At 39.4% G+C, this 72,089-nt stretch overlaps 1 long non-coding RNA gene across 1 annotated transcript; it reads right to left on the bottom strand.

Moving 5' to 3' along the window:
* Positions 1-16,110: 16,110 nt before the first annotated feature.
* On the bottom strand, positions 16,111-31,524 carry LOC150049565 (uncharacterized). The gene is made up of 4 exons (XR_016538857.1): positions 31,348-31,524; positions 21,450-21,659; positions 17,359-17,478; positions 16,111-16,669 (listed from the first exon to the last, which is right to left on the bottom strand). It is a non-coding gene; the product is annotated as an uncharacterized LOC150049565 (long non-coding RNA).
* Positions 31,525-72,089: the final 40,565 nt, after the last annotated feature.

The raw sequence follows: 72,089 nt of genomic DNA, 5'->3' as shown, positions 1-72,089 counted from the left end.
TGAGTACACACAGCTGAGTTCACAGGGGCCGGCTGCCCCCATGAAGAATGCACTTGTTCTCTCGTTAATGATGCCCATTGTTACTGTTATTTATTACTGCTTGTCACATAGACCACTCTGGGGCCAACCTCCAGAATTCTGAAGCCCCAGACCATGATACTACATAAATGGTCATGGAAGCTTCCAATATAGAAAGGCCAAATACCACCTCAAAAGCAAAGGGATGCTCAGAGGCCCAATGAGGACTCCCAGACGGTAAAGCTTGAGTTAACAGAGATAGGAAATTGTCTCTAGAAAGTCTGACCGGGACTTCCTAGAGGGAAGTGCTGGAGATGTCAGGGTCCCTGAGTCAAGGAGCTGGGGGGCCTTGGTACTGAGAACAGCGACAAGCCGGTCCCTGCCTCTCCTTTCTGCCCAGAGGTGTAGACATGGGGAGTTCCCCCCCACACTCAAGATGAACTTCCGGAGGAGGAGGACACAGCCCAGCCCATATCTTGATGACACCTGGTGCCTTCTTAGGAGAGATTCCAGCCATAGATTTTTGACTGGTCTCTCAAGCCCCCGAGGCTGGGAAGTGATACATTAGCTGCTGTTCTGATCAGCGACGCGGTTGTAATTTATCATGTAGCATAAGAAAACTCGCAGGTAAATTGTACTGTTTCAGAAGGCAGAAAGACTGGCTTTGAGAATGTGTTATGACCCCCAAAGGGATTCAAGTCCATGGTCAGCACGGGGGATTTCCAAACAATTGTTTATTAATCTTGCCTCTCTTTTCAATTATTTTCATAATACTTCATAATACGTCTTTGCCATAGTCTATCCTGAGATCTGCCTTGATCTGTAAAACAGCTATGGGATGGATTCATCCATGTTTCTTTCCAGTGAACCTCTGTGGTGTTAGTAGATAAGCCATCGCTCACCTGGACTAGCGCTGGCTGTCTGGGGCTCAGGGTCAGGCGTCTGATGAGTTGGGCTCCCTGAAGCTGCCATCCTAACACCGCCCTGGTCCACTATGGGAAGGAGCTGTGAAGGGACCCACATGGGCGGGGTCGAGGTTTGGGAATATCAGGGGTCATTTCATGCACTACGTCTCACCTGCCTACCCGTCTCACTTTTCTCTTCTCAGGCACCGTTTATCCTTCGCAGTGGACATCGAGGTCTATCAAGTAAGTCTGGAGTGATGACAGACCGGCCGCAGCGTTTTATAAGGGGATGCAATTACAGGCCTCACTTAGTTGATGGACGCCCCTGTCTGCAGTGAGTGCTCAGGTGGCGACGGGCCTTTGAGTTAGAGGAAGAGTTAGAGAAAGAGTGAGAGGAAGAGCTAGAGAGGAAGAGTTAGAGAGGAAGAGTTAGAGAGGAAGAGTTAGAGGAAGAGTTAGAGGAAGAGTTAAAGGAAAAGTTAGAGGAAGAGCTAGAGAGGAAGAGTTAGAGGAAGAGTTAGTTAAAGGAAAAGTTAGAGGAAGAGTTAAATGAAAAGTTAGAGGAAGAGTTAGAAGAAGAGTTGTTAGAGGAAGAGTTAGAGGAAGAGTTAGAGGAAGAGCTAGAGGAAGAGTTAGAGGAAGAGTTAAAGGAAAAGTTAGAGGAAGAGTTAGAGGAAGAGTTAGAATAAGAGTTAGAGGAAGAGTTGTTAGAGGAAGAGTTAGAGGAAGAGTTAGAGGAAGAGTTAGAACAAGAGTTAGAGGAAGAGTTGTTAGAGGAAGAGTTAAAGGAAAAGTTAGAGGAAGAGCTAGAGAGGAAGAGTTAGAGGAAGAGTTAGAGGAAGAGTTAGAAGCCTGGCTCGGGGCTCTCTTCTCTCCAGCGGGCCAGATGGGCAGCTTCTGTGGACAGGTCCACAGACTCCTCCCACGCCATCCTTCCTTTCCTTCCTCCTGGGGAGTGTGTCCATGTCTCCTTCTCCCAGGCTTCAGGACTCACCCCGTGTGACCCCTTCTCAGGCAGGAGCACTGTGCTGAGGCGTCCAGGGAGGAGATGGAGGAGGTGGTGGAGGAGGAGGGTGAGCAGGGGGAGGAGGAGGGGGAGGAGGGGGAGGAGGCAGGGAAAGGAGGATGGCTGGCCTCCCCGCCTCTTCCTGGGGTGTAGCAGGATTCTCTTCTGAAGTAGCTCTCTTTCCTTCCTCTCCTGAGCCCTCCATGGAGCAAAGCGCAGCAGGGCCCCCGGCTCTCCAGGGCTGGGCCGCGTGCCGTGCCGGGACATATTGGTATTGGAATTAGAGTCTAATCAGCAGGAGCAGACGAAGTGACGCGTTGCAGCCTTGTCTTTTTCCTCGCCAATTACCCTAAACTCCGGTGTGCATGCCTGCCGAGGCCTCGCCTTAATTAGCCCTCTCACAGCCTGGCTGAGGAGGAAGGCCGTCCAGGAGGGGACCTTCTCCAGGCTGCCCCGTGGGGTCTCCAAACCCCAGCGTCTGCGCCTCCGCCCTGCGCCTCCAGGACGCGCCCTGGGCACCCTGCGCCCCTGCCCTGCGCTTTCGCCCTGCGCCTCCAGGACCCGCGCGCCCTGGGCACCCTGCGCCCTGGCCGGCCTGCTCCACCAGCCAGGCTCTCCACCCTCCATGCAGCCCTGGCTTCTGTGGAACGGAGAAGAAGAACAACAACACAAGCATTTGTGACCAGATGATTGTCCTCTTAGCCTTGAGTCAGGACAAACAAAAGAGAGAAAAGAGCAACAATTTCCTGTGAGGCTACAGTTAGATTCCTCTGGTGGTGAGAACTCTACTTCGTGCGCATTGATACCCCTTCCCACATTTTTCTTCTTCTTTCCTTCCCCCCTCCCCAGGTGTAAAGTTCATTTCCAACACTCTTGTCTTGTGAAAGCCATAGGTACCCAGGCTCACCCTTTGTTCTTTGTCCCTCATCTTAAAAAAACGCTCCGCATTCTATGCGTAAACTCTGTATTAGATTTTCTCTCTTGTGTATGGATGGGCGCCACGGAACTCTTGTTGCTTGCTGAGGTTTCCTTCTTTCCACGCTAACACCCCTTCAACTTTATGGAAATTGTAGGGCTAACCAATAATGGAGGCAAAGAAAGCTCATCTTAATGCAGGAAGGGATCAGGGGTAGCAGTTCTAACATAGACAAGAACAGGCCTTCCCTGAGCTGAGGGGAGCCTTTCGTGTTGAAGACTTCTGATGTTACTATCCATACTCCAATAATGGCATCAAGAAGATCGTTTTTACCTTCATTTCTCAGAGGATGGACAGTAGCGCTCTGAACAGGACCACTGGTGACATTTCATTCGGAGTGTAGTTTCCTACTTACTTCGTGATGGTCCTTCCATAAGATATTTCTCACATTAAAAACTGCATGACTCGTTTGTTTCACAGGTTATTTCACCCACTCCCTTGGCTTCCTTTGAAAGGGGTCCTCACCTTGCAGCTATCAAACTATGCAGATTTATTTGTAAATACAACCCTTAGGTACAAGCATTCTTCACCGCACAATTCTCCTATGCGAAGTTCAGATGGCTGAGTGTATGCTTTTAAAGACTGAGTTAACCTTGAATGCCGACATGAAAACAACTTGGCTGCTTGGGAAGACAGGACCGGGATGGACGACTCCTGTGAGAGGAGATCTGGAGGAGCGGGTGCCTGTGTTGGTAATACAACTTGCACATGAAATTAATGTAAAGAGGGTGCCGCTTCTTTTAGCAAAAAGTATACCGTTTTGTGATAATAAAATCTTTATATGCAGACTTAGAATAAATTCAAAGAAAAATGTTAATAGCACACATTAGTATTTAGTGTATTTCATAATAGATAGATTTGATAGAGATACACAGACAGGATAATAGTACAACACATTGCCATTTGAAATAAGTTTTCCACTTTAATAATATTATTGTGAGTATTCTATGAAAACCAATATAGACAGACTGCAGATGGTATCTGTGAAGTGTAATAACTATAGTGTTCCATATTGTGGATATAAATTAATAACCAAATGAGAATATGTAGAGATATTCCTAAAGATAAATGAATTGATTGTTGGTGCTCTGATATAACCGTCGTTTGTAATTTCTAAGGTCATAAAATTGCCAGTAGCATTTGAAGCTTTACATTTGTATCATGCCACATTATTTTGGGCTCAAAGAAAAATTTCAAGAAATGTACAAACAATACCAACTTCCCTTCAACCATATTCTCTAAATGTCAGTTTTCTATCTGTCTCTGTATCTCTGACTGTCTCTTCATTTTATATATATTTTATTGCATTTATTTTTTATTGTTGGGGGTAACAGTTACATTTGTCAGGGTGTGGGTACTTCCGTAACGATTGCTGACACATGAAATCAGGAGATGTGATGGAAACACACCATTAACTCCTCTGTACAAAGTCCATAAATTTCAGCCATTGTTTCACACTGTCCTTTGAGGAAAATCTCAGACCAATGCTCTCATTCACTTTTCAAGTCCTGTTTTTCTTCTTCAGTCCTACTAAGTCCCTTTATCATTCAAAGTAGCACAACTAACACCCAGACAGGTACAGAAAGGCTCTTACATGTGAACATTCTGGATGACACTAAGAACAATCATGTTCTGGAGTGGTCATTTCCACAGGTGTGACGTGGATTTGTTCCATTCCCTGTGCTGTTCACACGAGAAGGTGGTGCACATCAACTCTGTCCATTGGAAGGTGAATCGTTTTTTTCCTGATAAAAAATGGTCAATTCTGTGTCAATACTTTGTGCAAATGAAAATACCCTTTCTCCACTCAAAATTCAATCTGTTTCACTACTTATTGATGCTTCTTTACTTTAATTTTTACTTGAATAATAAGTTTATAATTATTCCTTTGCCCATTGATTTCTGCTTCTGTGATGGTCTTCCATTATCTTCACAGGAAGAGGCAGCCACTCACCCATTAATTAATTACACAGTGTATGGAGTTGTGGGTCTGCTTTTGTTCATCATTGAGTTATAATCCTCTTTTCTCACATTTTCAATGCCCAAGTCAGTGGGAAAGCCTGCAATCTGGCTTCTGTGTCTTAGGAGCATGTCTTCCTAACCTCTGTGAACTGTACAGCTTGGCACAAACGTGCTAGAACAATCTTGTGTTTTTCTAGTTTCTGTCTGAAATCAGTCATTTCCTGAGTTTTGTGGCAGTGGAAAATATCATTTAGAACTGAAGGGATCCATTCAACTCGGAACAATTGTGTCTAGGCCTTACAAATGTATTGCATTCTAAATAATGAAACTTCCTTCTCTGTTCTTTATACGGCAGCTATACATCTCTCTGGGACATACACAGAAACACAGGTTAACTATTTATTCCTACATTCATAGCAACATGTCAGCATACCTGCTATATCCATAATAGTCATGCTGACATGTGTGAGGTCTATGAGAACGCCAGTATCCAGAGTGTACCTTCTTTGTCTGACATTGAAGAATCTTGTTCTCCATATGAAATAAGTACATGGTAAGTTGTTTTCTTCTCACAAAGCACAGGGAATTATACTTTGAAATTCTAGTTTATACTTTCTACACACACACACACACACACACACACACACACACACCCTCATTTACGGTAAAATGACTACCACACAGAATGTAGGACACACAATGCAGCTCCTTGAGAGGAAGACTGTGTTTCAGGTCAGATGCTGGACGCCCCAGGTCTTTTAAAGGCTTGGTCTGCAGTGTGGAGTAGCTGGGATGTAGGGAGATTAAAAGGTGGATCTCACTGTGTTTGTGTCCCCAAAGAGCATCCTGGGGTCTCAATGGATCCCCTCTTTTTTCTTCTTACTTCTTGGCTCACATGAAACCAGTTTGCTCTGTCGTTTGCACCCACCGTGACTGCTGTCTCCAGAAGAGGTTTAGAAGTAAAGGGAACTCAATTACTGAGTGGCATCTAAAACACTATAGACCCAAACACATCTCTCCTCTCTTTAACTTAACTGCCTCAGGCATTTCATGTACTGTTGGTCATCTGAGATATGGAGTTGGCAAAGTGGCACAAATCTCTGATATAAAAAAAACACTGCTTCTGTGCCTTTATCAGATTTAGTCTAACCTGCCTTCTAGTTGGAGGGGCAGACAGATCATTAAGCTATGTCTGGATGTTTATTTTGAATGCCTGGAAACTCATCAGCATCATTTATCTGCATTTACATGTATAAGTGTTTATTGTTGCACTTTCACTTTTAAAATTATATTTCACTTAAAATACATGTGTAAGAATATATAGGCACTCATTGAAGAGCTTGGAAAAAATGTCCAGTAAATGAAGACTGCATTTTCACATACTAGAGCCTTATGCAATAGGGTCTACAGAGAATAGTGTGAAAAATGATATACAGTAGATTCCTTTGATGTGCTGAACAAATGGTCCCTTGACATCAAAAGTAAAGAAAAGGCTTTATACAAAATATTATAATTCAATATAAGTGATATTACATTCATGTATTTATACAGATAGATAAAAATGTACAAAAACACACACCTGTACCATATACCTATAAACATACAGATGGAATTTGGTCTTAAACCATTCTTATCCTGGCAAAATAAGATTCTCATTTTTTCTGGTCAAATCCAACCCACAGCAATGTTAAATGATTTGTGCCTTTTTCTGTTTTCTGAAAATTGGATTGTAATTCCAGGCTCTCTCCTGTTCCGATACAAGCCAGCACTTCATTCTATCATCCCATCATCACTGGCCCCTTTTCTTATGTTGGGTGCACTCAATTATATCACAAAGAAGCATACTGGACTTGGGGCACACAGAGATGCATTAGGACTGTAAGCAATCATGCCTGCAGAGATTTATTTCTAAGTAAGTTCCCATTGATAGATAGAGGAAGTTAGGGAAATCAGCCTTTTCGTAGGGGCGTGCAAGGCGGGCACCAGGATAAACCATTAAAAATGACCATTTTTAGCAAGCTCATACTTATTCCCACGTTGTTTTTAAAGTATATAATTAAAGAAATGAAAGTCTCTTCTCAATCCAGAAAGCTCTTGATGAAAGTAGAAAAGAAAGAAAACATGGTAAGCTTGAGTAAGCCTTGAGCCCCAGAGTCTGGGAAGGCAGGATCCATGGTGAGCAGATACAGCCCACGCCCCCCTGGCCTCCCCATCAGCCAGCAGGCTTCCTCAGGAAAGGCTCCGTGGGCACAGCGCCTTCACCTGGGTGGACTGACTGCCTTCTGCCCAAGGAACAACGAACTCTGCCTGTCTCCCCTACAGGAAGGATTTGGCTTTTTGAACTGAAGGAGAGTAGATGCTCCATGCCCTCCTTCTCACAGGAGGTGAGACTTTCGCAGAAGTGCTTCTCGTAGGACAGAAAAAAGTCTCTTGGCTTAAAGCTGGTTAAAAACCCTTATTTAATTAAAAAAAAAGTTCACATCCATTTCAAAGAGACAGATAAAGAGCTTCTAATTAACAAGTTCTGCAAAGTACATGTAAGGGAGGGAAGGGTGACAAGACTGTTCTCTGATTTTTCAACAGGCAAAACTAGGCCTTTTGTTTTCAATTTGCATTTGTCGTTCCGGTTTTCATGTTAGTGACTTTAAAACATAAGTAAATTAATTAAAACAGAAGAGGATGAAGTAGAAATAAATGGCATGAACACATTCCCCAGATAGTTGAAAGGACATAAGATATTTTTCAATAAATTGTTTTCCATTTTTCTATTATTTTCCTTTTACCAATTAAGAAAAAGATTGTGAGGATAATAACTTAGAATGGATCCCATTTCAGTTCTAGCTTTGTCATGAGTCATATTGGATTTAAAATAAGTACTTTCCAGAAACATTTTTTGTTTTTTGAAAAATTTCATTGGAAGTTTTCTCTATTTCAAACCAATGTTTTAATAAAAATTGGTTTAAAGATGTAATTAGGTTCTTAGTAATTATGTCATCTAAGTACATAGGGCTAGATGCACTGGACATGACAGATGGGTGCTGGGGAAGAAGGCAGAGGTGAGTTGATGAAGAAAAGGAGATATCAGAAGAGGAAAGGGAGTTAGGAGTGTGCTGCCTCCTCTCTTCCTTGTCAGATTAAGATGAGGCTCCCGAGGGATGGCTCCCCCTAGCTTATGTACACATGGCTACTTGCCTTCCCCCTCCTGGTTTCTCTGATGCCTGGTGAATGAAAAATAACTCAGATGTCGGCAGAAGTCTTCTCTGGTTGCTCACCAACTTTAGCACGAAGGACTCTACTCTGATTTGAGCTGTTGGCATCTAGTACTGATCAGTGGTCTCCCATAACTTCAACAGAATCAAAATATTAATGGCCCAAATTCCTTTTGTGGTTTGATTAAAGCCATGCTTCCTCTAGGTATGAATCTTGAATTTCAGAATTTCAAAATAGATGCCCCCCCCCTTCTTTTTTTGGCTAGTTCTGTGGCTTAACTCAGGGCCTGAGCACTGACTGTCCTTGGGCTTTCTCAAGGCAAGGGCTCTACCACTTGAGCCTCAACACCACTTCCAGCTTCTCTTTGTATATGATACCGAGAAAGCAAACCCAGGTCTTTGTGCACGTTAGGCAAGCACTCAACCACTAGGCCAAAATCCCGGTCCCAGATGAGATGCCTTTTTGATGTGGAGCTTCCTTTCTAAGAATGGGTAATAACTGCTCTAGATTACTCACTTTTAAAGTTTTTGAGTAAAATTTTTATTATTTTCCACTATAGGCTTGTGTAACTTTTGTTATATTTATTCTTGGGTATTTTATTTTATTTTATTATTATTATTTTTTTTTGCCAGTCCTGGGCTTGAGCTCAGGGCCTGAGCACTGTCCTTGGACTTTCTCAAGGCTAGAGCTCTATCACTTGAGCCTCAGCACCACTTCCGGCTTTTTTCTATATGTGGCACCGAGGAATCGAACCCGGGTCTTCATGCATACTAAGCAAACACTTTAACCACTAGGTCAAACTCCCGGCCCCTATTCTTGGGTATTTTATCGATTGTTCTTTTAGTGGTTGAAGCTTTAAATGCTGACCAAAAATCACATAAATGGTTTATTTGCTTCTGAGCAAAATGAAGTAGTTTGCAATGTGTAATTTCTAATGAAAAATGGGGAAATAGATTTTTAAAGCATACACTTATAGCCCCTAAAAAACTGATGACTCTGGAGCTCATTTGCTAATTCTGGCATAGGCCAGAGTCGCAGAAACTGGGTTCCAATAGAGTACAGAGCTTCTGCCTTAGCACAAAATAATCACTAATGCTTTGAACCAAGCTCGAGGCTCGAGTGTTCTCAGAGGCATGGCTTGTTATCTGGGTGACACGCATCACATTCAGCAGTCTACGGAGTAAAAGATGCAAAGGCTAAACTAAGCCTCTGTATGATCAGGTTAACATTTCCTGTGCACTCATGGCCGTGACAGTCCAGATGCAGCATGAACTCAAGACCAAAACGGTACTTACAAGAACAAAAATATATTTATTGCATACTTATAAAAAGTAAAACTATATTTAGCACTGAGTTCTATTTTGTTTTAGCCAGTTGCCAACAGTACCTTATTTCCACACTGAGAGGTATACCTTTATCCACTCCATCAGCACAAGTAATTATTTGTATTTGTATTTATTTAAACTTGTGACAACTAATAACTATAGATTCTCTTTTCTTTGAATTCCATTGGCTTTAAATCAACTCTGTAGTAAAATTCCCAGAAGTACTTGGGCTGTTTTGAAAAATCAAATTTTTAGAAAAATGTAACAAGTATCAGATTCCCCTAAAAGAAATAGAATAAAATTGAAATAATCTAAGAATCCACATACACTTCTAATTTGATGTCTTTGGGTGAGTGAAAAGGAAAAGCTTCTCAATCATAGGATTTGAAGATAAGCAATTTATGAATATTAATATAAAATCACTATAAACACTAAATAATAGGTAAAATTGTTACAGATATAAGAGGATTCAAATAAAGGAGATTATGATTTAAAAAGTAATATACTATTTCCAAAAGATAATTAAAAATAAGGGCTATGTCAAAGGAAATACAGTGACATTAAACAATTAAATACATTTTCAAAGAACTGAATGATTATTGCAATACCAATCAAAATGTTTTGCTTTTATTATCCAAAATAGATTTTACAAAACAGAGGTTCCAGAGGATGAATTATTCATCTCACATGGGTGGGAAATCACCAATAATAGTGTATTCCTGCTGTTTATAATTAGAGTAATTTATGTTCAAATATGCTATTTAAATCTTTGAAATTAGCAATCAGGGGACTTGAACATATCTATTTCAAATCATAAGGAGATAAATAAAACACAAATAAGACAGTGAAGCAAAAGATAAGACAACAATCTGAAAAAGAAAATGCAGAAACAAAAATAAAATAAAACCAGAGATTCGAGGATGGGCTTTGGTTTGAAGTTTAAGGTTGCCGGTTCATTTCTTCCATCTCATCTTCCAGGACTTCTGTTTCATAAGTGATTTTTTCTGATAATTAAAGCATTTTTTAGAATGTATGTTTTCCTATTTCTTCACAAAAATGCGATATAATATAGTTTTTAACCACTCACCTCTAGTATTCTTCCTAACTACTCAGGAGGCTGAGTTCTGAGGGGAGCAGTTCAAAGCTAACCTAGGCAGGAGTCCCTTAGACTCTTTTCTCCAAGTAACCAGAAAACCTCAAGTGGAACTGTTTCTCAACATGGTAGAGCTCTAGCCTTGAGAACAAAGGAGCTGAAGGGCAGTCTCAAGCCCTGAGGTCAAGCCCCCACAACTGAAAAAATAACAAAAACAACACTTTTATAAGTTGGATAGAGCATAATTGTAGAATACTTATATATTTTGAGAAATCAAAATTGTTTTCTCACTCGGCACTTAAGATATGTGCATTCTTAAATCTTCCTTGACCAGTCACCTGAGAGTGTGTCCTCACTAGAAGGGGCATCAGTGTATTTTAGAGAAGACATAGCCCAGTGGGAGAGAAAGCACCTCTCCAGCCAAAGCAACACCGCAGGAACTGGTGGAAAAATGGAATATGATATCCTGAATAGTAAATCATGAACAGCCACTTTTGTTAGTGGTAGTGCTCTGGTTTCATTATTTACTTTGTTTCCAATCCCTTCTGGTCACATCTGTGTGGCTATATGTATGCACATGCCAGATTGTCTTCAAACATCAGACAAGTGAATCCATGTGAAGGGATTAGCAGCACCATCTCCACAAGCTACTCAGATGACGTTGTTGGTTTCAGTATGCATCATTTCTTGTGGAATGATTTTCCTTCCACAAATTGATCTTTATTAAGATCAGCAAATATGGGCTGGGAGTTTGGCCTAGTGGTAGAGTGCTTGCCTAGCATGCATGAAGACCCGGGTTTGATTCCTCGGTACCACGTACATAGATAAAAGCTGGAAGTGGTGCTGTGGCTCAAGTGGTAGAGCTCCAGCCTTGAGAAAGTCCAAGGACAGTGCTCAAGCCCTGAGTTCAAGCCAGGACTGGAAAAAAAGAAAAGATCAGTAATTATAACTCACATTATCATATGGCATACTATAAAGCTTAAAGTGCTTGCTTTTGATATTTTAACTTTTTATGTTTTATAATGAATGTAGAAAAGGAGAGTCAACACAAATTTCCAGTCTTCTGAAGGAAACTGTACATTCTGTGCCTCTACAGAGCAGACTTTTTTGGAGAAAAAAATCAGCATAAATACTTAAAAATCAGAAGGTTGAAGGGAGCTTCATGGGATAATGCTACTTACTTAAAAAGATTTATATAATTTATATTATTTCTTATAATTGATTTTTTATTATCTTGAATAGTTGTATGAAGGAATTGCCATTAAAACAAAACAGTTTATGACTGCTATGGAAAGCAGTACAGCAGTTCCTCAAAAGACTAAACATAGAGCTCCCCCAGTAATTCCACTACTTGGCAATTGTCCAGAAACAAGGACATACTAAATCCACTAGCACAACGATGTTCATTGCAGCACTATTTACCATAGCAAAGATATGGAACCAACCCAGATGCCCCTCAGTTGATGAGTGGCTCAACAAGATGTGGTATTTGTACACAATGGAATTCTATGCTGCTGTCAGAAAGAACAACATTGCCCTATTTGTAAGGAAATGGAAAGACTTAGAAAAAATCTTATTAAGTGAAGTAAGCCAGACTCAAAGGAACTTAGGCTCAATGGTTTCCCTCATTTGTCATAATCAATAGAAACCTTGGGCTCTCCTAGTAGAGATTTGCAATAGAGCAAAACCTTGATACATAAGGCCATATAGTATGAAGCTATATGAAAGGACCTCTAGGATATAGAAACAAAAGTCATATAATGAGTGATTGTTGTCCTTAATGTACTATGTTATCCCTCATCTCTTTTTCCATCCCTTGGTTATCCCATATTGTTACAATATTTCACCTTGTTATCTGATATATTTTACATATGCTTAATTGGTTATTTGAAATAGGATAGGGAAGGGGGGAAATCTAGATGAGCAGGGGGGGGGGAATGGGGACCATGACATGGGAAAGGGTATCAATATGTGTGAAGTAATGCACCTTCTATCTGGTGAATATAATGTAACCCTTGTATTATTTACAATAAAAATATATGAACAAAACTACTCCATTCAGTAGTAATGGCAACTTTACCTTATTATACCATACATAAGCCCAAGGTAACAGGCAGTGCCTTATTTGTTTCATTTCTATCCGTGTATTAGTATTTCAATAAATTTTTTAAAATAAGTATTCTTTTTTCCATATATGAAATATCCGTTTGTTATTTACTGATATCTATTCACTGATTAAAAATACTTCAATAAAACTCTTACAAAAACAATCGCACAGAAAGAGTTTATGAGTACAATAATCTCGATCAATTGTCACCCCTCTCAACATTCTCAGTCATCCCTCCCTTCCCCAACGCTCACCTCACTTTTCTTAATTTTGTCTTAATTTTTTCCACTCGTCAAAGGTGAATTCTTGGTTTGCTAATTAGGTTAATGCCAGTCCTGCTGGAGGCATCTACCTGAAAGAGATGATCTGTCAGTATGTCCTGTTTAGCTCAGGACATACCTGAGGTGAGATCATGTCCTAATGGGTCCAGACAGCTGCAGTGCCAGCTCAAAATTGACATCCGAATAGTGCCCAGACACTCAGAAAACAACGAGAAGAGTAAAAATGACAAGTAAGCAGCCTCAAAATGGTATAGGGTATGTATTTACTTATATTTATGTATGCACAAAGTCATAGAATTAGAGTAATTGAATTGAAGTAGTGGAGAGAGTCAGAAGTAGTAAGGTGGAAAACAAGAGGGAATGTCTACCCAAGATGCACTGCACCGGGGTAATGTTTCAAATCCTTTACATTACTTATGCTTAGTTATCATGTCTTTTGGCCAATGATAAGGATGATTGTTCTTCTGACAAAGCCCACAGGTTGTCCTAGTTTTCAGAGAGAAAATAAGTGTTATCTTTGGAAATGGATCCCATTTTAGAACTGATGGGGAGATACATTGGCTGTTGCCTGTACAGAGTCAGTAGACCTGCTCATTTCTTTCTCCCACGTATACTGCTGAGCGAAAGAACAGACTAGCGTCATTTTAAAGAGTCATCAGGCTATTTGAAATAATCTCAAATTATGTCATGCAATATAAAGGTACTGAAGGAAAGGATTAGAAAAAAAATATCTGACACACAGACATGGAAGAGGAATGTGTGCTAGGTTGTAAACAGATAGAGTGAGACTGAGGAGAGAGAGAGAGAGAGAGAGAGAGAGAGAGAGAGAGAGAGAGAGAGAGAGAGAGAGAGAGAGAGAGAGAGAGAGGAGAACATACAGAGAAAATAAGTAGCAAAGCATGAATATTAAAGAAAAGAAATAGAGAATTTAGTCTGAGATTTTTTTTCTTCAATCGAGTAAAACGTTTGAAAGCGAGAATTACAGACACAAAGTATAAAATTCAAGGCTTGAAGCATTCAGAAGAATCATTAAAATTAATGAAAATATTTTTCACCTCACTTGGCACTGTTTTTCCCTTTTCATAAAACCCTGACATAATGTTTTCTTACTAAATATAACTATTTCACTGTCAAAGAAAAGAGAACAAATGTGCTCCAGCTAAAATAAACAGAAAACGGGAAATAAGAGCTTTCCTTTCCATTGGAATTGCTCTCTGCCAGATGGCTGGCGCTTTAACAAGAATATTAAAACGTGGCTCACTGATGGCTGCTGCCCAGTGTGGGAGAGGCAGCTCACTCCCCGGGCTTCACAGATGATTCCTCACCGGCCACACCACTCACCCCTCTCTGGGGAGGGGACGTTGGGGAGCACTCCCCCAAACCATGACATCCACGTACCCCTCACCACTCCCCTCAACTCTCAGCACTTGATCAAATGACATCATCATCTGCACTGCACAGCCCGTGCATGATAGGATGCGAGCCAGCCATCTGTCCAAAAACCAGACTCACTCTGCTTTGCAGCTTATTTAATTTGACTTCCTGAGGCATTTTAATTTCTTTTTTAAACCACCTTCTCTTGCCACTAATGGAGATATCCCTGCTTGAGTGGCTGGGGATAACGGCGAATGTGCAATGCTAGGATGATGCTTTCTCAAATAGGAGGTGCTCTATTGATTAATGAAAGCGTGGGGAAGATTATCGGGCTTGTCTGAAATGACTGTGGAAGTGATGGAGAATCCATGAAGACAGGATAGCTGCGCTGATGGCAAGACTCTGTGAAGGAAGTCTCTGGATTCATTTCAGTTAGGTGCCTTGTGCACTGACTGTGTTTCCCCATAAAGTACCTCTGACAGACTGCTACTACTCTGGGGAGAATGCTTCTCAAAGTGTCACCAGTGTCATAGGCCTATTTTTAATGATCTAAATGAGAAGCCAGGGTCAATAGGAAGTGACACAGTCATGCTCCGAGAACTTCCTGGCTGACCAGTGGTTCCCACACTCCCCGCTCAGCAGCTGGATTCTCCATCCAGGACATCATATTTCAGTTTTCACCCCCACGCAGGCAATGCCTTCAAGTCAGGAGGCAGACACAGTCCTCACAGCTGAGCATTTCATAGCACTCCACTGAGATTTCATAGAGATTGCTATCCTAGGAAAATTTCATCTGAGGATCACATATCACAACATCTGTTCTGAAATAGGAGGCCGTGTGTTTCGTACAGCAACTGCTTTACTGCTGTAAAAGTCTTTTTCCATTCCCAAGTATTTCCTTTGAAGAAGCCAACAGTCAAGACCGTTAATACTGGACTTCATAGAGGAGCTGCACTAATTCACATTTATACCACAACATATAGGGATTTGTTTCTCTAGAACCCGAGCCCCCGTAGGCTCCCTAACATATGCTGTTGTCTTCTACAAACTTAGATCTTGTGCCACTTGTCTACACGAGCTAAGGTTTTCTGTTGCTGCTTTCCTTGCCTAAAGCACATACCCTTTTAAAAACAAAGAAAACAAAACAAATGGAAACCCCCGTGATAAGTCATCACTGGCGACGAAGTCTTCTCCAACTTCATTCTCCTCCCTGGTCCTCTGGATGCAAAGCTCGGAAGTTAAGACCCAGCCCCTCTGACAACCATCCTCCAGAACTGCAAAGTTAAGTGTGGAAGCTGTTCTCCCACACGTTCTATCCGACTGAAGCACTTTGCAGCTCTCTTAGTACTTCCAATACCGGAGTCAATGTTTTAAGCCCACAGTTGGGATGTAAATGAGTGGTGGGAACGTAAATGAGTCCAGGCATCATGGAAGCCAAGATGGAAGTTCCTCGAAAATATTCAGAGAAGAATCATCCTGGAGGCTGTGTATTTTTACTGTTCTGGATATTTCCACAACACCTGTGTCATTGTACATTAGGATACCATAGTAACCACGACATACCACACACGGAAAAACTATACTATCTATCTGTCTGTCTGTCTATCTATCTATCTATCTATCTACACAGTATAGTGTACATTTTAGTATGTAATAAAAGACTATACACTGAAAAATAGAATAGGAAGGATTTCATCATAAAGAAATAATAACACTTGTGGAGAGAAATGTGTTTAATACCTTATAAGCTTATTTGAAAAAAATGTATTCCTTTACTAATTGAGTATCATAATGAAACACTGTAATATACTAATTCATTTATTAAGTAGCATATATATATATTATGTCTCATTACCCCATTAGAAGGCAAAATATTAATGTTTATTATGTACTAATAACAGATGGTTAATTTGAAAGAAATGGAAGGAACTTTCAATCACACATTTCCGGTCATGGCTCTACTGTTGGAGACAGGACTTTTCACTGGATTTCACTGGTGTGGCCAGTGGGTTTAGAGGACGCATGTAGGCCTTCTTTAGTTTGAACGTGTTCAGTGCTGTTATTGTCTAATCCAGGGAGAATGTTATATCAGGCAAAGCAACTTCATTGCTTTTTTTGCTGCACATTTCCAAAAACCCTGTGGGATGCCTGAGTGGGAAGGCAAGGGGGGGAGCAGAGGCCTCTCCACTGGCTTCTTCCCGACCCAGGAGAGTTGGCTGCCGCTCTTCCAACTAATACTGATGAATTTCATCGTGGCGGATGTATCTAGAAGATTCTCTGAGGAGCGTCAGGGTCAGGTTCATTCCCTGCTGGTGATGCAGTACAGGCCTTCTCTAGGATTTCCTGAGCAAAAAGGATCTCGTTTATTCTTCAGCTAGTTCCCATTTAGTTAATCTTCCACTCAGCTTCACACTGTGTCATGAAGGGAGACTTAAATAACTTATTTAGTATTCTACTTTGGAAGGGATTTCCCATAATTAACTAGTCCCTTGGCATGATGCTTCTCAAATTATGGCCGATTTAAACAGAAGAATTATCATGTGGAAGTCTGGTCTTGCAGTACCACCTCAAAGCTTATGTGTCACCCAGCTCCATTCGGCAAGCATCATTTTCCACCTGTGCTGTCTCTTGGGCAGGAACTGCTTGGATGCACTATACCAACATGCAGGCATTATTACACTCAGTCTTTTCCCAGCTACACAACAGACACCAGTACCAATCTCTAAGTGTGAGAAAATGGTTTTCTGCCAATTTTCCTCAAATGTCACTACCACTCCACAGTGGGTTCAAATCACATATATAGAAAAGCAATAAAGTACCTGTATATTTTGGTTAACAAAATTAAAAAGTTATGTTTAAAACTTCTCTAGGAGATGTAATAAACACTCTATTTTTAAATGAGCTCTATACATGACAGTTCTCCACAGCCTGGGAATAAAATAATGGTATCTGAGTTAAGTATTCATTTGCCAGGTGGTAGTTTAATCACATAATATTTAAAGGAAAGAAAAAAATATTTAAAGGAAAGAAAGGACAAGGCACTCTCATTCAGGCAACTAAGTCATTGTTTTAAAAAAAATCTCTGGTGTTCATTTTTTTACCTGGACTGAGATTTTGAGATAGGTGTCTTAGGTTCAAGGTTACCATGGCAACAAGTCATTATTTCCAAAAGTAATTTGACACATCTCAAGAGTTTGGCTCTTCAGTATTCCTATATGGTGCTACAAAGAAAAAGTGTTAGTTAACTTTAGAAATATTTTCAGTAGAGGCAGCAAGAGAGAACTGTAATATTTTGCTTCAAAGTCTCTAGCCCTAGAGGAAAGTTAATCGAGATTTTTAGGACAAGTGTCTATAGGGGAATAAACTGTGCTGACACCACATTTATTTTTATTAATCTTGCAAGCTTTGTTGAAGATGTATATCTGATTAGTTGCATTTTTCAGTTAAAATTAAAAGCAATAAAATATAACCCATAACCCACTTAAAGTTTCATTTCTTACATCTTACCTGAAGTGATAAATCACAGAACATTCCTTTTGCCTATGACAAGTCAGCTATTTAATTATCTACCTTTTACCTTTAAGGCTTAATGATAAATATCAAAATATACCCCATACAGAATTGTTTTGATGATACACTGATAATTTGACAATTATCTTCTAGTTTCCAACAATTCCCAATATTTCTAAAGTCCTAGGAAATAAAATTACCAGCTACTCTACAATCTAGTATCTAAAGGTATTTTGGCACCTTAAATATTGTGTGTAAGGTCTATTTTTGCCAGTCCAGGGGCTTGAACTCAGGACCTGGTCACTGTACTAGAGCTTTCTCAAGGCTGGTGCTCTACCCACTTGAGCCACAGCACCACTTCTGGCTTTTTCTGTGTATGTGATAACCAAGGAATCAAAGCCAGGGCTTGGTGCATGCTAGGCAAGCTCTCCACTGATAGACCAAACTCTTGACCCCTATGATACTTTTTGAAGGATATTAACTGTTGTTTCAGATCTACTAACGGTTTGTAATTTCTATTGGATGATTCACTATGCTTAGTCTCAGGAAAGTTGAATATATTTTCAATATATAGTAAATACAAAAGGTTGTGTGTGTCTGTGTATGTATGCCTATGCTCGTGTGGGTGATTTTTTCTAAGTCTTTCCATTTCCTTACAAATGGGGCAATGTTGTTCTTTCTGACAGCAACATAGAATTCCATTGTGTATAAATACCACATCTTGTTGATCCACTCATCAACTGAGGGGCATCTAGGTTGGTTCCATATCTTTGCTATGGTGAATAGTGTTGCAATGAACATTGTTGTGCTGGTGGATTTAGTATGCCCTTGTTTATGGAAAATTGGGTAAATGCCAAGTAGTGGAATTGCTGGGTCATAGAGCTCTATGTTTAGTTTCTTGAGGCACTGCCATACTGCTTTCCATAGTGGTTGAACGAGTTTGCACTCCCACCAAGAGTGTAATAGTGATCCCTCCTGGCCACATCCCCTCCAGCATCTGTTATTAGTTTTCTTGATCCTGGCCATTCTAACTGGAGTGAGGTGGAATCTTAGAGTTGTTTTGATTTGCATTTCTTTCATGGCCAGAGATGTGGAGCATTTCTTCATGTGTCTATAGGCCATTCTTATTTCCTTCCTTCCTTCCTTCCTTCCTTCCTTCCTTCCTTCCTTCTTTCCTTCCTTCTTCCTTCTTCCCTCCCTCCCTCCCTCCCTCCCTCCCTCCCTCCCTCCTTCTTTCCTTCCTTCCTTCCTTCCTTCCTTCCTTCCTTCCTTCCTTCCTTCCTTCCTTCCTTCCTCCTTCCTTCTTTTCTTCCTTCCTTCCATCCCTCTTTCCTTTTTTCTGTCATCTACCTATCAATCCTTCTATCAGTTATTTACCTGTCCATAGATAGGATCAAACTCTTTCTGATAACGCACTGGCTCATGACAGGCATATAACATAATGCACCCCATTGGTAGTAGGCCAAAATCTAATAACGTATTATTTTCAACTTCTGTATTCTTAGGAAAAGTATGCATTCTCACCTCTTACATGTAAAACCTTGTGTGATAAATGAACTGTATGGATTTATGTGCAAACTGTTTCATCAACAACATAAATTTTATATGCTCTTTCATTTCATATATATCTGGGGAATATCTATCTATATATCTGAGAGGTACCTATTCCAAATATCTATCAAGATAGAAAAGTATCAGAATATAAACTAAATTGAAAATAAGTAAAAAGTTAAAAGAAGTGAACATATTCAACAAAGTATTCTACTTAATGTTAAGAAGCTTTCAGACTCATTAATGACATTTACAGTTATAGACAAGGTAGAAAAGAATCAAAGGAATTACTAATGCAAAGAATGAAAATTGTTAGCCTCTAAATTAGTATCTTACAAATAAATATTTTTTTCATAGTATAAAAATCTCACACTTTCTTTTTTCTTTTGATCAATCCTGTGGCTTAAACTATGGGCCTTGGCACTGTTCCTGAGCTCTTCACTCAAGGGTAGTGCTCAACCACTTGAGCCATAACACCACTTCCAGTGTGAAGATAAGAGTCTCACAGATTTTGGTGCCCAGGCTGGCTTTGAACCGTGATCCTCATATCCCAGCCTACTGAGTAGCTAGGATTACAGATGTGAGCCACCGGCGCCCAGCCAATCTCATACTTTCTATCTTTGGGTACATGTTACATCCACATCCTGATACTCAAAGCAATGCAAAGAAGTAGGATTATCAGGGGAATTTGGTATTGTCACAATGTAGAGAGCATTATGTTAACAATAGTTGAAATGGATTCTATTTAGTATTTTTCATATTATTTAAAAAGGCTAAGAGTATATGACCAAAACATTTGGAAAAGTTGCTCAAATCCTCAGCTGCTATGAATTCCTTGGATAATTTTTGAAAAATACCACACTATATTAAATGTACTTTACAAAATGATGCCAGTTCTTAAAAGGGTTATGTTTCTCCATCTGTGCCCACTGGAAGTGCTCCTTTGACTACTGAACACCAGATGCTAGATGCAGTCCTAGTAGATAAAATCTACTTTTTATTATTATTTCTGTGAAGACACATTTCTATATCCAACAACTTTGCAATTAAGATGATCCATATGGGAGAGAAACTGAAAAAAAATTTGCCTATACTAATTTTCTATTAAGGTACAGACAAAATTTATATGGTAAAAATTAGCTTAATATGTAGCAATAATATGTGAAATATAAGCTTTTATAGTGCAGTATCATGAAATAAGAGATTTCTGTATCTACCATGAATTAATCAAAAATACAAGGAAGTTGATACATAAGCAGTAAAGTAGGGAAACACACAGGTAAATGCACAGACATTATTCCAGAAAGTATTAAAAACTAATTTTGCTTGATGTAAACTTAAAAATCAAATGAGAGTTTTCTAAGTTTTCTCAGACACAGATTGCACAGAGTTTTAGCATGAAAACTCAGCCTGACATCTCACTACGGGTATTAGTCTTGACTGTGACAAAGCCCTTCAGACTGTGATCTGAGCAGCTATTTCAGCAAGAGGACCTGGATGTCTGCTTTCTCAGTGGCAGCTTTTCCATCCTCTCCTTTTGTTTGTCATTTTTGTTCTGCAGAAATCAATGTGTGAATGCCTCCAAGTCTACACACTTGCTTCGGACATGATTATCCAGAGAAATTCGTAGGACAATTGGTCTCTGCTTCTAAAGAAAAGTACAGGTCATTAGGAAAGAATTGTTCTGCCCAAAGACGAAAGCTTCACAAAGGTGGACAGGCAAGCAGAATTGCTGGGATGAAAACAAAAAACCATCTCCAGATAGTGAAAGGAGGGATAGGATTCTAAATGGCTAGTAATTTTGAATGCTTATTCTCTTACATTGCTGCAGGTAAGAAATCATTAAGGCCAAGTACGCTAACCTTTGTGAACATTCATTTATTTGACCAATTATTTCCCTGAGCACCAGACTTCACACTCTTCCCAGTCAGTGAACATTCTGGGCTTCCCAGGATCTTGAGCTCTCTGGCTCACAGATTGTCCTTCTGGTGTAAAATGAAAGACAGGAAATGTAACTTGGCCCAAGTTGTTATTGTGTATTTAGATTTTGGTTCCACTCTGTCTACAGCTTAGAGTCGCAGACCTTTCCTCGATATATAAGATTTTATGGTCTCTAGGAAGAGTCTATTACCTCAGTTAAGGTGGGTTTATCATAAGACCATAGGAAAGATCTCTACGTGGATACTTTCAGACGGGAGCACAATGCATGTGAACGATTAATTTTCTTCCTCTATGCAGGTCCACATGTATTCTTCCTTGTGGCAGTTATAAAGTTTATTCAGATAGTTGTATCCTCTTCACATTTCACACAGTCTATTATAGATAGCTGAAAAATACCATCCTTCAAAGTAAAAATGAGTGAGAGACACAGGTCAGAAAGACAAACATCCTCTAGTTTCCTTGCGTGAGCATAATTTCCTTTCCTTTTGAAAAATTTCTCCTTAGTTAGAGCCACAGTGCAGAATGACAAAGACTTTGCCATCTGACTTGAAATCGGGTGTTCCTCAACCATCTCAGTCATGACCCCAAGCAAGGAAAAACCCACCTCCAGGCATCTGGTTACAGAAGAGATGACATGGTACCACTTACAAGCATTTAAAGTCCAGAATTTCTATTGCTTGTCTCTGGCAGCTCTTTCTGTTGCCAGATTCTGACATCCTGTACCTTGTATATTCATTCTCAGCATTAAAAAGTGATAGGAATGGGAAAAGTGTTAAGGCTTGGTGATATTTTTTATCATCATTTCAGTGTGTTATCAATGTAAGAATATTGGATTGATTGAAAGCTAGATCATGTGTGCATCAAAGAAATGCAGTAATTTGGGGGGATTGGGCTACCTATGTCATTATCTGGAAGAAGGATAATATATGTGGAGGTATTCTACAGTGCAGCCTCACAATCTGTGAGGTGAAAACCTGGTGACCCTAAGGGGAGAGACTTGTTTGTCACATGATGTTTAGTAGCAGGGTAAGAGCTCTAGCCCTGCTCTCCTGACAACCCACCCACACTTTTCTTCACACAGAAACATCATTGTCATGGTGGTTTTCAGTGATGATTCAGTGATTTGATTTCCAACTTCCTTCCTTCCTTCCTCCCTCCCCTCCCCTCCCTTTCCCTCCTCTCCTTTCCCTTCCTCCTCTCCTTGCCTTTCCTTTCTTTTTATTGTAAAGGTGATGTACAGAGTGGTTACAGTTACGTAAGTCAGGTAAGGAGTTCATTTCTTTTAGAACAGTGTTCTCTCCCAGTTTTTCCCTCCCAATTCCCTTCCCCAGACGCTGCATAATTCCTTTTCAACATAGTGTCTAGTGATTATCACAGTTGTATTTCTTCACCGTTGTCCCTCCATGTTTGTGCTCTCCCCTCCCCAAACAGATGAATTTACACACAAGACAAAACATATAGGAATCCAAATCAGAAATGAATGGAGGGGGGGAATAGAATCGCAAAAACCCTTTTGCTTCCATTTCTTGGATTTCATTTCAATAAACATCATTTTATATGATCATGTACACATTATTATTGAGCCTCCAATGTATTTCTTTTCTCTTAAGTATTTCTAATGTGTGACTTGACATTTTGTTTGTGTTCTTGCGTGGTCATTTATATACTAGGTGGATTCATTTGGAGATTCAAATAGTTAAGATTTTTCTTAGTATTTATAAATGGTTTCTCCCCACTATATTTGTCCATATAGACACAGACATATGTATATATTCTAATATATTAAGTTAGTATATGTGTGTGTGTGTTTGTGTGTGTGTGTGTGTGTGTGTGTGTGTTAACTAATGCTTCTGAGGAAATGGATAGTGCAATTTTACAAAAACTTTAAATAGGAATGGCCAGCCACTGACAGCTTGAGGTCTACTCAGGCTTAGCACCATTCTTGCTAATTGCTACCATTGCAAATTAATGGAAGTTTTTTTGAATCGCTTGACAGTAGTTATGCAACTTTCTATGGATAGAACTCTAAGCAAAATATAACAGATGCAGTCATTAATATGCAGCTGCATAAGCTTCAAAGCTCCGAGTTTTTCTCATTATATGTCTCATTTCCAAAATAGATCAATGAGTCTTCCATCTGAGAGAGAATGGGGCAATCCAGTCAGATGGTTCTCATCCCTTTCTATTAAAACTTGAAGTAGTAAGAACTCAACCTGCTTATTTCCACAAGCATATGCTTACATTATTATTATTATAAATTCTGAGACTAATTTAATTTTCCTTTTTATTCTTCCACTGATTACTTGAGTACTTAAAATTCTCTTGGATCTTTGTGGGAGAGCCAGTCTTTTCATTGTTTCATTCAAATCACCAGTATTTTGAGAAAATGACTAGAAATGTCACACAGAATGTCTTTTAGATAGCAGAAAACAAATACAATGGAACTTCTTTTCAAAGCATCTTTTATTTAGGTAGCCATTTAAAATGTAACTATATATATATCTATACATGTAAATATGCCTACACACAGGTATAGTTTGTCTATATACATACAAATAACTGCATATATAGATACAATATGGAAAAATAACTAATAATGAGTTAATGGGCAATATTACATTTTCATTTTCCCTGTTTCTAGCTTTAACTTAGACTCAGATGGGAATTTGCATAGAGAATATATAATCATTTGTAGAACATCAACATGGAAAATGAATGAATAAAAACAACAACAACAAAAATCCCAGCTGTGTTCTGGTGACCCGTGTCTGTAATTGTAGTTACTCAGGAGGCTGAGATGTGAGGATTGTGGTTCAAAGCCAGCCCAGGCAGGAAGGCTCATGAGACTTTTATCTCCAATCAACCACCCCGAAACCAAAAATGGAGCTGTGGCTCAAAGAGACAGAGCAGAAAATGCTCAGGGGAAGCAGCTAGGCATTGATTTCAAGCCTCCTGACTGACTAGGAAAAAGAAGTATCAAGGAAAAAGAAATACCAGACAACAAGGACATCAAAAATTGATGTTGGAAGAACATTAAGTTTGCAGTAATGTAAGGGACCGGTGATGCTTGAGTCAAAGAAATCCCCAAAGGAATCTTTCCTAGAACCTCTTGTCCTTCTCCATCTGTCTTCCAGCATTATGGACTTTTTTTTTGGTGAGTTTCCATTGCAAACATCAAGAGCTCCTGTACTTCTGATGATCCTCCACTGGGGCTGCTCTGGTGAGAACTTGAACCACTAAGTCATTAACAGAGCTTCTTCCTACACCTCCACTCAGTGACGCCCTCACACTCCTCCCCCAGCTCTCTCCAGCCTGTAGTCAGAGGGAGCTGTGTTGTTCATCTCAGGTGAACACTGAAGCTCAAACCATGATCCCACGCGGTCAGGTGTAACCCCCCACCTCTTATCGTTGTAATGACCACCAGCAATTTCCTCCCCTGGCCTCCCTGGGCTGCAATGCCTCCCCCAGGCTGCACGAGGCTCACTCCCTTTCCTCTGTCATCCTGGAGGAAGTTTAAAGTCTCTCAGATCTACAGTTGCCCCTCACAGGGTCTGAACCCTCAGTAGTCTCTGTACTCCTTAGGCCACACTTTGTGGATTGAGTTTGTCACTTTACTTACTGTGTTTACTATTTACTGTGTCTTTATCCCACTGGAGTATACCTTCCCTGCAATTAGAGAATTCTTGCTTTGTCTCCTCCATATTTTTTAACCACTAAGTTAAGAGAGTTAAGAGTCTTTTTTTTTTTCTTTTTGTTTGCCAGTCCTGGGCTTGAGCTCAGGGCCTGAGCACTGTCCCTGGACTTTCTCAAGGCTAGAGCTCTACCACTTGAGCCTCAGCACCACTTCCAGCTTTTTTCTATGTATGTGGTACTGAGGAATCAAGGAATTGAACCCCGGTCTTCGTTCATGCTAGACAAGCACTCTACCACTAGGCCAAACTTCCAGCCCCAAGTTAAGAATCTTTGTAAAGAAATGATTCTGACTGATTAGCAAGGCAGAGTGTGGAAGAGGAGAGAAGAGATTTTTTTCAAGGCATCCTAACTAGAGACATAAATAAATTCAGAAAAAGAGGAACCAAGATAATATTTCAGATGGACAAACAGATGACAGGGTTGTAATGGAATCAGAACTGGGAATCTGGCTGTTGTGAAAAAAAAAAGAGTTACCATTTTCAGGAGAATGTGATTTGAAAATCACAGTATCTGCCCTCAGTGGTGGTGTTTAACATGCAGTGAACCACGGTAGAAGAGCGGCCTTCCCTTCCTGGGACGGGGTAAGGCAGCTTCCTGAAGGAATGCTGGCTAGGGTTGTGAAGAAAGTCTCCTCAGGAGATGTAGCAGGTAGACTCTTTCAGAAGCTGTGCATTGACCAAGACAGTATAATAATGGAGCTGGTTTTGGAGTTCCAATCAGAGTGACTTTAGAGCAATTTAAGGGACACAAATATAGATAGCTAGGGAAATTCACAATTTAGAGGATGGGCTGAGGACTGCTGTATTTCAGTGGATGACAAATGGATTGGTACATTTCTACTGGATGATGAATGGAGGATAAATGTCTATGGAAATTAGGTTAGTTTCCTGAGATCTGGAGAACTGAGTCCTTGTTCCAGACAACCCCAATTCTCATCTGTAGTAAGCTTGAGACTTAGTACAGAGATATTTATTTTTATATCTATCCTATGGAAAGCAAAAAGTTGATAACTCCTAACTGGGGATGAATCACATAGGAATATATGTACATATATTTATGTATCTCTATCAGTATCTAATTCTGTATGAGCTGATGTGAGTTCTGCAGTTGAGCTGAGAAAATTAACTTCAGTGTTTTGGTTAAGAAAAATGAATGGAAAGTAATTAAGAAGAATGACTAAGGAGAATAACTTGTATTATGCTTCCTTAACCGAAAAGCAGTTGCCTGTATCTTGTGTTCTACTGAAACTTCAAGAGACAAGATAGGTCCAGGTAGGACCCATAAGAATGTCCTTGGAAATATTCACATAGGAGTTTATACAGTAGATATTATGAAATTCAGTCATTCATTGGGTCAATCACAGACTTTCAATTAGCTAAACACGTTCCTCAAACTTCTATATATTTGCACACACAAACATATCCTGTCATGTTTCTCTATGAATTTCCACTTTGCCCTTAAAAAAATTTGTAAGCTTCTGATTTTTCCAGCAGGAGAACACTTAAGATACCAAGAAGAACAAGTTCCCCGTCTCGCCGTGAGGTATCATTGCAGGCTGCCTGTCACAACACCGATGGATGGGAACTCCTTTGTCTTTGGCAAATAGTATATTGTAATGAACGCATGGACATCTTGGCTAATGAGTTTCACATGCGATTATACCCAAGTTCTCATTAAAGAAAGATTTGTATATGCCATGGAAGCCCGTTACAAGGTAGGATTGTGGCATGGCTTCTGTAGTAGTTTACATAATTCACTGATAGTCTATTCGCTTTTTTTTCTTTCCTTACCAGCATATTTTGAACACGATAGAACATTATAGATCGAATGGTTCATTTCAAAAGCAAAAGCCATTGGTAATTTCCATATCCAAGTTTCTTAGTTGCTGTGGCTCTTCCCTTATTCTTCTTCCCTTGTAACATCAGACCCCAGAAGACAACACTGGCCAGAGAGCAGGTCTTCCGGTGTCTTTGAATCAGCCATGGATGCATGCAGAGCTCCTCCCTCGCCTTCCAGGACCCTCAGCGCACACTGGAGAGCACAGGTGGCTTCCACGCCTACATAGGACACCAACACTGGGGTGAACTAATAGCAAAATAGAACAACAGAGCCACAAACTATAATAAGCTATTGAAACGTATCCATTGACTGTTTTAACATGACCATTGATCGGGGACAAATGATACTGTGGAAGTGAAACCACAAATGGTTTTCCATATGAGCCGCGCATGCTATCGAGCATGTCACAGGAGTGACACAGAACCACGATGGCTGTGGGAGGGGAATTCTACTGTTTCTAATCATGGACTACAGCAGACCAAGTTAGCAATGGTGAATGTAGATGCACTTCACTATTTAATACATTCTGAAAACTCATGTGTGCATGCATGCATGTGTATGTGTCTGCAGTGTAAAAGAGCAGTGAGTGCTGTAGTTCTGTAGTCTGGGGGAAACTTTGGATGATACACCAAATTGCTGACATTGGTTCTCGACTGTGCTGAAAGCCTGGAGAGAAGGGAGGCTAGCAGGGTCGCAGGCAAAGAAAGCAGAGGCTACGCAGAAGCGGGCTCTAAAGGGAGACACTTTGAATCGACTCAGTGAAAAGGCTGAGGCTCACGTGTGCTTCCTCAGGTGTCACCAGCCATCCAGTGGCTTCCCTGATGTGAAGATCCTCCTCCACTGCTCTCCCCAGTGTTATGAGCTGGTGGCTTTGATCTCTCCAGGAAACTCATCTCACCATGGATGAATGAAAGAGTGTATACCAGCAGGAGCTACACCTTGCTCCCTTGAGTATAAACATACCCATTTCCTTCCCAGGTCATTGCCTCCTGGTGCTCACAGCACAGCCCACTTCAGTTTAGAAAGATTTGCCTTTGTAGTCGCAAACCTTGTAAATGGAGCCCAGATTGTAAACTTCTGTACGAGAACAGGAGTGGGTAGGTCACTACTGTTACCCTCACTGCCTTGAAGGCTCAGGGTCAGAAGGCTGTAGCTTTTGGCCAGTTGGATGTAGTGATATTTACCTGTTAACCCCGTTACCTAGGGAGCCTAGGACAGAAGAATTGGACCCAGACACGCAATTTGACAGGGAGAGAGTACCTATTTTAAAAAGATGAATAACTATCAAAAATTAAGACTTCAGGCATGGTTCAGCAAGAGGGGTATCTGGCTAGCAAGTGAAAGAACCCAAGTTCAAAACACAATTATCACACAAGAAGTTCTGTATTTGGATAAAATTTATTCATCTCCTTTACAAGCACCTTGTTCTTTAAAAATATTGGCATAATGAATTGCACAGCAATCTTACATTATGATATTTACAAAATGCATATAGTGAAAACTTGGTAAATTTCATCCCATCTATGTTATTGTTTCTGAAACTCTCTTCCTCATTCTTTCAAAAAGGGTTTTTTTCATATATTTTTATTGTAATTAATAGAAGGGTTACATTATATTCACCAGATAGAAGGTCCATTAATTCTCGCATCTTGGTCCCATTTCCCTTCCCCCACCCTGCCTCTCGTCTTGTTTTTCCCCCTTCCCTATCCTATTTTCGCTTTGTTGGTGCTGTTTGTGATGTCTAAAATATAGTCATAAAGATCTGACAGCTGATTTAAAAACATACTATATTACAGTTTTATTGAAGAAGCATTAATATATCTAAGTCATTTCACATGGGTAGAATTTCCCCAAAGATAGTAATGGTGGAATTTCTGCGCCTCAGGTTTTCCATCAGGATTATTGTGTCGAAATGAACTCCAAGGAAAGGAAACAAGAGGCTTTTTTATTGTACTGTTTGCCATTATTTCTTTTTCCTTTATTTATTACTTTGGCTTATTCCCTTTTGCCACTGTTTTTGAATTCTATACCCTTTGTCTTATATATGTTTATCTGATTTGGGGAAGGGACAGGAATTACAGAAATGCTGGGACAAAGGGTAAACCAAGTCAGCAGTGATACTTACTAGATACTACGTTGGAAATAAACTACACAACTTGGGGGGCAGAGGAGTGTGGAAGGAAATGTCTTTAAAACCAGAACACACATTTGCATGACTCCTTTTCTATTTCTGTACCTGGAAGCAAAGTTATAATGAGATATTTATTACACTAGAACTAGTATGGGATTCTAGATGCTGAAATGTATAGGACAAACTCTCTCCTTTCATACAGAATAGTGTTTCTGCAGGAATAAACAAATAATAAAGGAATAATGTGAATAATACCTTGGCACACCCCTAAGAACTTTAATAAGTGGGCTGTGTATCAGCATCACCATTCCTTGACTAAATGGTTCCTACTTTATTCTCCTCACTGTCGCCCTGCGAAGGATAGTATTTCTAGCTAACTTATCTGCAGCAGATGGAATAGCATCCTCCAGAAAGATATGCTCAAGGTCTAAATTCCTTTTGAGTGAGATTTTTTTTAATGGTATATTACCACATTAAGGCTGGAAGAGGTAGAAATGATTTCTTTTAGGTCTCTGGAGGGATGTAGCCCTGCTGAAGTGTCTGCCCTTTGTGACCGTCTAAGAGGAAACTTACACAGTTTCAGACCTCTTCTCCTCAGGGCATTTATTCTGGCAGTCCTAAGAAACTTGTGTGATCTTTGACTTTCATAACAGAAACTGAAATCTTATGTGTTTCTAGTATTGTTCATTTACATTATAAAATGAAAAATAGTTATTTTAATCATAGGCTTTTCTGAGGTCAGTTTTCTTAATTTGACCCTTTATGTGTCAACTATGTACTCTGAAGATGCATGTCACCCAAAATATTCTTTGAGTTTTGTTGGTCATGGGGTTGAACTCATGGTCTGGGTGCTATCCTTGAGATCTTTTACTCAAAGCTAGAGCTCTTTCACTTTGAGCCATAGTTCCACTTCTAGTTTTCTGGTGATTATTGCAGGTAAGAGTCATGAGTCTCAAGGACTGTCTTGCGGGGGCTTGCTCGACCAAAATCCTTACATCTCAGCCTCCTGAGTAGCAAGGATTATAGGCAGGAGCCAGTAGTGCCTGGCTTAAAATATTCTTCCTAAGAGATATTCTACTTCTGTATTTATCAGTTCATGTTTTTGATACACACACACACACACACACACACACAAAGTATTTTGGATTTTTTTGTTTGTTTGAAATTCCACACTTAAGCATTTAATTTCCTACAATGTGAATTTGAATAGAAATTCTCTTATGTTCTTGCATCTCTAAGGTGTTCAATACCGTATGATATATAAAAGGGAAAAGATTCTCTACGCTGTTGGGGAAAGACAGATAAAGCAAAATCATCAAAACGGAGAAGTTTTCACTTTGCTAGTAAGACATAATCCATAACAAATTAAGTCCAAAGTCAATGGCAACAGCGACCAAGAAACAAATGAACCCAAATTAGGGATGGATGAGGCCGAAGTGGAGGGAGGCAGTCGAGTTAGGGATGGTTATGAAGGAAGTCCTACTAAGAACAGAACACTGGAGCCAATAACTTCATGAGGCAACACGCTAAATAAAAAGCTAAACTAAAAGGGCGAGCTGTATGAGGCTGGAGAGAACTCACAAAGTATACTAATAGGAGAACACAAGTCCTCAGCAAACCATAAAATAGCAGAAAGATATGATAGCAATGGTTTGCAGGTGAGTTTGCTTCCAGTAATGGAAAGAATTAAGATGGATGATATTTTTTCCTTCAAATTTACTGGAATAGCATTGACAGGTTTGTGGAGATGTGAGGTTTGTCCTGACTTGTGGCTTTGAAAGTTTTGGATTGCTTAGAAAAAAATTACATTTTCACATACTTGTCGCTGAAGGAAATAAGGTTGTAGATTATGACAGCAGATTTGAGCATTATAGAATTTGTGGGTACACATGTTTCAAGAGTGCTATGATTTGGCGGTGTGTTTCTAGGCTTTTATAATTGAATTAATTGGAAAGATAAGCTTGATGAAATCAACAGATCTGAGGAAACATCTAGTTTTTCTGGTGACATCACTTACTAATGTGTGAAATGGTTCCGGGGGTGTGGAAACAATAATGGTGTTTCTTTGTATTTTTATTTATGCCAGAAACAACCCTTGATGTAAATTGAGAGGTCAATTTGAGAAAGATAATTTCATAATTTTAGAACTAAGCACATTAAAAATACCAATACATCTCAGTTTGTGTTGAATCATTAATGAACTCCTTCATGTATGTCAAAATAAAGTTTAAAAAAAAAGGCAAAACATTCAAACTATAAAAACAAAATAGCAATAAAAATTGAAATATTTCACCAGAGGCCAAGTAAAAGTTCTTGGCTAAAGTAATAGACTAAAAGATGCTGGAAGGTGCCCTAGGGCAATTCAGGAGATGAAATGAAACTTCTTCTCTCAGAGAGAAATCGTCCTAAGAAGAGGGTTACTTACTGAACACCCAGGTCACAGCTTAAAGGTTATCTAGTTGACACATTCAGCAGATATTCATGGAGGTCAGTAAGATCCAAGCTGAGAGCCCTCAGGACAGGGGCTTGTGAATCTTTCCTCTGGGAGAGGAGCGGCTGCTTTCATCAGCACACAGGCTCTGGCTCATCCCTAGATGTGAAGATTCGTTTCCCATGCCCTTCTGCAATGGAAGGTGTGTGGTTCTCAAGAATGCCTGGACCCCACAGTTGGAAAAGCAGTTCTGATTGGCTGGTACACCATTGTCCACATTCTTTCAATTATGATATGACCACAGCTTGTCTTGAGATCACAGAACGCTGCATTCTCTTCTCTCTGTGCTCCCACCTGTCTCCTGGTAGACCTTACTTTGGGAATGGACCATGCTTCTACAGGGAGAGTGGTGAATTCAGTGGTATTGATCATTGGGGGTGGGGGAGGAGCTCGCTAGGCTCCCATGCTCCTGGTCTGGTGTGCCAGAACACTAAAAACCCAACTCAGTGTCCCAAGAAGTATGGACATTGCCTCAGTGAATATGCACTCTATTCCATCTACTGGTTGAACTTGGGTTTCAGAGCAGATGGGGACGTTGGGATAATCTCACTGATGAGTGGGAGACAGGCAACATACACATAAACAAGTGTGATTGTGAAGGGGAAAGGAGTCATGCCATGTGGGTCCATTTGCAATGCTTGGGCCATTATATGTGGACAGAATGATCTGGAAGGACAGAGGAGAAAGCATATTCTATGTAGAAGAAAGAGAAACAGGAAAAGGTGTGGAGGGGTGAAAGACTAAGCATCTGTCAGGGGAAACAAGCAAAATACATTGTTATCATCATCATTATCATCATCATCATCATCATCAGCAGCAGCAGAAGCATCCTAGGTCTATAAAAAATAAACTAGGACATGTGACAAGCGATATTTGGGTTTTTGAGCCTGGTATATTTCACTTACCATTTTCATGAAAGCTGACAATTAAAACTCACACAATATCACATGGTATCCATATAAAATGTATTTATTGGTCTATAGCCATTTTATTAACATTTATGTTTGTTGTTTTATACTAAATTGCAATCAGTGCTCTTCCTTATATGGACATATATTGGTCCATATGTATTTTATGTTTCTACATATATGTGGGAAATCATGCCATTAATGGGTAACTGCCTACAGCATTACTAGGTTTTAGCAAATGAGTTTGTATGAGTATAGAAAGTCGTTCTTTTTTTTTTTTTGCCAGTCCTGGGCTTGAGCTCATGGCCTGAGCACTGTCCTTGGACTTTCTCAGGGCTAGAGCTCTACCACTTGAGCCTCAGCACCACTTCCGGCTTTTTTGTATGTATGTGGTACCAAGGAATCGAACCCGGGTCTTCGTGCATGCTAGGTAAGCACTTTAACCACTAGGCCAAACTCCAGGCCCCTAGAAAGTCGTTCTTTCACCGTATTCTTTAGGTATTTCTTTCCCATCGGTCATGTTAGTACTGCTTGTAGTCTGGCAATTAAGCATTTTACAATAAAATGAATGAAACATCATTTTAAAATTAGTTTTCTGAAATTATGAATGAGGTAGACTAGATACTCCTATTGCTAATAGAAGATTTCCTCTTCTGGAATTACCTCTTACTGACTGTGTGTATTGTATGTGTAGATGCCTGTGTGTATGTTGTCTGTATCTACATGTTTTTGTGATGATGTGCATGTACATGCCTCCAGGTATCTGTAGGTGTGGTTTAGGTACATGTACGTGTGTATGTATAGCTTGCGAGCATGCAGGTATGTGGGGAGGGAATCTCCTTTACAGATATGTGTCAACACTGAAGTATGCTCTGCCCAGAACTCTTCGCTATTTGGAAGTGCTATAAATATCTTCTTGCAATCTGAGACTTGTCTTTTCTCTGTATTTATACTTCTTCTGTGCTGCACAAAAAACCACATTTGTCCACTTTTTGTACAATTTTCTAGCCTATATTTGCTAGAGAATTCCTTCCCTACACTGACATTCCTCTAAAAGATTAAACATTTTGCTGTCCCCATTATGGGCTATGAATCACTAAAATTAGTTCAACTCTCTTCTCTTCAGTGCTCCTATTTTTCTAACCTAACCTCTAATTCTCACAGCAGGGGACCACATCTTTCTTCTAGGATGCTCCAGACCAAGATTATTGAATCTTCACGCTTCATTCTTCCTCCTATTTGCAAACTCGTTTCCCCAGACTAGAACACCAAGGAAGCTTTCCTTTTCCTGTCTCCCTTGTTGCTGCTGTCTCGGACATGGGACATGGGTGATACAGCTCACAGCAACTCACACCTTCCTAACCAGAGAGCTGAAATGAGTGGCAGGAGGAAGTGAGGGAGGCTGGCTGCACAGGGCCTTGAGGAGCCCAGGAGCCAAGGTCTTCTGATCTAGGCTGAGCAGGCCATGTCCGGAATACAGTAGCTTGATGGTTGTATCCTTTATCAGAGGTAGCAAACTTCTTGTTCTAGGCAGCCAGGGGTAGGGATTCTGCACACATCCTAAGTAGGACCTTGAAAGACCCCTGCTAAACTAAATGCACACTTCCTGTGCTGCATTCCTCAGTTGGCTTTATCTCAGTAACCTTTTGCTTTGGGATGCTGACCTCTAACTTTGTTTCCTTTCCAACAACACAGGTGGTAGATGGATAAGTGTCATTTTATTTTGCCAAGAAGTGACATGGGACATGTCATTTATTATTAAATGATGGTTTATGTAGACATATGTATTTGGATTGAGTGTTAGAAAAGTAGAGGCAGAAATATTTTACAGAATGGCTAGACTCTTCCTGACTCTTAGTTAAATAATATCACTTGAAAAATGTCTGGAACGATTGACTAAATAGCAAAAATTAATCTGTTTAGCCCTAAAGGAGAGTTGAAATGTTCACTCTTGGCTCCTCGGAGAATTCATTTTAGCTGATAAGCCTATTTGGATCCACTTGGTTAACTATAACAGAAAAGCAATCTTTCGCTGCATCAACAGGGTCTTTAAGTATGATCAGACACAAAGAACTATAAATAGACGGGAAAGAAATATTAGTGCTGAGCACAGCACTATGAATACAAAATGCTAAGTGTCAGCTCAACCTTTACAAATTCTCCGCTACAGTGCCTCTACTAGGTGACTATGGAAATGGTAATACTGCAGAGTTTCCAGTTAAATTATGTTGATTTTATTAGGAAATGAATTGACTCTGAACTCATTAATTTATAAACATTGAACGATAATAAGAATGCGATCTCCACCAAATTACATGGCTCATAATAATAACTGAGAGACATTTTGCATTTGAACGACTTAAGTGGTCCTTTCTAAGTGGTGAGAGAAATAGACTCAGAGGAACAATTACTTAGATACCAACTTCTTTTAAAAAAATAACAAAGTGGTTTGAGAAAATCAGCAATGATTCAGCATTCAAATGTGTTTTAAAAGTTTAACTACCGTCAGTTTAAAAATTGCAGCCATCCTGTGCCTTAATAGGAAATATTACACAGTTGCTAAAGATAAATGATTCTTTTCCTGATCAAATTATATGAGGATGAATAACTTTACACTATATAATTGGTGAGTTGGATAATTCAATAAGTCCATTTGCTGTGGTTGACTTCGTTTCACAAGCAGCATTTCTATAATGAAGCCAGTTGTGTCAAAACAGCTGCCACACAGTGATCGCATTAAATTATTAACCAGTAAATTAATTAAACATTCTCCGGATAGAAAACATGTTACCCATAGGAAAATGTAAGCAGTTTGACAATGTTTATAATGTTTTCATCAAAGGGCTGTAGGAAACAATGCAAATATGACCTTACTGCAAATAGAAGCTTCTTTGTAATGACATCTTATTAAAAGTTCTCTTTATTTTCAACAAATTTAATTATTAACTCAATTGTCCAAATGCTAAAAAAACACATGTTAAGCAACACCTCTGTGCGATATAAGCTCTTCTGCAGTCTGGTCTCCCTCTCCTACTTACTCCTTTTTCACAAATTTACTCCAGTGTTATTTTTAAAAAGTACACCCAAGGTGGGCCTTTTTGAGAGTAGCAAGTTTGATCAACTCGCAGAAGTAATTATTTGCGAATGTATGTGATGTTTATACTTCCTAGGTAATTGGATATATTGGTTCACACAATCAAATCACTCCTACGCATTGCATATTTGTTATCTTTTTAAGTAAACTCTGACTGTGCTAGGTGCCTTATAGTTCACTGCTTTAGTCTTTAATGGATAATGCTTGGGGCTATGCATTATAGTTCAGATGTTCTGCATGTTTTGTAAATACAGGGAAGCTAGTACTATAAATCTTATAAACCATATTTTGTTTGAATTTCAGAGACTTTCTTGGAAGCAAAATTCTTTTTTAAAATAGCTATCGGGTTTTTTTCTTCAGACCCTCTAGCTTCCATTCACCAAGGACTTCTTCCACAGACTCTCAAATGTAAAGACTATAGTCCCTGCAAATAACTGGACAGGAATCCACATTTGTCTTTTCTAGTGGGCTAACTTGTTATGTGGCCACTTCCCCTCTTCTATCTGGAAAAGTATTCCACCTGGCCCACTGATATTGCATTCACCATGCATTTTGCTGTGCCCAAGAGAACATTAGCAGCTTGAGAGGTACTTGCATGTGGATCTTCCTTGCATGTGATTCTTCAAACGAAGAAAAGAGTTTTTCTCAAGTGCCTCACGCTCCGGAGTAGGTATGCTGGAGCAGAACCCAGGACACCTGCAGGAAAGCACGAAGCCTTATAACTTGTAGACATGTCTTTGAAAGCTGTATTGTCCAGCTTAGTCCAACTCAACTCAGACAGTCCCAAATCCGTTCACAGATGAATGAGATAGAATCAGCAGTCATTTGACTAGATGCCCTGAGAAGTGTGTGTGTGTGTGTGTATGTGTGTGTGTGTGTGTGTGGCTACTGATATTTTCACTGATGCAGTTAATGAATAAACCCTGGTGTCGTCATCATCTAACAGCAACGTGAAGTCAGCTCTGCGTCTTCTCTCACCCAAGTGTTTTCAAAGAGATTAGGCTTTTCCCAGCAGGGGCTAATCTCTGGCATTCTGGTTACCATCTCATCCAGTTTTCATGCTGTGTCAGCTGTGGAGATTTGTGGGTGGCTGAGAAATGTGATTCCCTGGCTGCTTTCTGTCTATTGCTCTCAGGAACCAAGAAGCCTGGTTTCTAATCTTCCACCTCCTCTCATTGTGGACCTTCTAGTCTGCCTTTCATCGTGGCATGGAGAGTGGCAGGAGAAGTTGTGTCTGGGGCTGGAGTTAGATGACAGGTAGATGACAGCATAGTCATTTCAGAATGCGGCAGAGGTGAAAATGTGAGGAGAGGGGAAATGTAACGTGCAGATTCTTCAAAGATTACCTAAGGGGGGAGGAATTCAGTATAAGAAACAAAGGAAAACTCTGAAGCCATCAAATAGGTGATACTGGAATTACACTCACTCAATATTGGAAACCCTGAAGAGAATACACTAAGAAAGAACCTCGCCTCCTACATTCCTTGTGTACTGGCAAGAAGGTAGTCCTGGCTCTTTGAGGCACCGGGCACGTCAGGGACCCTTTAGAACAGCTCCGCACAGCACATGCTGCAGAAGGTACCGTGGAGATCAAGATGATGAGAAGGCCCAGTCTGTGTGGACAGCCAGCCTTTGTTCCTATCCACTCTGCAGGACCGCAGTGTCAGGCTTCTCCCTTCCCTGACTTCTCACACCACTGTCCCTCACCCAAAGAAAACAAGACCCGTCTTCCAGGGGAAGAGAAGCCATCCTACAGCTCCCTTCAGTGCTTTGCATTCTGCTCCCAAGAAGACCAGAGCTTGTGTTCCCTTTGCCCTTTCTTCTTCAGGCTGAGGTTACTTTCTTATATGGCAAAATTTCCATTTGCTTCAGAGTTAAATCAGTCAGCAAGCAGAACATTCCTTTACTAGATGGAGTGATTGATTTCCCTTTGAATGACCAGAATTTGTGATAAGGTGGGTGTTTTAACACCGCCTGGAGAAAAGGAAGACGACATTTGAGTTTTGGAATGTTCAACATCGACATTGCATTAGAGAGTTAATTCCTAGGTGAAAATGAACAGAGAAGGCAAAAGCCAAGGCCATCCAAAACACGGAACCTCTGTTCAATATATGCAAAGAATCCCTGCTCATAAATTTTACAAACTTGTGGGACTTAATTTGCATGCACAATACCTGCATTATAGACTCAAGTGATTTTTAGGACCTTCTCAGAAGTCTTCAGCCTTCATAATATTTTAGAGCGTTTCATTACTTCCAAAGGAAACCGTACACCGCTAGCAGTTCTTTCGTGTCTCCTGTCCCTCCCTGTGACCTACAAAAGCACTAATGTCCGTGTAACTCTAAGTGTGTCCTGGGAAGATGTTCTATGTAGGTGCAATCTTGCAATATGTGGCCTTTTTGTGATAAGGGTATTGTTTTACTTAACACAGTTGTAAGTTCAGTCCATGTTGTGGCATGTACCAATATTTCATTCCTTTTGTTCCTGACTGATACGCTATTGCATATATATATATATATGTGTGTGTGTATATATATGCATCACATTTTGTTTATTCTATATATATTCATCAGTTGCTAGGCATATTTCCATTCTAGGTATATGTAATTTTACTGAATGCATGGATGTAGTAGTTAGCCTATCATAATATCACAAATTCTAAAATTCTAACGTATTAATGGGTGCACATTTATATTGTCAATCCTCTCTGGATCAGAAATCTGGGTACAGACTAGTTGTGTTCTTTGCTTATGATCTCTCTAAGCTGAGACGAAAGTGACAGCTGGGTTCTGACCTAATCTGTGGCCCCAAATCCTCTTCCCAAAATGACTGTTGGAAGAATTTTTTTCCAAGAGTTTGTAATAGTGAGGGGTGGATTCTGAACCATAGCTCGCTCCAAACAAGGAAAGAATGGGGCCCTATATTGTGTAGAAGAGTCCAACTCAGCCTCATAGAATGCTTCCGAGCAATTTATTTAGGTGCTTACTTATGTGTGCAAAATTCCTGTAGTTTCTGCAGGTTGTTTTCACTTAATTATTGGCCTGAGTCATAATTCAATTCATAGCCTTGCAGGTATGATAGGTAAACCTATCGGTAGAGATTTTGAGACTAACTCAAAATATTGCCTGCACTGGTCGTTGAGGGCACTCCGGAATTTCTCACGGTGGATCTGTCCATGTGAATACCACCCAGAAGAGAACAAAAGATCATTTCCAATCCTGTTGCCAGCCTCCTCCAACTCTGTGGCCCTTCGCAGGCCTTTTCCCCCTTAGGGAATGTGACCATTCACGGCCTCTCCCCCCATCCACTGCAGCCAGTCCTAAGCTGGGAAAGTTATGGAATGTTTTGACTGGACAATGCTGCAGGTGACACATATTCACCTTGAGGAGCTCTTCCTCGGCGACCCCCATGTGTTACAATCCCCTGGGCAAGGTGGGCCGTATTAAGTGAGTGGCAGAATCCAGTTAGCCAGGTGATGGTAGTGTTTAAAGCTGTGCACTCCGCTATATTGTGAAGCTATGATCTTAAGTAGGTTAGGGATATTAAATGAGATTTGCCTTACAATCTTTCCAGCTTGCAATAGGCTTGTTGGGACCACCTCTATTTCGTTATGTACCTGCTATTATACACTAATTTTTCTCTGCATTTCGGTTAGCAGTAAGTGTTTCAGGTTTCTCCATGATTTTGCATACATTATGTTTATGACGCTAATGCTATGATCCTGAATGCATACAAAACAATGAAGCTTCTCAGATACATGAATATAATAATGTGATGTAAAAATCAGTGGTAATAAAATCTTTTAAAAAAATAAAAAAATTAATTTTAGAGCAAGAGTAATCTCAATTATGAGAGAGAAATAGGGCATTGTAAAGGATACTTCAACCCACAAGGGAAAGCAAGCTATTTTTCTGACTCTGCTTCAGTAGTATAAGGTTATGGAAGATTATACTGTTGAATCTTATTATTTTCACATGGTTTTACATATAGTAGTTAAGGTAAAAACTCACTGAGATATAAAAAATGTATTGCTCTTTATTATTCTACGGTCTCAAGCCTGAGTTAAACTTGCATACCTTGCATTTTTCATCATTTATCCATTGTGACCTAGAAATGAGAAAGTACACAAGAATTTGGAGACTTACCTTCTGGTGAATTATAAGTGGCTAACATAAAAGTGTAGCCTATGACTTCAAAGCAAAGAACAAAATTCTCTTCAATATGGAAACACCAATTATGGGCTCTACCAGGGAAGAGGTGCTCTTGGCACATAAGTAACTTGCTTTGTTTTGTCTCTGCCTTGCTTTGATCTGTCTCCGTCTTCTTTTCTTTTCTCACGGATGTTTCGTTATTTTCTATTCCACAAGCATTTACTGCTCACTTCCCAGATGTCAAATCCGCTAACCATGGGTGAGGAAACTAATGCATCAGGGCATTCTGGAGATCATGGGGCAGAAAGGATGCCAATAAATAAGCAAAGAACTCACAAGAAAATTCCTGATGGAGGTATGTTTGACCCTAATTATACACTGCTTACCTTTCAGGATTAAAAAAAAACCCCACAGGACACTGAAATCTTTTTAGAAGAAAGCCTAAGCAAATTAAACTGGATTAAATACCTACTGCATGCTAGAGTCTCTGTCTAGACATTGTTTTCATTGTAATGTTGGTTTTTGTTTGTTTGTTTTTTTTGCAAGCAAGGGCTCACTTCCACTCCTCCTCCTTCCCCAGTTCCACTGAACATTGTTGGTTTACTCCACTCTGATGTTTAGTTTGGTCAGATGACTTCTTTTGCCAGTGCAATGTGATACAAATCATTCTGTGCCATTTCAAGGTTACGTAGATACCTATCTGTGTTTCTGCTCATGCCTTGAAAGTTTTTTATCCTCTACAATGAAAAGGACACTCTCCAGATAGTTATTTCTCTTTGAGCCAAAGCCAGAGAAAGGAGAGCAGAGAACCGTTCATCCACTGCCTGAAGCAGATAACAAGTCTAGCCAAAGATGGGCATGAGAAGACTCACCACTCACATTCTGTCTTTTATCGTTCGGGGGATGGGGGAAAGCTAACAAAAAGCCGAGCATGGCCTCTGTCTTTGGAGGAGCCATCATTTGGCCAGAACATTTGGATCATGTGTTGTGCGTTGGTGGGAAGGGTTTTCTCTGGAGACAAAACTGTTAATAAGGTCTAGAAGAGTCAGTGAGTGGCAAACAGCTTAGAGAGAATGGAACTGAGAATGTACATGAAAAAACATTTCGGAGAAGGGTCCAGAAAATAGGAAAGGAATGGGAATAATACTTTTGAGGGAATCTGTGATGGTTCATTTCACTGCATTGCATTAGTTTGACTGTGCTAAAGAATCCCCAACTAAAAAGCAAAATATGCTAGGTGTGTCTGAGAAGGTATTTCTGGAAGAAACAGGGATTGGAATAGATGAATGGATTAGAAAGTGTGAATGGGTATCACTCAATCCACCGAAAGCCACAACAGGAGAGAAAAATGGAAGGAGTGTAAGTGTACCCTCCTTTCTGGATCCAGGACATGTTTCTCCACATGCCTTTGCATGTTAAGCTCCATCTGGAGCCTTCACACTCTTGCCGAATTATACCACTGGCTTTCTGGCTTTCCAGCGTACAGACATCAGATCTGCTCAATTATTTCCCGCATAACCCCATCAACCCTCTCCCGTGAACTGCTTCCTGTCTGGATGCAACTAATGCTGATTTCTGAGCAACCCTGATTGACAGAGACCCTCGGGCTGTTCAACAGGACTAGTACAAGGAAGCATGAGCAAGAGAAAAATCCAGGGGGCAAAGCAGTTGCAAGGCATGAAGGGGTCTTCTGGGGTGCCTGTCTCTCACATATGCCAATCATCAGTGTTTGTTTCTTTCCACCTGTTACAGCTCACAGAGTGTCATGTCATCCTCGAGGCTTAGTTACAGTGTGTCTAATGAAGTCAAAAGGCAAGGTCTTCTCAGGATAACAGATCCAACATTGGGAAGTACACGTCTATGTTAAAGCTAGTTAAATGTGTTTTTGGAAAAGAGCACTGGAGTGTAAGTCATGTGGTTTGATGAATGATTAATGCAATCCAAAGTGATTAGTCCAGTTAAATTAGTGTTTGACTCTTCACTCCATTTATGATGGTTGATTTGCAGTTTGATAAAAATGATCCTAAAACTAGACACATAATTTAAGTAAAAGAAATTTATTATTTATTTATTTACTTGTGGGTCATGGGGCTTGAACTCTGGGCCTGGGCGCTGTCCCTGAGCTCTTCAGCTCAAGGCTACTGCCCTGCCCCTTGAACCACAGCACACTTCCCATTTTCTAGTGATTAATTGGAAATAAGAGTCTTATGTCCTTTGGTGCTGCTAAGGTTTTGAATCAGATCTCAGCCTCCTGAGTAGCTAGGAATATAGGTGTGAGCTACCATGCCTGGCAAATTTATGTATGTTTTGAGTAAGAAAATACAACCTGATTTAATTTTGAAATGTGTGTGTGGCTCTGAACCCTTTCTGGCAAGCTATTCTAGATACATTTAGGGTCCTTGCATTGTTGTAGGTATGTGGTAATAAGATAAATGCTATATGCAGAGAAGGAAGATTTTACTCAGTAAGGTGTTTGTTAATTATTTCAATTATGAATAAAATGATGATATCTCACTATTTATTACTTATGAGATCTTTACTCTTGCTATACAAGGTGGGGGATATATATATATATATTTAATTTTTAGATCATTGACGTCATCCCATAATTTTTATGTCCTTAGACATGTACTGTCCATGGTGGCAGCTGTAATTCAAATAAAGGCACAGAGCCCCTTGAGATAGCTTTTGTCTAAGCTTTATATCTGCAAGAAAGTAGGACAGTGACCTCCAATTATGTGTGTGTTTGTACACATACAATTTGAATAAAACACTTTATTTTTGATTAACTTTACACGTATAGAAAAGTAGCCAACAATATGCGAAGCTTGCTTATATGCTGGACTTGACTGCTACAAATGTTATTTTATATTAAGTATATTACAATCACTAATTAAGATGAATATGATTCATTATCTAAAATGAACTCATTCTAAGTTGATCAATATTTTTCTATAATGTACTTTCTCTGTCTAGAGACTGAAGCCAACAACGCCATGTGTAGATGATGAATATTTTCCCAGTAGCCTTCTCCAGCCCGTACATCCCCATCTGTCTTCCTTGCCTCATGTAAAGCTAACGTTTTTGAAGATCAGTCAATTTGCAGGTGTGTCTTTGAGCTGAATGAGTCGGTTGTCTTAGGAGAACTCCTAAGAAGACTAAATTATATATTTTTACAAAAGCATCCCAGAAATTATGTTGCTTCCTCAGTGAATCATATGGAGAAATTAGGAATGTTCCTTGTCTAGTATTGGTGATTAATGCAGTTGAACATGAATCTGCTGTGTTTCTCTGACATTAAATTACTGTCTTCTTCTTGTGGTTCCTTAGAATCTTGCAAGGAGATTCTTGAATACTCTAAAAATCTTGTGTTTCTTCAAAATAACATTTAAGCAGAGCTCTCATTGCTCTGGTCTTTGTCCAATAATTGTTCCCTGTTTCGTGTGGTCTCTTAGTTTGACTACACTGTGGCAGACCGCTGTCCCTTCTCCATTGTTGACTTCCATACAAAGATTTGTTTCTGCCAGGTTGGATCTCCGTTTCTATGTTAAAATCTGTAGTATATATTTTTTGTTTATGAAGCTGCTGGGTTGGAGGCATGAGGAGCAATCTCATGTTGCCTGTGCGTTCAGGAATGAGCCATATTCTCTTTGTCTGCTCTTCTCTCTCTTCTGTTTTCATGTTTTCCGGCATGGCATGATGATCAGGCTCTCTTTTGTTTCCTCTGCCTACTACTGGAACCCATCACTTCTCCAAGCATCCCCAGTTTCTTCCATTATCAAGGTTTAGAGACTAAATTATGAGTATCATTGCTTCTGGATTTCTAAGTAGACAGAGTTAGGAAGCATAAGTATGTGTTGTGATACAAAAAACATAGTTATCTTTTCCAATGGGATAATTATATTTCAAATATGGGACTTCACATTATTTTATAACTTTCCTTAGGGATCTTTACCTTTAGAAAGAACAAATGGCATATTTTTCTTGTAATTAGGAGTCATTGAACATTTTTACTCAATATGTCATGTGGTGATATCACCAGTCCTTTCTTAGTATTTTATCTTGGTTTTGAAATAAATATCCCTCCCATATTTGCTTGCTGGAATTTTTTTATTCTTCAAGATTCAGTGGAAGTATTTCATTTGCGTAAGCATGTATTTGTCTTACAATCTATTGCTTCCTCCTTATGATACTCATGGACTTTATCTAGCATATATGTCATTTGCTTGAAAGATGGGTTTGAAGTTGGCTTTCCTGTGTGTTTAATTATTTGCGTGATGTGTCTGCTGTGGCACTGGGGATGGTGTATGGAATACGGGGTGTCTGAGTCGCTCAGTGTCCATTCAGCCTCTGGCTATCCTTCCATACGTGTGTACTTCTTAGATCTAACAGATCGTCTGGTCTCTGACAACGTCTGCAGTGTGTCTGGCATCCTTTGCAGAAGGAGATCTGTGTGTTACACAGACCTTGAGTCATTAGTTATGGGACAAAAAAAGCAAAACAACTTCAGGTTAAGCATGACTGCTCCAGAATCAGGGTGCTAATTCTAGAGCATGCAGCTTTTGTAGCAAAGGATGAATCCCCCTTTGATGAGTCCATGAGCTCTGAGACTCACGTGACCACATGGATTTGAAATAATCAAAAACAAGTTATTTGTGTATCACTGAGTTTAAATGTGGCAAGTAAAACCAGTACTGGGGCTTGAACTTGGGGTCTGGGCACTGTCCCTAAGGTTTTACACTCAAGGATGACCTGCCACTATTTGAACTACCATTTGAACTCCATTTCAAACATTTGGTGTGGTTAATTGGAGATAAGAGTTTCATGGACTTTCCTTCCTGAACTGGCTTCAGACCCAAATCCGTAGATCTCAGCCTCCTAAGTAGCCAGAATTATGGGCATAAGCCAAGATGCTCATCTTCCTTTAGGTATTTTAAAAATAATGTATGCCTAAGCTGGCCTGGAACATGACAGGCCTTTCCCATTATGCCTTTCTGCCCATTGGTCTTGAGCCATGACCCTATTCTCTAACTCTGAAGCATCTAGTATTTTAAGTATGAGCCACTGTAGCTGGCTCATACTTCTTTATATCATTTTAACTTGTACATTCAACTGACATAATCTTTCCATACTTTTTAGGGAAATTATCTTCTGTTGCAATCTTCTGTTCCCATCTATTCTCCATATGTTTCATTGATAACTCACAAGATACACTTAATTTAGTAGGATGGAAGTATAAAGCTAGATAGATAATTTGCTTTATAATGCTATCCCATTGAAGTAAATTAACCAACCTGAATTACTATTTAAATGTTTGTGTTTATTATGAAGCTTTCCATGTTCAATAACATCATTTACTGGAAATATAAGGTTTTTTGAGAGCAGAGCATGTCAAAAAATAGATAACTGCCCATGTTTTGATCATCACCATGAATAATGAAGTGATTCTCAAAGTCCATAGTCAAGAATGGAGATTAATTTCCAAGTTTTGCTGATTTTTTGATGTTGTGCAGTTCATGTTGATAATTCAGATCCTCATGTTTACATTCTTTCCATGTCTAAGCATGTCAGAGCACAGAAAAATGACTCCATAAAGAAAAGTCACAAAACAAAGATATTAACATTAAATATTATTCTTTAGGACAACCTCATACCTTCACAATTAAAACTAGAAAATACATTAATATATACTTTCTATTTCCTTCTGCTACAATAAAGGAAAACAAAAGTGAAAAATCTTAGTATGCAGAGATAAGATCTAATACTGGGTTCATATGATTTCCAACATAAAGATTAAGTTCTTAAAGGATCATTCTGCATTGAAGTTGACCATTAAAGATTCATAATTATAATATGGAAAGACAATCATGTCTAATTAATTAGCAAAATCAAATTGCATGATTTTTTACCTATTTTTAGGATACTAAGATAGAGTTCTTGGATTAGCTTGATATAAAAGCTTAAAAGGTACATTGTAGGCAATTTAGGATATATTCATATATATCATGTTCACATACATATTTATAATATTTATATATCATATTCATATATATGTAGCATTAAGTATATATTAATGTATTTACAAGTATATTTGTATACTATATACAGAGATAGAAAATTTGTATGCTATGTATAGAGATATAGTTACTGACTTACTTCCTTACCCAGCATGGAAGTAAATTTGAATTAGGAGTGAGGGAGGTAAAAGCTGTCCATTGAAGGGTAATATTAAAGAAGCTTTATTTAAGAAAATAGAAAGTAACTTGATATCTTTGTATACATAAGCCTATTTTCCAAAATGATATATCTAACAAAAAGTTTTCGGTGCTCAGATTTTTCACATTTAAAGTGGTTAAATATTAATTACTCTTCCATGAATATATCAAAGTTATGGTTTTAAGGAAGTATAGTTACCAGTTAATTATTTATGCTTCTTCATAGCATGTTAAGATGCTGGATATCTTATTTATATATGCATTTTGGAAGAATTTTTAAGTATTATTTTACCAGTTTAAAAAAATGGGGACTTACGTTAAGCCCACCATGATCTAAAATCATGGACCATTTGTAGAGTCCTGATTACTAGTTTTAATCAAATATTCCCAACCAGAATTATCAAGAGACATAAACAGGAATGCTGAATAAAATCATGCCACGTTTCTTTATGGCATGCATTAAAAACCAGTGAGACAGCAACTAATATAAAATAATTTGAAACATTTTTCTGAATTGTCCTAGAAATATCACAACACTCCTTCTCATTGGCTTCTTCTTAATTTGCTCAGTATTCATATTCATGAGTTTTCTGTGGGGGTGGCTTGCAGGCTGATTTTGCAAGGTAGCCATTACTGATTAGCTCCCAGCTTGCTTCCTTTTTCTTTCTTTGTGAAGCTTAATAATCACAGCCTATTTCTTCATACAGTAGCCTGGCATTTTGCCACCCTTTGGTTGCCATTCTTGAAAAGTGTAACGCCTCACATTTATTTTACTTCTGTTTTTTAAATAATTCAAGCAAGATGGTTAAAGCCCTATTAAATATTCATGCAGAATATGAAATATTAATTTATAAAGCAATACCAACTTCACATTTCTTCTCTTCTTTTGCCTGAAATTCTGGATTTCCTTGTGGACAGCACTTTCCTCTCTCTACTGCCTCACTTGCAGATGTCATCCACAGCTAATGTGGCCACTGAGCCTCATTAGCTCTTTGTCAAAGCTGTCCTGAGCACTTCACAGCTCTACGGAACGCCTCCCACCATGCATTTCTTTTCATCTAAGGGCCTCAAACAGCATATTCAGAAAAAAGATTATTCTGTCTTCTTAAGTTTCGACTTTCTAGATTCACAGTCTTGCTGTGTCTCTCCTATCCCTGCATCTTTCTAGGATGGCACCACTGTAGGTGAAAGGTCCTAAAAGACAGAGATATAGATTCCAGATGGGGCGGTGATTGGAGCTTTCTGGAGGTTTTGATTCTGTGGTGATCACTGAGCTAATCTTCAAGGCCCCGTGTTTGCTATGAGAACCAAGACCTAGCTCTTTGAATGTTTTCTAGGCCCTATTTTCTACCAACAGCAGATATCTAAGAAAGAAAATGACACAAATTTGTGGTCCCTTTATTCCCTCCTCAGAAATAAGAAGCATTTTAATACAATGCTTGTATTTAAAATACACAACCGCTGGTACTTGCTCACTCAGTGGTGGGTCTGTGTGTGAGGAGAGAGAGGGTAGCACCAAAGAAAATGGAGGAAACCTTGCATTGTTTTTTTCAAAACTCCAGAGACACTTAAGATGAGTGGGAGGTTCAACATTTCATACTTTAGCCTGGCTTAAAGTTGTAACTTATGATGTTTCTTAGAGTTCCTGGATGGCAAAACATAAAACCAATGGGATTTTGTTAACTTATGTATTTTGTGACCTAGAGTCATTATTACAGAGAGGTTACTGATCAGGGTGTTTTCTCCAGAAACATTAGACCTTACTCTCTGAATGAAATGTTTCCCAAGTGTGGCAGGTGAGATAACCAAGGTCATGCTGTTCTTGTGTATAAGCCAGTGGATTTAAATTATCTTCTATTTATTATCAGCAGCATTCACTGCTTTGGGACTGGTTGTCTCTTGTTTTTGGTGCTCTCAATTGAACTAAAAGGAACTTCCTTAAGTAAACGTGACATCTATACAGTCATGGCAGTGACCTTCAAGATCTCCCTTGTAGTATTTCTTGAAATTATGAGTTATTAAATTGAAAGGTCAAGATTGGGCTTTAAGGTGGGGCCATCTAAACATTAGACAAGGCCCCTGCATTTCTTTTTGGTCATCCCTTCCTAAAGAAGGACATGATGTGTAGCATGAAAGTGTGTAAGATTCAAGAGGCTCAAACTATGCACTTTTGGCTGATATCAGTAAGAGCCATCTTTGGAAAGGAGATAACTCACTTCTTAAAGATGGGTCCCCATTATTAGCATGCTGGTTTTCGTATTGCTCATTCCTTATTGGGTCTGTAATAGTTCTTGTGCTGTACCTGGTTTGGGGATGAATCTGCTGATCCTGTTACCCACCCCAGCTCAACTTCTTTCCCTGTGACCTTGAAAACATACTATCTCACTTCAATTCCCATTCCTATTCTGTTAATGTAACCCTTGACAATTCCTATTGGCTCCAGTCTCGGGCTCTTTGTTTATTTCTGCCTTGTTGTCTCTTCCATTGTTTGCCAAGTAACTTAGCCACAAGTCCTATTGTACACATCCATTAGGCATATATGCTGTTCTGGTATGGCTTTACAGTCCAAGTCCTAACTTTCTTTTTGACCTTACGCTTGTTTTTCCACAGAGTGTCTTAGCTTACGTACATTTGCATTCTACCCGAAATTTTATCTGGATTACTAGTTACATAAAATCAAAATAAATTATTTTCCCTTCGAAAGATCTTTGTCATTATTCTTCCCTTTGAATTTAACTGATGTGAGGCTACAATGACCAATTTTGCAGTTGTTGAAAGTTTTTTTCATGATTGTCAAACCAAAGTCCAGCTAGAAAACTAAAGGAATAATGAGGAGATAGCCTGAATTCTGTGCTCAGCCTTGTCTTCTCCTGTTGCAGTTTAATGCTGTGATATTTAAATTTAATTTCTGTTTCACATACTAGGTTGTCACATCAAAGCACCTTACACAGTCAGTATAATCTCTGCTTGATAAGAAAAAGAACAGTTTTCCCATAAGCACACTCCTGCTAATTTCCTTTCAGGGATAGCACCATAGATGGTGCCCCAGGAGTAGCTGATGCTTGCCTGCTAGCTACCAGGCAGATGGAAATGGCTGATGCTTGAAAGATGTCTATGCAGTCAAGAATTCAGGAGCCACTTGCAGCACTTTGTTATGGGTTTTGTTGGGGTTGTTTGGGCAGCAGTAATGTTGAACTCAGAGCCTCTCATTCCCTTCTCTTGCTTGCTCAGATAATGCTCTGCTCTTTGACACATGCCTCTAGCCATACTTTTAACTGCTCATTGTGGAGATGGAATCTCATGTGCATTCCTTATATTTTTTCCTCCTTATATTTACTCTGGATCTTAGACTTTTGAGTACCTCAGCTTATAAGTTTGAGCGACCAGCGCCAAGCTTGATTGGTTTGCTTAATGATACGTCAGTAAATAGATAAGAGAGGTCCAAGGTGATATGAATGTATGCATCCACATTAAATAAGAAGAGTAAAAGTGGTGGTTTCAAAACACATTTTAAGCATTGTTTCCCGATTCAACGATTTGAAGGACTGTGTGTTTATGAAGAGCCTAAGTACATCATTCATTTTATAAGCAGAGACTGGGATGCAGCCCATAGCTCCAAGAATCTTAGTCAGCGTCAGCATAGTCTTTATTCCTGTTTTCCATTTGTCTTTTTGAGACCAGATCCAAATGTGTAGGGAAAGGCTGGCCATCCACTTGAGATGCCCTTGCCTCAGCTTCAGTTTCCTGGATAACAAGCGTGAGCTACTTGGCTTTTGCATTGTGCCTTATACCTGCTTTACATGACAGATTTCAACATCCACCCAAGCAAGCTTATATGTGACACATGCAATGGATGGGCGAACTAAGAATGCAGAGTCTCCACCAAATAAGACCAACAGTGGAGAGGAGAGAGACTCTAATCGTTCTGAGAGCAGGACAACATCTGGCTATCCACCAACACACTGGCCTAGATTTATACTTGACGTATCTTAGAGTGTTGGAGACTGAGGTCATGAAATGGAGCAATTCAACATCCTGTAGCCTTGAGCGAATAACTCAGTCCTGAGTAAACAGCACCTGGCAGAAACCATTACTCAAAGGATTTCCTGGAAGGACCACAAGATGCGCCTTCGAGATTAGCACAACGGCCAAAAGGGCAGTGTGACCCAACCCTGGACCTTTCCACCCTGCCCCTTCCTCCTATTTTCAGGGTATATAAACCCTGCTCTGCTTTCAATAAAAGAGACCTTGACGTGACTCAGATTGTCTCTGTCTTTCTTTATGCGCCTGGTCTCCTTCCTCTCTTTCCCCCATTGGTTTTCTTCTCTTAGGAGGTGCCTCCTCGAGCCTGACGAATAACTGAACCTGCGGGACGGGAGATTAGAGAGAAGCCCTATCGAATACACAGCGTTTTGCAGATGTCTACTGTCGAATGTTACCCAGGACTTTGAGATGAAGGTCTTCTTCCAGATCATTTTAAGAGAATCTTGTCCTGGTCACAATGATATTTTTTTTTAATGGAAGGCATCAATAGGCCCAGTAATTTCCACAGAATGAAATTTGATCTGAAGTTATTTCTACAAAGGATGGAGAACTGTTGAAAAGGGACCACAGGCTGTGAAGTGCTCCTTCCAGGAGGGCTGATATGTTCTCTGGAAGCTGATGGGCTCTTCTTGTCTGGATTGGGATTGGAAGAGCAGGGTTTAAGCTTTTCCTTGTGGCATTCCTCAGGAGGCCAATTACAGTGCATTTTCATGGACTGCAGTGCCTATGAGGGACCTGAGGAAAAGGCACTCTTCTACTCACTTCAGAGCCAGGCTCTTCTCTTCCTCCAGATTTATAGTGATTGTATGTCCCCATTGAAGGAGATTCACCATTTTCACCATCGTGGGACCTTGACATTGTAATTTGTTTCATTGAGAGAGGTGATATGGTGTATTACTTCTACCTAGTTTGTCAGTGTAAAACGAATATTATTTTTAAGCTCCATAAGGACTTTTTCCCCGCAGAACCAAATTTCTCCACAAGTTATTGAATACAGTTTTTCACAGATATTAGATCTTACTCCACTGTGAGCAGATCAGAAGTCTAGACACTGAAGCTTCCATTTTAGCTTTTGTTGGGATTGCATTTGCAGAGAGTTAATTGGGAGTGAGGCCGAGGAACTAAGAAAATTAAACAGACGCATTTAATGACAAAAGAGAATCTATGAGAGCGTGTTCCTTTCTCAGAGCTCCTTTCTAGTTCTGAGACATCAAGGTCCTCTCTTGGTTTCTTACCAAGGAGAAGTTGGCAGTTTTCCTCTTAGAGTTAGAACACCACTCATCGTTTGCAGCACTCAGGAGAGGCCCTGTGAGGGCTGGAACAGCTGCAGCATGGACAAGAAGAGGTAACAGCATTGCTGTGAACTGTCCAGCCCTTTACGTGGGAGCTGTGGGCCATAACAATAGCAGGAACATATCTGCCTTTGACATCTCACCCAAGTTTATCGTACTGCTCCATCAGGAGCTAAGGAGCCAGGGAATCCTGGAAAGCAGCGTTTCTGTTTTGTGGAAGGCTCCCCTTTCTGGGTCAGGCACAGCAGCAGACTCACACCCTCTTCCTAGGTTTGGTGTTGTTTGTTTCTCCAAACAACGGACATGGCGTCATGTCCCCCAAATCTATTCCATTTCTTATTTTGTTTTTTATTTAAGTTGGTACTGGAGTTCGGATCAGGGCATGGATTTTGTAAGCAGATGTTTTACTATTTGAGCCATGACCAAAACTGTGTTATTGTTCAGGTAGGTTCTGAGGTCATTGCCCAGAGATGCCCTCAGATGGTAACTTTCTGCTGAGACTTCTCATCATGTGGTGTGTACCGCCATGCCTGGCTTCTTTCTTAGGATGGGGACTGGTGGTATGTTGTCTAGGGCAACCTGGAACCATGATCCTCTGGATTTCTAAGTATCTCTGAGTGTCTCTGTGTGAGCCGCAATGCCTGGCTGCCCAGTTTTCCTCAACCTTGGCAAACAACTCAGAGCTTTGTGGTTCTTTGTCCAGTGATGTGACTCAAATCTTCCTAACTAAGGATTCTGAGCCCCTTCCACCATGTCTAAAGTGATATTGCCACTGGTAACTTTCCTTTGGTTTTATTCTAGGATATGTATTTACCTTCCTTAAAAGATTTTTCTCTCTTCTAGATGTATTTTTCACTGTATAGTTGTGACTGAATTTCCCTCTGTGATTCAGGGTCAGTAGCTGTACCCACAACTACATCTAGAGAACCTTTTCTTTTATCTAGTGACTTCTCACAGGGGTCAGGCAGCAGTTTCGACCATCTATGCCACAGTTCTGACTTCCAGTTTAATTCAGCTTTTTCCTTTGCTTCCTGGTGAAAACATTGCCCCCTCGAGATGAAGACTGTGGGACTAGCAGAGCCTTCATCAAAATTGCCAGTAAGTTTCTGGCAGCTAAAGAGAGAAGGCTCATTCTTGCTTTCTAGCCACCAAGTCCTATATCCATGGATCTTGGCTATGGGAGAAACATCATATGTCTTTTAGCATTACATAACATACCAGATCCTGAGACATGACCAGATTTAGAACAGGGCACTACTAGCCGACATGGTAAATGGTCTCTGGAAGTCCATCTCAACGTTCTATCAGGACAAGTGCTTCAGGGTGGTTGATTGGAAATATCAGACCAATCCATTTTATGTACATGAGGTTATTGTGCTAATTCATCAGTTACAAAATCTCCTAGTTGATGAGAAGTTGTGCTGTGTGGAATACCACGGGAGAGACATGCTGTAAGCTATGGGCAGAAGTTTTGTAGGAGCACAGCAGACAGAGTAAACCTTCCCATCCTTGAGAAAATAGCTTTGCTAGTGAGATCAGAATGGAATCTACACCGTGGGACTCTGTGTTGATTTCTTACTGGACAAATGAGGTGTTCAACAAGAGCTGAAATTAGATCGAATGAGAGGAAGCCCACTCATCATTGTTGTATAGATCTGAAGGGCTCCTTTTGGAAGTGCCACCCTAGGCCCACATAGTTGTGTGGACAGATGGGTGTGCACTGCTGGCATCTATAAGTAATTGAATCAGTCTATTGGATTAGTATTCCTTCATTTGTTTATTATGCTGCTTCTGTACCAAGACTTCTCTGATGATCATATTTACAAAGCAGAAATACATTCACACTCGTTTTCCATTTGGGGAGTTCTGTTTCTATCCTTCTTCCCTGGGTTTTCTTACCCAAAGTTTTCTTTGTTCATTTTCTTTATTATGTCTCCTTTCCATCCACAAGTCAATTATTCACCACTGAACCAAAGCCCAGGTGGTTTATTCCCCTGGCCGAGTTGCATGAGCCATCAGAAGTGTGGCCATGGAGAAGTGTCTCATACATGCTTGTGCAGAAATGCCTGGCCACCTACGCAGAACTAAAATATTGCCTTGTGGATTCAAGAAGTTTTAGTTATTTGAAAAATAGCACACACATGTTTTGCTCTGGTGGTTTCTTCTCTTCTGTTGTGTTAACATTAATTTCCACAAGACCATTCACCCTTCCCGAGAGGAGGCCAGCGTGACAGACAATGCTGTGTAAGCCTTCTATGTGCAGTCATGATGTGTACTTCAGGGCTCATCATTGTATGGAAGGGGACCACGATCAAACACTCCTGGATCAATGTCACTCTTCATTTAGATGCAAAGAACAGGAAGTATTAGAGTTCCAGAGATTAAAAAAATCACAGATTTTGAACAGAAGATATTTTAGTAATCGTCTTGTGCTGAAATTGATGAATATGTTTTGGCACTTTTTTATTTTTATTAAATAAAAGTTAGCAATAAACTGTCGGATATTTCAGTGACGGATGGAAAGAATGGCTTTCTGCTTTCACAGATGGTGGAAGTAAAAAGGTTTACAACAGAGGACAAGGGGAATGCCTGAATGCACGGAGCTGGAGAGAAAAGTTTTGAAAACACATTTTGATCTGACTTCTTTGTCTCTTGGTATTTTGAACTGTTTCAGCCATAACAACATTTTGGGTATATCCACCTGTAAAACGTTTCCTGTGGAAATAACCTCAGAATTCACCTAGGTGGCTAGAGGAATTCCATGTCTGTACATCAGTAGCTCAATTAGGTGTATTTGAATTGTCCTGGTTGAGTGGCATTATGATATGCCAATTGTGGAGCCAGCCCAGGATTTACAGGATCTCTCTGTGCAGACTCTCTGGGTGAGTAAGGTTTTACAGCCTTTCCATCACTTTTCCTTCACAGTCATTCTGGCACACTGAGTGCTTCTTGAGACAATTCCACGGAAACCACCCTGGGAGTGTGTTTAAAATTCTTATTTCTTGGGGCACACCTCCATGAAGAGTCCAGTAACTTCTTGGAACCCACACAGCCACATTATCAGGAAGAACGCAGAGTCATTGTTTCACAGGTGGTAACAAGATCACACACGAATATAAATGAAATGAGGCTAATATTTTACAGCTCATGGATGAGCTCGTGAAAAATCTTAGCAAGCAGAGATCCACACACACACAAAAATTACTGCACAAAACTCGTGATGAGTGTTTCCCTGACTAAAAAGTCAAAAAGCATGATATTGAACTAAGAGTTACATTGCTAGTGCTCTCCACAGCAGTGCACATGCCTAAGAAGTCTCATTAGAGCACAGTTTCTGGAAACTCTCGGCCATGAGCATTGATGATACATGCGATCTGATCACACTGGAACTGGGATTGCCACAGCAGGGGTCTGTTGTCCACAGGGTCCTCAGAGCTCCATGGGCTCAGTACTTGTTGCATGAGTTTATGTAGCATTTAGTTGACAGTTCAGAAATATTTCTCACTGAACATTAATCAGCCTCTAACTATTTTCCCTGAATAATTATGTATTCATTTTTTTTGGTACTTAAGAAAAACATAGTTCACATAATGCTGAAGGAAGAGAGGACTTTGATTTATTTGACAGAGTTAAAGTTAGGCTGGTGATTTCATGTAAGTTGTTTTAAATACATTTTTTTTTCATTAGACTACTCTTATGGAAGCCATTAACTCTATTTTAATGGAGAGAAGTTTGGTACCTGGAATGATAACAATGCATTGAACCCTCATTGAAAGAAACATTGAAAACCAAGAAAGTCTCAAAGTGTGATTGTGTCAGCATATTTTGGTGAACCCACAGTTCTGTTTCTGCTTCTGTCTCTAATCTGTTCATCCATTCATCCATCCATGTATCCATGAATTCCATTTCTTGTTTTTCCTTTTCCTAGCTGGTTTTATTCCAGTGAACTACTTACCACTATCCTTTGACTGAATGTAGGAGTTTTGGTGGGTTTCCTGATATCTTACTAGAATATGAGTTCTCACATGCAAAGAACAACAGACATTTTTTAAAGTGCAAATGCTATTCTGAATAAAACATCAAAATCTCTCCTGTTACAAGTGAGTTACATTCTCATCTGGGGAAATTAAGCATACTTCTTTACACTGAGATATGAAGTTATTGGCAGAGCCTGGATATAATTAGATATTTTGATTCATAATGCAGTGATACGAGACAAAGCAGATGCTTTGAACAGGACAGGTTCCTTCTTCTCAAAGGTGGTATTGTTGGGAGGTTGAGAAGACGCTGGGCTTGTGGCAGGTCCTGTGGTCATGAGTGTGGAAGGGTATCACGAAAGGAAAAAGTCACCCCTGGACCTTTCATTCCTCTCTTTTTGCTTTCTGACTGTGAGGGGAGCGCTGTGCTAGACACTCTTACTTATGCTCAGCTGAGGCCCAGAGGCCACAGACAGACCAGGGACTGGAAACTCTAAAACCTTTAGCCATCTTTTCGTTTTGGACATTAATTTTCAGGCATTTTTTTTGTAGTGATTGAATGCTGACTGACATAACAGCATTTTAATGAGGGCTGGAAATGGAGGGTGAAATCTAGCCCTGCCACTCCACATTCACATTTGAGCAAATCATGTCGCCTCTGTAAGCTCAGTTCATGCAGCTCTGAAATAGAGATGGCATTAGAGCCTGCCTGCTGGATGTGATGGCATTAGATGAGGGAAATCATGAACAACAATGACCACTTTACACAGGGCATTGACTGGAATGTATGTATTAAATGTCTAACAGAACTGAAGTGGATCTCGAAGACATTATCCTGTATCCAGTGTTGAAAATGATTAATTACTCACATGCTTTTTATAAACATGGAACAGATGAAGTCAATTACTAACAGAAACATCATTATTGTTATATACTTATTAGTCAGTTATTCTTCATCATAAATTCATAGTGGCAAATCTGGGGGACTTTCTCTGCTTTTTGGAAGAGGAGATTTGACTGAGCAAAGATCATTTTTAAGAAAGCTTTTTATTCTTGCTGTCCTAGTGAGAATGAATGTGCATCGTCCAACATGTGATGTCAGACAAGCCACAAAGTTGGTGCAGGAGAGCTGAGGGTTGAAGGATCTGATTTGCATTCTGCCTGGGGACAGAGCCTGGCCAAAGTCTGGCCAGACCCACAGCCCTTCTTTCACTCCAGGCCAGACAACACATGAAACTCAAGAAGCTCTATCCTGGAATTGGAGAGCCTGTCATCTCCCCTGAGACCTTCCTACAATGTTTAACACTGTGGGTGTCACAATTTAATTCAGAAGCTGAAATTTAACTTTGGAAAAGAGAAATTCCAACTATTGCCTCAGCCTTCTTTAGCAATTACAGGTTAAATGTTTTCTGAATGCAGGGTTGTAATTTATAATTTCATCCAGGATGAATAAAGTAAGATAGTCGTATCTATACCTGATAATTTTTCATGTACCATATTCATCACGGATTCATTCAGGATACATGTCCGTATTTGATTAAGGTAATACATTTATTCAATGCTTACTATATGTCAAAATAAGAATCATAATGATAGTTCATTCACCAGAGGCCATAAATCTTGCCAGTTCCTTTTGCAACCCCTTTCAGTAGTTAAGTCTACGTGAATAGTCAAGAGAGCTTTGTACTACTGTTTCCAAAATTGAGTTTTCAGCTATTGATAAGGCATTGTAAAACATTGCTATAACATTAGTTCGATTTATTAAAAATCGAGTTGACACTTTTCTGTTGACATTGTATTGGGTATGATTTACTATTAACTTGGAAGTTTTATTTGGGGATAAAATATCAAGGTTTCAATGAGGAGAAAATGGATTTGCCTACAAGTTTCATCTTGTGGAAATTAACAATATGTTATGATATCAAAACATCTGACCATTCTCTTTTCCTCTCTCAGCTAATGTGTGACTCATCTTCACTATTTATGTCTGCCACTCATTCTCCGTCTGTATTTTAGGCTTCTTGTTCTTCACAAAGCTCCTCTGATTGGTATCAGCTCCTTCTTCTCTCTTCTATGGAAGGTTGAAGAGGGCTTGCAACACAATTCTCTGATTTGCACAGTACAAAAAAAACCATTTCTCTCCCAATCAAACCACTACACTTGTCTACTCTAGGCTGGGTTTGCAAGGTCATGGGACTCAGAACGGAACATACAGACCTCTGCTTGCCAACCATGATCGGATGTCCAGGGTGCGTGGAGTGGGACTGTGGAGCCATCTCACTGCTTTAGGTTTAGAGCCCAGGGATCCACGAGTGAGAAGACGGGGCGCTAGGAAGAAGAAGCTGGGGCAGGCTGCATCTCCTCACTGCAGACCACAGCTAGAGCTTCTTTCACATCATGCCTCTTCAGGCCTCAGCTCCACGTCTATGAAAACCATGTCCTGTCCCACCGTTTGTTTAGTATCTAGCTTACAATAACAGGAATGAACTGGTCATTCTTAACTCTGTGAGATATTATTTGATAAGAAAATGAAAGTAGTTCCTGCTCTTACTTGTTCTGCAAGCCCACCTGGAACCAAAAGTTTTACATGGTTCAAATGGTATTTCCGTCCATGAAGGCTGCAAGACGCGATCATGACTGTATTTTGCATATGTCTGTGACTTAATTAGAGATTGCAGACATAGAATGAAGCTATCTCTGCAGAAGGCACTGCAGTCTATTGTGACATAATTAGAGCTGAACAAATGTATCTCACCTAACCTGAAATTTTATCTCCAGACATTTTAATTAGAAGCCAGTAAATTATATTTACTTCTAGGTTCGAATTGGCTTTCTGTAATTAGAAACTTATTATGAATTGGCTATATTGGATGAATAGGTAATAAATACAATAACAAATTCAAAATCATTTGTGAATATAATGATATTACATAAAAATTAACTAAATCATGTTCCTTGATTTATCACTGCTTCTTCAATAAAATTATCTTTGGAAAAAAAACATATAGACGTATTCGGGAAAGTTTTTTTCACAAAGGCATGTTTGAAATGTATACATTATGAAAAAAATATATATATATGTTTTTTGCCAGTCCTGGGCTTGAGCTCAGGGTTTGAGCACTGTCCTTGGACTTTCTCAAGGCTAGAGCTCTACCACTTGAGCCTCAGCACCACTTCTGGCTTTTTGCTATGTATGTGGGGTACCGAGGAATCGAACCCGGGTCTTTGTGCATGCTAGGCAAGCACTCTACCACTAGGCCAAACTCCTGGCCCCATGAAAATATTTTTGAAGTTAAAAGTCCAGAATATCTCTTGTCCTCCTAAGATAGATATAGAAATATAGACACAGAATATATAAAATTATGTTATGAAAATATGTTTAAATGATACAATAATTAATCCAATATGACTTGGATCATTAGAGAACAAATATACTAGAGAAGTTACCAAAAATATGGTCAAGGAGAAAATATGAAACCTTTCCTTTCTATCACAGTGTTAAGAGAGTGATGAAATTAGGAAGCGTTTGAGAACATACCCATCAGCCAGATGCTCAGCGAAAGGCTTGCACAGAGGACACATAAAACAATCTTTCAGAATGTGGCATGTTGTAATACTGAGTAGCTAAAAGTCCTTAGTGTAACTCACAATACTGCTAAACAAGCTCTCCTTGTTCAACATTTATTCTCTGCCCCACCCGACTATCTTCCCAAGCTCTCCAGGTGAGCAAAGCATTTTCACCAGAAGGTGACTATAAGGGATTAAAGTAACTTTACTCATCTAGAGGAAAAAATATTCTTAGAGCACAAATCAGAAAAAAAATATTTAAATGCAATTTTCATAAAGGCTGCTTTTGAGAATGTTTAACATGATCGATCTTATACTACGTTAGACTACCTCACAATCTACAGCTGTAGATTGGATGTCCTTGGGGACAAGAGCTTTCTGTTGAGATGAATCTCATAGGCTACTTATTTTTTCAAACTAACCTGGAACCACAATCCTCCTCACATCCTACTTTCATTGTGTTCTTGTTTCTGTGGATTTCTGAAATTCAGTCAACATTATCCTCTTTTTTAAAAAGTCAGTGAAGGAGCAGAACAAGACCTCAGGAACCTGTGTGGATGATCCTAGCATCTGGGGAAGCTGAGATTGGGCGGATGTTTGGAGGCTGGCCTTAGCAAAAAGGTCACTGGAGCCTGTCTCTTAGGCTGATCTGATTTCTTTAATCCTCTCCTTTGTTTAAAAGGTATCATCCATTCCTTTCTCTCCTGATCTCTTTTGGGGGTATTTATTATTTTTTTTCATTTCCATATGAAGGCATCTCAAATTCATGAGCTGGAATTTCACTCCTCAATTTACACAAATAGGAAAAGTGTCTTGTAATCAGGAGGGTATCGTTTTGAGGTGCTCCTGAGTTATTTTTGTTTACCTCAAGAAATCCACGCACCTTTTGTTCTTTTTCTGAGCATCTAGTTTTATGGTTGGCCTCTCCCACAGAATGCTATTGCCTTTCAACACCTCTGCCTTCTCACAGCACGATATGCAAAACACAAATATATGACAGATGTTGTGAAATTTGCCTAATTTGATTTGGGGAAAAAATTGGGTCATATATCACAGTGAATTCAAAAGATGGTTTCAGTGGAATTTGATTCTTTCTATGAAGATTAAAAATTGAAATGAACCATGGTGGCCTAATGTCTTAAAGTGTTTTCATATGATGCTAGAACAAAAGAATGTTCATATTACCAGTTTGGATTCTTATTCATTAAAAAACTTTGCGGTATCTAGCAATCATAAGGACTCTTGGCAGTGAAGTCATTAGAAGTACAATTAGGTGCGCTGATTTGTTGATCAGATTGGCCTTTATTTTTCCAGTATGTGTGTGCATGTAAGAATATTCTTTTCCAGATAAAGACTTGTTCTTTGCCTCTAGACTGGTAATGTTACTACATCCCCTGACATCTCCTTCCTGAGCAATGTGCTTGTATGCCCCTAGAAAGCTTGGACAGTGACAGATTGTCTACTAGTGGTGTGAATTATGGTAGGGGTTTTGTGCTATGTGGTGTCACCTTATATCAATCATGACATACCCCAGGGAAAACTCCAGACAGCAATGCTTGGGTGAACTTCCCTGGGGACTTTTGCTCTATATTTTGGAATGCATCATTTCTAGGAAAAATAGACTCCAGTGGAAGAACAGAATTAGAATGTCATATCTGTCAGTTCTTGGAACCCCCCATCTCTCCAGCATCTTCCTTACTTGGCTAGTTTTAATTTTTATTATTTTTGGTAATTAAGAGTGATGTCTCATGTGCAGTTGGTGAATTCTTCTAGTGAATTATTGAAACCGATGGTGGTGTTGGGGTTTGTCAATCTTTGCAGTATTTAACATCTTTTCTATTTGTGAAGTACCTTGCTACCTTATTTCAATCTGAGTACCACCTCCATACATTTAGAAAGAAGGAAGTATGAAATGTTTAATCATACCATTAGATAAATTAGCAGTCCATGTCATCGATAATTTTATATAAAAAAGTAAAGAAAGACATATTCAATATCCTCTAATTATTTATTATTTCTTCATTCTAATGAATCCAAGGATTTGTGTATTTGGGGACTTATGTGGGAAAAGAAACATTTAATGTAACTTTAAACACATAAATTCAGAAACTTAAAGGAATGCAAAAATGAACTTTGTTGGAGACGCTACTTTTTGCTGAAGCTATAAGCTTACAAGTATCAACAAAGGCTAATGCTAGCTTATATTTCTCTGTTATAATTTGTTGTTCTATGTCTTTATTTTTAAACACAACCTTTTTTGTTAAAGGGAAAACATGTAATATTTTTCTGATACTCTTGGAACTCTGTTTCTTTCAGCTAGCTATTCTCAAGATACACGTACTATCACAGAAAAATAAAATTTGATCAAGTCTCCAAAGATTCCCGAGAGAGGAGGAGATACTGGTAGAAGAAAAACAAAAAGTTAGTAACAAGAGAATCCAGTGGGAGCTGGCTGCAGGGAATTATTAAATTATCATTGGCAAAATGCAATTATCTTCCCTCTGCAAGGAGAAGAGGAATATAAGAAGGAGAAACCTATTTTCACACAATCATATAAAAGCACACACTTGCACACACATACCTCCGCACAAACATGAGGCTTAATTTAGTTAGTTGAGGTAATGTGACCTCACTCTTATATAACTATTCTTTTCCAGACAGAGAAGAAAATCTCCTGAGGGCTTCTTCTCTTTCTGCCCCTGAATGAAAATGGTATTTATGTCAAAGGTTCCTGGAAGTTCCTCAGAGTGGCCGTGGTGCTTGGGGAACTTCATGTAGGACGGCCCCTTTCTGCAGTGGCCTCGTTCAGGCAACAGTGTCTGCTCCAATTCAAGATCATCCGGGAGGGAAATGATGGCAAACTTTAACGGCACATGGAAAGTTAGCCCATTGCAAGATAAGGACCATAATGTCCTTATCTTAGGACATTATGACTTAGGAGTGGCTTACCTTTACACCTTATATTTACAGTGAGAGCTGTTGGTTGAATATTTAGAAGTGTATTTGGAGCCAAATTCATTAGTCACTATTTAAAAGTCAGAATATAAGACAGTGGCTGCTAGTGGAGTTAGATTTAGTAATTGCAGCTGGAGGAAAAATTGGCATCTTATAAGATGTACTAGGGCTCTGAGAATGTATGTGTGTGTGTGGGGGTGTTGTTCATCCTACAATTTTTTTCAGTGAAACGGATCTTTGAATGAACCCTTGATTTTCCATTCCAAAATACAGATTTCTCCCCTGAGTTAGTGGGAATGCAGTAGTCCAATAGTATATGACAGTAATCTAGTATGTTTTATTTCTGCTCCTTACCTCTGAATCCAATGTGCAAACAAATTTTGACAGCCCTGATTTTCAAATTCATATGGGATCGGATCTGACCAACACACAGCATAGGCCACCACTGTCTAATTCAACATTTTCTTCTGACAACACACAGCTTCTTCACTTGCTATTGATTCTGGTAGTGCTTGTATCCTAAATAGGCGATTGACTATATTCCATGAAAGAAGAGCACGCTCCAGAAAGATTGATGTATCCATAACACACTCCAGATATTGCCAGGTTAACACTGAGCAGTACCAGATAATTGTAGAAATAGGACTTAATTGTAATATATTAATGCATATTGACTATTACATAATTGATATTAACCACTGTTTTACCAGGGCTAAAACTGGAGTTCATTGAATTTCAGTATCATGTACAACATTACCTGACCAAAAGTGGGTCAAGATTCTATATATCTAATTGTTCCTTACAAAAATATTATTGATTTTGTAATATGTAGTCATCCTTTTGCACGTTTCCCACGTTGACACAATAGCTGCTGTACGGTCTATTAAGTTGTCAAGGAAACAAGACTGTTACTACCACCTCAGACCTGTTTTCATTATGCTTCTATGAATTACGATTGATAGCATCGCATTTGGCTTCGATTTCCACTCATTTTCCGTGGAAACAGACTTTCTCATTTCCCTAAGCCTTCAGAGGTGGATCTGAGAGTTGGGGGCGGTGGAGGAAATACACCTCCCCACAAGCTCCTTCCCAGCCTCTGGTGACCCTCTTGGGTTTTGTGCTTCCAACCAGGTCTTTCCACTTGGAAGACAGGCCATCTGTCAGGCTCACAACATGCCCCTGGGATGCTCTCATGCCCTTTTTAGAAGAGGCTTTCTCTGTAGCAAATATGTATGTCACTCCGAGGAGATAGAAGGAATCCTGTTCAGTAATCTAGAAGACACCAAAAATACCAATAAGCAAAATCACACAGAGCTTCCCGGGCTGGTTAAGTCCGGTGCTCTCCCTCTGGTGAAGTCAGAGGCCACTGCAGTGACCCCATCCCGCTATCTGGCACCCAACTCCTGAGGACCGACCATCAGAACCAGGCTGCCATGAGCCTCCAGGTTACCCTCCAGCCACCCAGCTGGCATCCTTCATCCGACTGAGAACAAGGCTGAGAAAGGGCAGGGCAGAGGGCACAGAATAGCAACCTCTTGTTGTATGCAGTGGTTAACTACAGTCTTTCCCACCAGCAGACAAATATGTGGTATTTTCCCGACCTATCTCTTACTTGGAGAGGGGAACAAACATTCATTTCTATCCATCAGTCTATTTTTTCCATCCATACATTTAAATATCCAGGGAGAATTTATTTTAAAACTTTTCATTTAAAGAAATCCATAGAACTTTTTTTTACCATTTGCATGGTTTTCAAACTAATGGAAACCCAACAAAACAAGCAAGGTCACAAAAGGAAATGGAAAGGAAAATGGAGAAGTGGCGAGGAGACAAAAATGACTGACTGAGCTTAATAGGATAAATGTGCCTTATAATCCAGCATGGAAATGACATGGAAAAACCCATTCTGTATTCAATTTAATATAGGCTCACACATTCAACATTTATAAACTTAGTGAAGGGGCCGGGAGTTTGGCCTAGTGGTAGAGTGCTTATCAAGCATGCATGAAGACCTGGGTTCGATTCTTTGGTACCATATACATAGAAAAAAGCTGGAAGTGGTGTTGAGGCACAAGTGGTAGAGCTCTAGCCTTGAGAAAATCTTAGGCCCTGAGCTTAAGCCCCAGACTGGCAATTAAAAAAAAAAAAACTTAGGGGCCGGGAGTTTGCCCTAGTGGTTAAAGTGCTTGCCTAGCATGCATGAAGACCCGGGTTCGATTCTTTGGTACCATATACATAGAAAAAAGCTGGAAGTGGTGTTGAGGCACAAGTGGTAGAGCTCTAGCCTTGAGAAAATCTTAGGCCCTGAGCTTAAGCCCCAGACTGGCAATTAAAAAAAAAAAACAAAACTTAGGGGCCGGGAGCTTTGCCCTAGTGGTTAAAGTGCTTGCCTAGCATGCATGAAGACCCGGGTTCGATTCCTCGGTACCACATATAGAAAAAAAGCTGGAAGTGGTGCTGAGGCTCAAGTGGTAGAGCTCTAGCCTTGAGAAAGTCCAAGGACAGTGCTCAGGCCCTGAGCTCAAGCCCAGGACTGGCCAAAAAAAAAAAAGTTAAAAAAAAAAAACTTAGTGAAAATTTACTTCTACAAAACTATCCTTGTTCTTGGCATGTTATAGTAGATGAAGCCTTTTCAACAAAACAGAAGGCATTCTGGAGTTTGTCCCTGCTGGTTCATGCATTCAATCTTAGCTATTCATGAGGCTGAGATGTGAAGATTGCAAAGCTAGCCTGGGTAAGAAAATCTATGAGAAAAGTGCAGTTGTGAACACACATGGTAGAGCTTTGAGTCTGAAAACTAAGGAACAATGCTCAGGCTCAAGCCCCAGGACCCAATACAAAACAACGTAAACAAACCAAATCAAGCATTCCCCTTAAAAACAAATTTAAAAACGATTAAATCCAAACAAAGAAGGTTACATTATAAAATATTCAGCTTTTTTTCTTTGGGGGCAGGCCCCTGAAAAAGGTGCAGTTACATTATTTTTCTTGTAACTCTGGATGACAAAATTGAAACAATGCTAGCTCACTATCTATTTTTTAGTTACAAAACTGTTCATGACAGTGACTTCTAAACACAGTAGTTGGCTTGGGAGAATTGTTTTCACACTGAAAGACATTCTAAGCAAAATCTTTGTGGTTGAAAAGTACTGCTGCAAGTGTTGCAAATATTAACTAAAACTTTAGGTAGTCTGGGAATCTAATTAAAAAAGACAGATGTGAAAGAAAATATTCTCTTGTCTGGAAAAGCTTCATGAACCAAGAGCTAACTGCATGAATTATTTTGATAGCAAATGCATTGACAAACTCCTTGGTTCTTCATGCTTGTTGATTTTGTGCTAAAGAAAACATCCTCAGAAATTTATTCAATCCGTGCTGACTTTTTCACTGTGTTTTATTTCAGTTGGCGATGTTATTTATGGTGTGATTTATTTGCTAAGTTTATTCCTTTTAATATGAATGCCAATCTCATAAATTTTATTTCTTATGTTTGTGATTTTTACTTCATTTTAAAAATTGACCATTTGTAGAGAGTTGTTTTCTTTTATGATATTTTTATTATCTTTAGTTATATAAAAGAGTTACCATTCGAGAAGTTTGCTCATTGTATCTCCACATACTAAGCCTGGGTTATCTTTCTCTCAAGCAATGGATTTCTTCTTAAAATGATTAAATTTATTTTTACCTTATGTTTATGTTTCTATTTTCACATTTGTAAGATAATGTCACAATTCCATTGATCCAACTTTTCAATAAAAACACTAACATAATAATAGTATTTATAGTTTCCCAAGAAATCTTTATAATTTTCTGTGTCAATTCTATTTTAAATATTCAAGAACTCCATTTTATCTCAGCCTCTCTTCTCATGATAAAATATATTTTTAAGATCCACTGAGATACTAATTAGAGATTTTCTTGAAAGCCCTAGCGTTCTTTGAGCTTTGGGTCTCTCTGTTCTCAGGTAAGGAAGCAGAGTCCCTCTTACGTTGTGGCATCTGTCCTAGGGCAGAAATCCACGTGGCAAAGAGTTCACCTGTGTCCTTCCCTGCATACAGCAGAAGAGGCAATGTCAAGTTCACCGGGAACCACCATTATTAACAGAGATTTTAAAAGGGTTCTGAAGAAAACTCTACATGCAAAAGTCAAATTATATAGAAAGCATTTTCATGTTTCTCAAATATATTATTTCTTGAGAAAAGAATTTCTCCAGTTCTTGTTCATGGTAGTAGATGTCTAGTTGATCAAGTTGTGTGTGTGTGTGTGTGTGTGTGTGTGTTGCTTAGGGGAGAGTTCTATTACTATTCCCCAAATGTATAAACTGGGGATCAAGTAGTTTCTGGTTTTCCATGGCTATAATCCTTTCTGAACATTCTGGGTCATAATAAGTTTTTTTTTTAAATCAATTATTCCATTCTACTTTTTGTTTTTCAAATTCCAGACATGTGGTAAACTACCATGTAATCTGATAGTCTCTAGTTAATCTGTCTCATTCTGATATAATGATAAACATTGTTCATTACTTTATGTGCTTTCCTTGCCATGTGGGAGACAAGAGGAGATATTCTGATGTAGTCTGTCTGAAAGGTTTATTTCTTAACTATGTCATCTGAGGATTCATTAAATACATAGTGATATACTATTCTCAATGACTTTAAGCAAATGTTATTAACTTTATTGTTTTATGATAAGTTTGGCCTTTATAATATATTTCTGAAATTTAGCTAGGAACTATGGTTACCCTCATGGCTTGTGGGGAACTGGGGGTTAGTATTGAGACGATCCCATCTACAGATGTCATGGATATTATTGAGTTAGTTTAGCCCTCTACATGGAAAATTCCAATTCCAAATGCTAACCATAGAGACGGATGGATTATTGAAATACTTTAAATTCAAAACCCAAATTATGTATATATAAAATTCAGTGTCAGAATACTCGTAACAGGTCCTAGGTTCAATCCCCGGCAGTAAAGGAATAAAAACCTATCTATACTCAGATCAATTTAGATACCTTTTATGAACTTTTTTTGCTAATGATAATCTGCTACAATAATTACATTTATCTGACCTCATGGATAACAATAATGAAGTGTAAATTAAACAAAATTCTAAGACATTTAAGAATAATGTCTAAACATATGTAGATATAGCTATAGATAGCTACCTGCCTTAACTTATTAGAATAATCTACAATACACTCATATGTGTGTTTGTATTACATACATGTGTACATACATGTGGCAATAGCTAATCTGTCCATGAACTTACTGAGATTAGAGCTGTCCATGGGGTTTTTAAGACAGACATGTGAACGTGCTTCAGAGCTGTTGTGATCATGAGGATTCAGCAATAATCAGTGGCTTACCCATTGGTGGGTTCGATTTTGGATAGATTCCGTGGAAGACTAGAGTACTTGGAGGAAAGGGGTAATGGGAGGTATGAGTGACTCATGCCCTGTTTCTGCTTCCTGGCTGACCTGGGGAGAGCCTCCTCCTCCCCACAAGATCCACACCTTGGCACTGAAGACAAAAGCCTTCAAAAGCATGATCCCTGGTGACCCAGGTTTCATTTAATCGGTTTGTGTCCCCCTTTTGTCATAGCAACTCATAGCTAACACATACACACTTCTCTTTAAAGTTGCAAATTCTGAACAATAAGGATCTCAGTATTGCACAATGAAAAGCCATCAATGTGGAGATTTATTCGCTAAAACATACTGTACTCATAAACCAAAAGATATATTTTGAAGTATTGACTGCAAATATAAAAGAATCGGCAAATGGTAGTTTAATATAGCTAACAGAAGACGCTGTACAGTATTCTGATCTATTCTCAGTACAGGTGTTCTCCCAGAATTCAGTAAATGTAATTGAAAAAAAATGTCAACATCTTTCTAACAACCAAGAACATGCACGGGAGGGAAGGGAATAATATATTCCATGTAGACGTGTGAATAAACTCATTACTGCACTCTTAACTCTGTGGGATTTTGTAAGTAGAACCATTACTCATTCATTTCTCATTGACTTAAGCACTATCAGTTTTCCAAATGGCTTCCAATGGATTTTTAAGTAATAACTTAAATATCCCTGGTTAACCACACTCTTCTTCATTGTTCTACTGCTTGGAAAGGACATATATATATATATATATCAATAAAAATCAGAATATATATTTATATAAAATATCAGATGTACATTTTATATAAAATATCAGAATATTCATAGCTAAACACCACACTAAACTATTTTTTCACTGTTTCTAGGGGTCAGGAGCCTGGCGTGTTTGGTATATTCTACTGTATAATGTTTGGTACTGATAAAACTGAGTAAGCTGGTGAAGTTATCTTGAGAATCTGATGCAGACCAAGCCTCCTTCAAGCACCCACGGACAGTTGGCAGAGTTAGTTTTCACCCTACATTTGAAGGCTCTCTTCCCCTGTAACTCTCAGCCTCTACACGGTCTCCAAAAGCCTTCACCATGTGGTTCTATCACCGCTCCCCGCCCCCCACAAGCCAGCAGCCTTCCTGAGAATGAGAGCTGTCTCTCATGAACCTCTACTGGGGCAGAAAGGCCGATGGACAGAGGGTCCACTGAAGGGACCATGCCTCTACTTCCAGATACTCTTTCGTTCTGTTAATGGAGTCAATTCTCTTGATTTCTTTTCTTTCTTCCAGTCCTGGGCTTGAGCTCAGGGCCTGAGCACTGTTCTTGGGCTTCCTCAAGGCTAGGGCTCTACCACTGGAGCCACAGCACCATTTCTGGCTTTTTCTATGTATGTGGCACTGAGGAATCAAACCCGGGTCTTCCTGCATGCTAGCCAAGCACTCTACCACTAGGCCAAACTCCCAGCCAGATTTTTTTTCTTTTTAATGTCATTTTATTGTCACGGTGATAAACAGAGGGGTTACAGTTACCTGTGTAAGGGAATGTGTACATTTCTTGTCCAACATTGTTACTTAAAGTTAGTTAAATAATTTCTGAAGTAGTTATACCAGTTTCTATCATTTTCATTGAGAAAGCAGCGGGATTGAGATGATTGAATAAGAATATATACATATATATGTACATATATGTATATAAAATTATGTGTGGTGTATGTGTACTATTTTGCTTGTACACGTGTGTGTGTGTATATGCAGTAGCTAGTCAGGTGTGTGGCCTGTATATTGGCATTCTATGAGAGATTCACTGAATTTCCTTACAAGACATTTTATGGTGTCACAGTAACTAGTTAACTAACCCTACTGCAGGCCCTAGTAGTTATTCTCAATGTATCAGTGTGTTTGCACAGGGTTTATATACATTTACATATTTTTATTAGCTAGCTTTTTGCAAGGTATCAATGACAAGTTCTGTGAAAGTGTTAAAATTCCTTCTGAAAATGTCTAATTCATTCCTAATGAGCAATGCATTTACTCCGAGAATCTGCTGGGCCAAATGACTTCATTAAACCGCCAACTGCTGCTAAAAGGAAGGATATTATAAAGGCAATGCGAAGATTATCAATTGCAGTATTTTTATTCTAGCTTGTGTAAAAAAAAAAGATAAAATGAAACTGGGAAACTGACACAGAAAATGTTAAGCCAGTTTAGGACAATCTATACTTTTTAGATGTTTAAGAAAAACTTAGCACATAACAACTAATGATATTTAAACATACAGATTCCTCTATCCCAATGAATCAACAGAGAATAGTAATCTATTGTATGTGGGGATAATTTTATGATGAAATCCAGGTAACCAGATGTCTTTTTCTTCCAGTGTAGGGACTATCTGAGACAAAGCTTAGATCTGACCAGCAAAGGTAAAGATGGAAGTAAACACATTCTGCCCTTCTAGATCCAATTCTCTTCAGAAAGCACAAACTATTATTTCACAGAAAATGTTTTTGCTTTTGTTGTCTTACCTAATTTTAATTAAAAATTTGAGATCATTGTAGATGTTCATACAAGTATAAGAAATAATACAATATAACCCTCCATGATGTTTACCCAGGTTGCCCCAGAGAGGCCCCTTTCAAAGCCAGGCCACCATCACCGTGAGATTATCTGGGAGGATAAGGCCTGCACACCACATGCTTCCATCACTCAGAAAATCTTACTGTGCAGGGAAATGACTGCACCCTGAACAGCCTTGCCACACATATCCACAGGCAAGTGCAAGGTGATTTTCCATTTCCATAATTCTGTTTCATTCAGAATAATATTCTAGCTGGGCATGGAGATTCATCTCTGCAATGCTGGCACTTGCGAGGAGGTGGCAGAAAGAGAATTAAGAGTTTGAGGCTGACCTGATGGGGTCAGGGCAACATGATGAGACACTGTTTCCAAACATAATAAAGAAACAATAATATGGAAGTGAAATTTCAAAGCAAACAAACCTCTGGGATTGATGGTTTTGTACTCAAAAATCTCTGCAGCTTTACAGTATAGAATTGTGCTTTATTGCAAGAGGGTGTTCCATGGCAGAAATGTATCAGAGTGTACTTAAGTATAGCACTTCAGTTGGTCTAAGCAGTCAATAAATGATTAATTTTGAGGTATATACAATACATTTTTTCATATAATTTTATTGTAATTAATAGAAGGGTTACATTATATTCCCCAGATAAAAGGTACATTACTTCACATGCATTGACACCCTTTCTCATGTCTTGGTCCCCATTTCCTCCCCCACCCCTGCCCCTCAATACATTTTTATATGAAAACTGCCAGAGAGAAAGCAACATAGGCGTGTTCCAACCCGATTTCATTTTTGAGATAGGTAGATGAGGTATAGGCGACCCTGACTGCCTGCTTCTCCTCCCCGGTTATCTCTTCTTTTCCCTCCACTCCACACCTCCCTTGAATGTTTTCATTTCCTCTTGTTCATTTTGCTGGAATTTGACTGAGTCTTTCTAAAAGAGTTCTCCACAGAGTCTCTTACACTTCATTTAATTCATTGGTACCTAATTGCCTACTACCCCATGTGTTACTTATAGATTTATAGGTACATTCTATCTCGGGCAAATAGAGAGAAGCCATGCAACCTACATTTCTTTAGGCCTGGCTTACTTCACTTCATACAATTTTTTCAAGTGTTTCCATGTCCTTACTTTTGATACAATATCATTCTTTTTCAGTTTGAGTAGAAGGACTTCTATGGATTTTTAATTTTATTTTATTTTCGGGGAGGTACATAGAGGGGTTACAGGTACATTCATCAGGTAGTGCGTCATTACATCTTGAACATTGTTACACTTCCCATGTTTTTCTCCCACGTTCCCTCCCCCCGCCCCTTCGCGCTCCTCTTATTATTCTAATTGAAGAAATTCCAGTATATATGTATATTCCAGTATATTCATAAATATATGCCCCGGAATGGGATTGCTGGGTTATACGATACCCCCATGTTTAGGTTTTTGGAGACCCTCCATACTGCTTCCAGAGTGGTTGAACAGACTTAGTTTCCCACCAACAGTATAGTAGAGTTCCTTTTGGACACATCCTTTCCAGTATCTGTTACTGGTAGTTTCTTGATATTGGTTATTGTAACTGGGGTGAGGTGGAATCTCAATGTTTCAATTTGCTTTTCCTTTATAGCCAGAGAGGTTGACCAATTCTTCATATGTCTTCTGGCCAGATTTTATTTCTTCTGAGAAGTCTCTCTTTGTCTTTAGGTCACTTATTATTTATAAATTGGGTTGTTATTTCTGTAAGCGTTTAAATTAAGTATGATGTAATTTCATTTGTCATGTCTTTCTTTGATTTATTGTGTTTCTGGATTTTTACTTTGAAAGCTTTGTCTGTGTCCAGGAACCCTGGGGTTTCTGCTGGCCCCTCTTGTAATAGTTTTTTTATGTATTTATTTATTTATTTGTGTCATGGAGTTTGAACCCTGCACTTGGCTGCTGTCCCTGAGCTTTTCTAATCAAGGCGGGCGCTCTAGTATTTTGAGCCATAGTCCCCTTAATGATTTTTTGGTGGTTAGTTAGCTATGACTCATATGAGGAAGCCCAGGGACTCTCTTGCTCAGGCTGACTTCAGACCATGATGCTCAGATTTCAGCCTCCTGAGTAGGCAGGATTACATAGGTGAGCCATGTGTGCCTAGCTGGTTTCCTGTCTCATACTGAGGTCTTTGATCAGTTTTGAACGGATGGTGATGCGAGATGATAGATGAGGATCTAGTCGCAGTTTTCTGCCCGTGGGTATCCAGTTTTGCCAGCACCACTTGTAGAAGAGGCTGTTTTACTTCCAGGCTACATTTTTGGCTCCCTTATTGAATAGTAGATGGCTATAGATCTGTGGATTTTTTCCCCTAAGTCTTCTATTCTGTCCATTGATCCTCAGGCCTAATTTTGTGTCAGTACAAATCTGTTTTCAGTGCTATTTCTTTGTAATCGAGTCTGAAGTTTCATATAGTTTGGTATTATTTTTTTCTCAACATTGTTCTGCCTGCTAAGGATTGCTTTTGTTACTTGGCATCTT

Source organism: Megascapheus bottae, chromosome 19 (genome assembly GCF_031878675.1).
Source record: "Megascapheus bottae isolate mThoBot1 chromosome 19, mThoBot2.hap1, whole genome shotgun sequence".
In the NCBI taxonomy this organism is placed as follows: Eukaryota; Metazoa; Chordata; class Mammalia; order Rodentia; family Geomyidae; genus Megascapheus; species Megascapheus bottae.
Note: the sequence above shows the minus strand (reverse complement) of the source record. Positions and strands in the feature narration are given on the sequence as shown.